Source organism: Physcomitrium patens, chromosome 17, assembly GCF_059467195.1.
Source record: "Physcomitrium patens ecotype Gransden chromosome 17, ASM5946719v1, whole genome shotgun sequence".
NCBI classification, from domain to species: domain Eukaryota; kingdom Viridiplantae; phylum Streptophyta; class Bryopsida; order Funariales; family Funariaceae; genus Physcomitrium; species Physcomitrium patens.
This window is the reverse complement of record NC_143426.1, coordinates 72,614-144,702: the sequence shown is the minus strand read 5'-3', so window position 1 is coordinate 144,702 and position 72,089 is coordinate 72,614. Positions and strand designations below refer to the sequence as shown.

General features: G+C 32.8%; 1 protein-coding gene and 1 long non-coding RNA gene across 13 annotated transcripts; both read right to left on the bottom strand.

Moving 5' to 3' along the window:
- Nucleotides 1-38,469: 38,469 nt before the first annotated feature.
- On the bottom strand, nucleotides 38,470-44,069 carry LOC112294351 (uncharacterized). Of its 12 annotated transcripts, XM_090243951.1 has the most exons (8): nucleotides 43,362-44,069; nucleotides 43,057-43,094; nucleotides 42,410-42,747; nucleotides 41,015-42,173; nucleotides 40,608-40,809; nucleotides 40,274-40,380; nucleotides 39,184-39,855; nucleotides 38,515-38,816 (listed from the first exon to the last, which is right to left on the bottom strand). In XM_090243951.1, exons 4-6 carry the CDS (start codon nucleotides 41,068-41,070, stop codon nucleotides 40,279-40,281), a joined length of 360 nt encoding a protein of 119 aa, XP_090100077.1. In that variant the 5' UTR covers nucleotides 41,071-42,173; nucleotides 42,410-42,747; nucleotides 43,057-43,094; nucleotides 43,362-44,069; the 3' UTR covers nucleotides 38,515-38,816; nucleotides 39,184-39,855; nucleotides 40,274-40,278. The 12 variants fall into 12 exon arrangements, with proteins under 12 accessions (XP_090100078.1, XP_090100077.1, XP_090100076.1 ...); XM_090243952.1 differs by having other exon boundaries at nucleotides 38,470-38,816; nucleotides 39,184-39,364; nucleotides 39,679-39,855; ... (1 more) ...; nucleotides 42,410-43,248; nucleotides 43,419-44,069; XM_090243950.1 differs by having other exon boundaries at nucleotides 42,410-43,259; nucleotides 43,419-44,069.
- A 44-nt stretch (nucleotides 44,070-44,113) lies between these two features.
- Nucleotides 44,114-45,286, bottom strand: LOC149987499 (uncharacterized). Its single transcript, XR_016498063.1, has 2 exons — nucleotides 44,986-45,286; nucleotides 44,114-44,624 (listed from the first exon to the last, which is right to left on the bottom strand). It is a non-coding gene; the product is annotated as an uncharacterized LOC149987499 (long non-coding RNA).
- Nucleotides 45,287-72,089: the final 26,803 nt, after the last annotated feature.

The following is a 72,089-nucleotide window of genomic DNA, read 5'->3' as shown; positions in this document are numbered from 1 at the left end:
TTTTTTATATCTTTGAAATAGAAATAGCATAAAGAAATGATTTTATTCTATTAGAATCAAAATCCTTGATAATGGGAGGATAAGTCACTTCTAAATTTCAAAACTCCAAAAACATAAGAATTTACTAATTCTTAAATTCACTTTTAAAACCTCTATATCATCCAAATTATATATTTTTTAGAAAAACTAAATATACCTCTAGATTCATAGCATTCTAAAGTATGGGAATATATCTCCTCAAAATGTTGAAATTCTTCATTAAAGAAAAACCAACTCTATATCTAAATGTCAAAGAATGTATATGTATTAAATGAAAGAAGCATAAGTAAAATTAATTGCACCATTGGAACCACAACCTTTGAAAATGGAAGGATAAGTTAACTCAAAGTTCCAAAATAAGTATGTGAATTTTTTAAGGAACACACATATAACTCTAAATCTTAAATCTTAAATCATTTTTTTAAAAAAAAATACTAAATCCTAAATCTCAAATCCTAATTCCTAAACCTAATTCCTAAATTCTAAATTCCTATGCTCTAAAATCATGAATCTTAAATTTGGTCACTTCATTCGACAATATAGTCCAAATTGGCATATCCATGTATAATACATTGCATAGGCTTTGCGATTACAATTGTTAGTGTAAGATGTAAACTCATGTGTGTTTGATATACTTTATTTTTGAACCTTAAGTCCTTCAACTCTGTTTACACTTGCAATTGTAGATCTTAAATCCTAAACCCTTAGTCACACTTGTAATTTCTTAACCTTGATCGTATACTTTGGATCCTAAGCTTGATTCACATTCGTATTTGTACATCCAAAAATTCTTTAAATCCATTTATACTTGCATTTGTAGACCTTAAACCTCTTTAAATTCCGTTTACACTTATGCCAATAGACCCTCAATCCTAAACTCTATTTACATTTCCACTGGTAGATACTAAAGTCCTTACACCCGCATTGGTAGATCTTCAACTCTAAACCTTGTTCACACTCATATTGATAGACTCTCAACCTTGAACCTTGTTTGGACTTTTACTAGTAGGCCTTGAATTCTTAAAACCCCATTTACACTTGTACTAGTAGGCCTTGAATTCCTTTAACCCTATTCATATTCATATTGATAGACCCTCAACTCATTAAATCATATTCACCTTCGCATTTGTAGATCTTGAACTGCACCACATTTACACATGCACTAATAGAACCTCAACCTTAATTGCATTCCATTCACACTTGTATTAGTAGATCTTCAATCCTATACTGCACCTTGTTCACTCTTGCATTCATAGACCCTCAATTCCTTAAACCCTTTTCGCACTCACATTGATAGATCCTCAATCCCTTAAATCCCATTCACACATGTATTAGTAGACCCTAGACCTCTAAAATCCCATTTACACTTGGACTTATAGATCTTGAATTATCTTAAATTCCATTTATACTCAAATTTGTAGACCTTAAATTTCTTTAGATTCCATTCACACTTATAGGTGTGGACCTTAAATTTTCTTAAATTTTATTTATACTTGCTCTTGTAGACCTTAAACTCCCTTAAATCTTATTTATATTTGTACTTGTAGACTTTCAACCCTAAACCTTGTTTATACTTGTGCTTATCTATCTTGAATCCCTTAAATCGTGTTTCACACTTATACTTTTTGTAACCCCGTATCTCTTCAATCATAGATCTAATAAAGGTTTCAAACATGTCATTGGAATGAAAAGCATGAAAAACACATGAACACATCCATTTAAAATTTCCAAAATAGAAAACAAACAAAAAGTCAATATTCAAATCCATATTAAATCCAAGGCCTTATATCTTAATATTGAAAAACTTATAGAATAAGTTATTCACACCACATCATAGGTAGATCCTACAAATAAAGAAGCAGGTCAAATAAAAACCCCAAATATTCTTCTTCAATTGCATACATCAATTCATATACCTTGAATACTAAATATCCAATATTATCCTATTTATACACATCCATAATAATTTATTCACATGTTTATAATTTTTAGCCTCTAAATTGTCCCAATGCCTTTTTCAAAGTACACTCTTATAATCTTTAATCCTAAACCTTATAAACGGGCATACATTTTTAATCCTAAATCCTAAATCCTAAAAATCCTAAATTCCTAAACCTTGGCTCTATTGTAATTAATTTTTCAAAGAAATTGTAATGGTATATTTCAAGTATATGTTAAATTATAATTTCATTATTATAAATCCTAAATCCTAAATTTTAAGATTCCATAGTCAATCCTAAATCCTCAAAAGCCAAACTCTTCATATCTTTTACATGGAAATAGCATGAGTAAATATTTTTACACCATTGAAATCATGACTATTAAAAATGAGAGAATAGGTCACCTTTAAGTTTCAAAATACTAAAAATATAAGAAAGTATCAATTCTAAAGTTTATTTTTAAAACTTCGATATCATCCAAATCATATAATTTTTGAAAATACTAAATATACTACTAGATTCACTATATTCAAAAATAGGGGGGTAGATAACTTCAAAATGTTGAAATTCATCACCATTATAAAAGTCAAATCTATCTTGAAAAATCACTTCTATCTTCAAAGGTCTAAGAATCTTTATCTACCAAATAATAGAAGCATAAGTAAAGTTAATTGCACCATTAGAACTACAACCCTTGAAAATAAGAAGGTAGATCAATTCAAAGTCTCTAAAAAATATATATATATATATATATATATATATATATTTTTAAAAAATATTCATTTAATCTTAAATCTTAAATCTTAAAATCCATAAATCCTAAACTTTAAATTCTTAAAGCATAGATAATATAATTTTGTGACATATATGTATTATATATTTAAAAAATAATATAAATATGATACCTTAAAATAAAATAAAGACATGTATTTATATATTTTTTTCAATATATTATTTTAGTATCCAAAAGCTTCTATATATTTATTATATATTTTTAATTTTTTTTCATATATTAATTAAAGGTAAATATTGTTATTTTAAAAATATCATATTTCTTAAATTACAAACTTGCTAAAGATATTAAACATATCATTAGAATCAAAAGCATAATAAATAGAGAGGTAGGTCAAATCAAAACTTTTAAAAGAAAAAGTATAAAAAAAATTAACAAAAAATTATATCAAGTTAAATACCTTATATTTCAAAATTTAAAATTTTGTATAGGATTTCAAGTCCATCATTAGATTTTTAGACCCTTATAATAAGAAAGTACATCAAATCAAAATTTAAAAATATTTATTCATATGTAAAATCAACTCAATAGTCAAAATGGTCAAACACTTGATATCTATAAATATATATACTTTTAAAAAACTTTAAGTACATATTTAGAATGGATGACCTTCAATTGACTCCAATGGACTTTTTAAAAATTTCAAAAATCCTGGTATGACAGAAATCAAAATCTTAAAGTTCAAATCAAAGTAGATATATTTTCCAAACTATAAACATGTATAGGAAAGTAATTGTCAAGGATATGAATCTTAAAGTAAGAAATCCTCAATATACTCTTATGTCACTAAGAAGAATTAGAAAGTCACTCAAAAATGATATAATATTCAATTAGAATGGCTATTGCCAAAAACAAAAAGACGAAAGTCTTGAAAGAAGACTAAAGACTCGAAAGGCATTGATAAGAATGAAGAAGGCTTTATTCTTACCTCTATATATATTCTTAACTAGAAACTATGTGGCAATGTTCTATAAAACCTCTAAAATATGTTGACTTTACAAGACATACATCTTAACTTGCATAGCTTGTTTTTTTATATGTATGTCATATACTTAGCTTCTTTTGCAAGCTATCAATATGCGGTTAATTTGTTGTTCAAGTTTCTAACCTATCAATCACCTATAAATACATATAAAGTCAAAGCAATGTCTATGAAGCTTTTAGGAAGCTTTCCTAGAAGGTATTATGAAATTAATTTATTTTTATCTACTTTTATTTATTTCTATCTTATCATATAGGTATTTAATAGACACATTTTTTGCATTTCTTTCTACATCTTCTTCTTTATGTTTCTTATTTAAATATTGAGGTAAGAATTTTCCAAATTTTTGTATTTGAAATCGGCCATCTCTTCTTTTAAAAGCCTTTACTCTCTTTCATGCTATTGGAATTCTAATGATAGTTCCATCTTACTTACAAAATATATATGTTTTATTTTATTGCATTATTGCAACTATATGAGACTCAAACTATCTTTAAGAAAATTTCTTCTATATATTATATTGGTGGTCTAAAGTACCATTAGAAACCTCTATTGACATATCTTTCATATTATTTAAAACTTTCAATATCTATTTTTGGCTGATATCAATGGTCCATTTTTCTCTATCAAAAAGTCTCATAGATATAATTTTTATCTCAGTCATAAATAATCAAAGCTAAAATCATATCTTCAAGCTTTCCAAGCTTCACCTTTGTCCAAAATAAATGATAATAATCCACCTTTCCTTCTTTAACACACTCAAAGTTGTAGTTATTAACATAAATAAATACCTTTGTATCCTTGTGAACCATCTTTTCATTTGATATTTCTTCAACTATGCATTCTTGAGTTTGGTTGGTCTGGGCTTTTTTTTATTAAGCCTTGAGCTCCTCCATACTCAAATTCACCTTGATTTTGGATATATGTTGTATTTATAACAATCCTCTTATTATTCATATTTATTTCAGCAAATATTTGTAAAACTTCATCTTCCGTTTCTTCATTCAAAAAATCTTATATTTCTTTAATCTCTTCTTCTTGAACCTCATTAGAGCCAGTTTCTTGTTCTTTTTTATAATCATCATCAGTCATAGAGTCATATTTGAGAGCAAATACCTATCCAATCTATTTTTTTTAATTTATAGTTATCTAAATATCCAATACTTCTACCATAATAGCTTTTGCTTTGACTTTGCTGACATCATTCTTTTCCTTCACTTTATCTTTCTCCCACCATTCCTTTGTTATTGATATATCTTCAAGATCAGTAAAAAAAGATACTAATTCTAGCTTTTGTCCTACATAAGCTTCTTTGTTACTTCGAGATGTCTTCTTGCTTCTAAGTTTAATAGCACCTTCTTCACAAATAGCTCTACATTTTTTTTCTTCAACTATAGCATCATGCAAACCATCATGTTTGTCTTCATGTAAAAATACTTTAATGCTAATGATATCAACTGGATCATTCCATCCAATCATTTTCTTGATAACTTTAGCTTCTCTGATCATCGCTTCTGTAGTTGATAAAGAATTAGTCTTAACTACTTTTTGCTCAATTGTAATAGAATAAGACTCAATTTTTTTTCCTTGTATGGCATTATTCTTTGATATTTGCTCCTCTACTAATTTTTTTATGCCACCTTTTTTAAAATTAGTCTTTAAAGGCTCATTTGACCTTATGAGTCTTATCTTGTCTTCTTTGAAATATACAATACCATCCTTGATTGTAGACTTATAACAATCACACTTACCACACTTGTGATTTGGATTATCATACCACGTACATCTCTCTACAAATTCTTTTGAGTCTTCAATTATCTTTGGTGAACTTGCTATCTAGGATTTTTTCAACTTAGTGTCACGGACATATTCATGTAATCTAGTAATTATATATATAAATAAGTAGAAGTAAGTAAAAATAGATAAAAGTAAGTTAATTCTATAATATTTGGTATAAAAGCTTCTTAGAAGCTTCATAGACACTGCTTTGACTTCATAGGTGTCTTTAATTGACTTTTTGGATTAGAAAAGTAGTCAACAAGTTGGCCATGTGCCATACATATTATTAGCTTGAAGACCAGGCTAACTATGTGGCCCACATGTAGAAAAACTTGCCTTGTAAGTCAAGGAAAGTGTCCTACAAAGTCAACACATATTGGAGGTCTTATAGAATGTCACCACGTAGCCCCTAGTTAGATAGTATATATAGAGATAAGAGTGAAGCGTTCTTCACTCTTGTCAATTTTTTTTTTTTTTTTTTTTTTTTTTTTTTAATTTCTAGTCTAGTTTCAAGAGTGATCATGTTTTTTAGTCTTTGGCAATAGCCATTCTAGTTCAATATATTATCACCTTTGAATGATTTCTAAGTATTTTCAAGTGACACAAGAGTATATTGAGATTATCTTTCTTTGGAGTTCATGTCCTTGATAGTTTGATAAGAGTGCTAACATATTATTTCTATTTTGTTCTAGAAGTGAGTGGATAATCCCACTTCTATTATTGTATTTTGAAGGTTGCGGACTATCCACCTTTAAATAAAAATTTTATTTTCTAACATTGATCTTTTTCTTAAAGAGAGTGGATTATCCCTCTTTGTGGAATTTATTTTTAGAGGTTACAAATTACCCTCCTCTTATTTAACTTTTGAATTTGTTTGAATTGTCTATAAAAGGAAAAATCATGGATGCTACACTTGGTGGAAGTGAAAATAGATTTGCAACTATTGCAGATCTTCATGAGCTTGTCAATACTCTTAAGACCAAAATTTCACACATCACCAATACCAATCATGGAAGCACTATTCCTACTACTATAGAAGAAGTTCAGAGTCTACACCAAGAAGTTGTGCAATTGAAGGAAATAAGTTGATTAGCCTCGTAACCAAATTCCAAGAGTTTTGCTTCTACAAACTCGAGGGAGGCAAGGATTAGTATGCTTGAAAAGTTTGACGGAACAAGATTAAGATTTCAAGGGTTTTTGCAACAAGTTCAACTCTACTTAAGATTGCATCCTTTCCAATACCCTGATGGATTTACTCAAGTTGGATTCATAGGCGCACTTCTATCTAGAAGTACTCTCTCTTTGTTCACACCTTTGATGAAAAAAGATTCACAACTACTCTATGATTTGAACTCATTCTTGGAAGTATTTATGGCTACATTTGGAGAAAATGATCGAGAAAGGGTAGTAGAGATGAAGCTTGTATCACTACGATAAGGATCACATTCAACCACCACGTATGCTGCTGAATTTCAAAAACTTACTTGTGATGTGGACTGGAATGATAAAGCCTTTATCAATCAATTTTGCTATGGATTAAAGGATAATGTCAAAGATTTATTATTGAAAATATCAAAAATAGATTTTTTAGAATAATTCATTGCTCAAGTTATTGCATATCATAATCGTTTATTTGAAAGACATCAAGAACAAAGATATGGCTAGAGAGGAACAAGTCAAGTCATGGCAACACCTTCTAATTTTTTGGAAACCTTTCCATCAAGGCCAGAGCCAATGCAAATTGATACAATACGTTTTAAATCCCTCACGGAGCAAGAAAAGACTCGACGACGTCAAGAGGGCTTATGTCTATATTATGGAGAAACTAAATATACTGCTCAATATTGTCCAAGGGAGCAATGCAATCACAAAATGAGGAGTATAATTGCAAAAGAAGACAATGTGTCAGAAAACAAGTTCCTCCAGCTACTATAGGGACCGTGCGGCTGGAATCATGTGCAATATCTAGTCAAGGTCTTATTCTCTCCTCAGATCCCTCATCTTGTTTTACAATAGATGTGTGTTTAGTATACAAAAATCATAAAGTTTTTGTATTATTAGATTCAAGAGCCTCAGCTTGTTTCATAGAAGAAGACTTTGTCAAAAAACAAGAAATATTATTAGACAAAAAAATCAAACCCGTACATGTAGAAGTCATAGATGGTCGTTCGTTGTCTTCTAGTGATGTTATCCATGAGACTGTTCCTTTAGATGTAGTAATTAAAGATCATAATAGTATAGTAATATTTAATGTGATACGATCTCCTTTGAATTTAGTCATTTTAGGACTATCCTGGTTAGAAAAGTACAACTCTCAAATAAATTGGAATTTCTATTGTCGTGTTGTAACACGACAATATGGTGAAAATATAAATAAAAAAGATATTATTAATATTTAGTCATCTTGGATGTTAGAAAAAATGGCCAATTCTATTGCCAATATTTAGGGTCAGTTAATGTCACTCCATCGGTGTCATCGAACCAAGTACCCTTTATATCAACGGGACAATCAGAATCATTTTCCAACCCTACATGGAACAAGCCTAGTAGGTATATACTGGTAGAGACACCCAATATGCATAATAGGGGTACAAAAAGACCACTTCATCATTTCCGTTGCAGATAGGTTGGTCATTATGTCAGTGAATGTTCCAATCCTAAAGCCAATTATGATTACGCATGAGTGTGAAGGAATTGCAAGCAATCAAGGCATACTTATCAGTAATATAATGCTCTGTCCAATTTCAATAAACGGAGTCAGCATATTCAAAGCGAAGAAAAAATTGAGGAGATAAATCAAGGTCCTCAAGATTTTCCAATAAATCGGGTGGAATGAGTCCGAGCCGTTCTTACCAAGATTTGGCAAAAGAGAAAAGGATCAATTCAATATATGAGTGAGTCTGATGTGAAGGGCCAATTTGATCCAATTACGGGGACATCCAATCCAAGTCCTAGTATGGACCTCTTACCCAGTATGAGACCTGACTTGGTTGGGCAACCCAATGAGGTCCCGAATACGGAGGCTTTGGTTCCATTTCAAGCTGTTCTGTTCTCTATGCTGTTTCGGGGAAAACGTTATTTCTGGAGAAAGATCCTTTTAGAGACAGGAATTCCGGGGAAGCATCGTTGGCTGTTCCAATTCTAAGTCCAGGGCGGGAGAAAAAGAGACCACATGGAATTAAAAGGGAGGATATGATAAAGAAAGGAGAATTTGCAAGATCAGGATTTTTGGAGTTGAATAGCTAGCTTCAAGCTCCTTCGAAAGGTATAGAATTGGGTTCATAGGATTTGGGAGGACTTTAACAATCATTGCTGAAAGTCAATATTTGTATTGGTGATTTGGGTTTTTTTTTGCAATAAAGTTAAGGCTGATACTCTTGACTGTTTTGTAAAATTAAAAAAACTTCTACAGTTGAAATTTAGAGGTGTCTAAAGAGTTGAGTATGCCGAGTGCATGCAAAAGTTTATGTTAATCCGACAGAACAGATAGAGGATATTTGACCATTAGTGTAAAGAGTTATCAAAAATTAGCAGATTGGGGTTGTTTAGGATTTCTGTAATATCTGGAGATCTACTGACTAGAATGAGGTGACTTTTGGCATGGTAAGTCGAGGACTTCTAGGCGGCGGTCAAGATACATCAATGTGGATTAACGACATTTTCTTGCAACCTATAAGTTAGATTGGATTGCAACTTCTTGAGCATTTAGAAGGCTTGCAAAGACACTAGTGGTAGAAATTTACAACAATCAGATGGTCAGATTGAGAATTACAGCTTGCTGAAGCTCGCTGTCTAGAGTTAGGATTAAAAATAAAATAAAATAAATTAAAATAAAATAATAAAACAAAGTAAAATAAAAAAATAAAAAAATAAAAACTAACAAATAACAAAAGACTTTGTGCTTATAATATCTTGAAGTTATTAAAAATAGTGTTTGTAAGCACTTTGTATTGGGATTAAGCTTTTACATTGAAATCTGAAATAGTTTATAATTAGATGATTAAAACCCATTAGCCTACCTGAATACTTACAAAATATTGTTTTATCTTTCACAGCCAGATGTCCAATGCGTTTTCAAGCAAGATAGCACGTAATACGACATCATAACCTTAACTTTCTTAGTAGTAAATTTTAAAATTCTATTAATCAAGAAAAAATACATAAGTCTAGTGCATCTAAGCACTTATTAGTAGGGGCAAGAGCTTTCATGCATGCAGCCAAAGAGGGGTCATCTTTTGCTATATATGCCATGCCCATTTCAGATAGTAAAAAGACGTCAAGTGGTATTCTTAGTCAATATCAAGAATTCTAAGATGTTTTTGAGAGAAAGAATGCAGATATTCTTCCAAAACATCAACCTTAGGATTGTTCAATTGATCTTCAAGAAGGAGCTCAACTGCTATTTGGACCAATCTATAGCTTATCACAAAACGAGTTAGCTGCACTAAAAGAGTATATTGACGAGAATTTGGCTAAAAACTTCATACGCCATTCAAAATCTCCAATAGGAGCGTCGATCTTATTTGTGAAGAAAAAAGATGGATCTCTACGGATGTACGTATACTATCAGGGCCTTAACAAGATCACCATAATAAACAAGTATCTTTTACTTTTGATTTCAGGACTTCTTGATCAACTCAATCAAGCAAAGATCTATACAAAAATAGATCTATGAGGAGCATACAACTTGATCTACATCAAAGATGGAGATGAATGGATGACTGCTTTTCGAACTAGGTATGGAAATTTTGAATATAATATCATGTCTTTTGGACTCACAAATGTACCAGTTACTTTTCAACATCTTATGAATGATATTTTTTATGAGTTTTTAGATGATTTTATCATTTTTTTATTTAGATGACATTCTAATCTATTCTAAGAATACAGAAGAACATGAATTCTATGTTTGTCGCGTGTTAAAAAAACTAAGAGATGTAGGATTATATGCCAAGTTGAAAAAGTGTATATTCCACATTATTCAAGTTGACTTTTTAGGATGCATCATTTTCAACGAAGGCCTGATGATGGATCCTAAGAAGGTCCAGACTATCATAGATTGAAAGATTCTGAAAATAGTATAAGATGTGCAATGCTTTTTGGGCTTTGCAAATTACTATTGAATCTTCATTAATAACTTTTTTCAAGTTACAGCTCCACTTACGCATTTGAATTGTAAAGACAAATTTGAGTGGAGTAAAAAAGCTTAAGTAGTATTTGATGCTTTAAAGAAGGAATTTACTTCTGCACCAATCTTATATTACGTCGACTTCTCCAAGGCATTTTTTATAGAAATAGATGTTTCAAAATTTTCCTTGGATGCCGTTTTGTCACAAATGGGAGCAGATGACAAGCTCCATTCAGTAGCTTTCCATTCCAGGAAATTTTTAGCAGCTGAGATTAATTATGAAATGAATGATAAAAAGCTTCTTACAATTATGGATTCATTTCAAGAATAGTGTCATTATCTAGAAGGCACCTCAAGTCTAATCAACGTATACAAGGATCATAAGAACCTCAAGTATTTCATGTCAGCACTTATTAAATCATCATCAAGCTCATTGGAGCATGTCTTTATGAAGATTTGAGTTCATGATCATTTATTGATCAGAAAAATAACAAGGTTTATCCGATGCCTTGTCTAGACATTCTTCTTTTGTACCAAAAGAAGGAGATGTAGCTTTTGAGCAACAAAAAATAGTTCTCTTGAAGTTGGAGCAATTTCATCTTCGAGCAATAAAATCAACATTGACTGTTGATTTAATTTTTCTCAAGTAAGTCCAGTTAAGTATGTCTTCAGACCCTCTTGTTCATGATATCAAGAATAATTCATCTAAATCTCATAATCCCTCTAAATTCGAATTTAAGAACAACCTACTCTATTTTGAAGGACGCCTATATGTTCCAAAAGGAGAAGCACATTTACATATTCTTTAAGCTTGTCACGACTTTTCAACAGCAAGACATTTTGGATACAATAAGACTTTGGAGCTGATATCTAGGGATTTTTGGTGGCCTCAAATGTGGAAGGCAGTCAAAGATTTTGTACAATCATGTAATGTTTGCTCAAGATCAAAAATTCCTCGTCATCGATCTTTTTGACTTCCTCATCCATTACACATTCTAAAACAACCATGGTCTTCTATTTCTATGGACTTCATCACTAATCTTCCGAGCTCAGGTTCTTATGACTCTATATTTGTGATAGTAGATTGCTTCACCAAGATGGCACATTTTGTGCCATGTACAAAATCCATCATGGATGAAGAAATAGCTAAGCTTTTTATTGACAATATCTATCGCTATCATGGATTACCAAAGGATATTATATCAGATAGAAGAACTCAATTTGTATGAAGATTTTGGAGAATCTTTTTTAAGATTTTACAAGTGGATATAAAACTATCTTCGACTTTTCATCCTCAAACTGACAAACAGACAAAGTGCATAAACCAAGTCTTGGAGCAATATTTAAGATGTACCATCAACTATCAACAAGTTGATTGGAAAACTCTTTTGTCATTTGCAAAGTTTACTTATAATAATACGATGCATTCTTCTATGTAACAAATACCTTTCTTTGCCAATTATGGTTATTATCCACAACTTCATATGTTTGATTTCTCAAAAGTTGATAATCCTACGACAGAAGATATGGCAAATTAATTGTCAAAGTTACATGCAATAATGAAGGCACAATTAAAAGAAGCTCAAGAACGACAAAAGATAAATACAGATGTCTATCGAAAGGAACAACCACCATTTCATATGGGCAATAAGATATGGTTACTTTGTCATAATATCAAGACCACTTATCTTTTTGACAAGTAGGACTATCGAAGGCTTGGACCATTTTTTATTTTTACACAAATCAATCCAGTTGCATATCATTTACATCTACTGAAGTCAATGAAAATCCATCCAATATTCCACGTGTCTCTTCTTGAACCATACAAGATAGTAGACATACTAAGAAGAAGACAAGCTCCACCTCCTCCTATAGAAGTAGACAATAATGAAGAGTTTAAAGTGGAAGAAGTCTTAGATCAAGGCAGCGCCGAAATAACTTGAAATATCTTATCCATTGGCGTGGATATGATATTAGTGAACGCACATGGGAGCCAATAAAGAATCTTGTAAATGCAGCAAAGGCAGTGGAGGCTTTTCATCGATGACATCCATCAAAATCAAGATAAAAATCTTCTTTATAAAAGAAATAAGATCTAGGTAAGATAACATTCTACTTTCAATCTTTGTTTGTAGCTTCTTTGTAGTTGTGACACTAAGGAGATGGAGAACCAAAAACTAGTAGATTCGACTCAAGAGCCTTCATTTGCTGACTTGTCAGATGAGACATTACAATTGTCACAACCTTCAAGATGACGTAATTGAGATGAAGATCTTCAAGAACGACATATTCTTTCTCGAATAGATGGCGAGATACAACACGTTTGGTACCACAACCTTGGAAGGAACTTCCAATATTTGGTGATTTTATTAGAGGTAGGAATAATTCCTCATGGTATTCCAAATATTTTATTCGAAGGAAGTTATGAAGGCCTCAACAACAACCAAATAACTAGGTGGTCTTCTCGCCCTAATATGAGACACTATTGATGGTTGAGAGGCCCTATTAATCATCTTCAAAGAAAACAAAGATCAAAATATGTGGCGAATATATTTCGTCGCATCATAGATTTTCTCAACATATGATGATCGCTCCTCGTGGAACTCTTTCCTAGAAGGGGGGATAATGTCACGGGCATACTCATGTAAGCTAGTAATTATATATATAAATAAATAGAAATAAGTAAAAGTAGTTAAAAATAAATTAATTCTATAGTATTTGATATGGAAGCTTTCTAGAAGCTTCATAGACACTGCTTTGACTTCATAGGTATCTTTAATTGACTTTTTGGATTAAAAACGTAGTCAACAAGTTGGCCATGTACCACACATGTTGTTAGCTTAAAGACCAAGTTAACTATGTGGTTCAGACGTAGAAAAACTTGCCTTGTAAGTCAAGGGAAGTGTCCTACAAAGCCAACATATATTGGAGGTCCTGTAGAATGTCGCCACGTAGCCCTTAATTAGATAGTATATATAGAGACAAAAATGAAGCCTTCTTCACTCTTGTCAACTCCTTTCTTATTTTCAGTCTAGTTTCAAGAGTCGTCATGTTTTCTAGTCTTTGGCAATAGCCATTCTAGTTCAATATATTATCACCTTTGAGTGATTTCTAAGTATTTTCAAGTGACTTAAGAATGTATTGAGATTATCTTTTTTTGGAGTTCATGTCCTTGATACTCAGTCATTTCTACCTTCAAATCTTTTATGTCTTTGATCAGCTCTTTAAGAGTATCATCTTTGATAGTCTTGATCATTTTTTGAAGTGGTACTTGATAATGACATGTAGCCACTGGTTCGAATCTTCATATTAAACCATGAGTCTTAATCTTCTGTTGTTTAGCCAAAAGCTGTAATGTCTCTTTTACTAGCTTCCAATTATTTATAAAACCACTCTCAAATATCTTATCTATTACATGAAAGAGCAACTTGTCCTCCAAGTATTCATCAACTGCTTATAAGAATAATCTAATTTTTATTATTTCTACGAGTTGCCTCTCTTGCCTTGATAATTGCCAAAACTTAGTCTCAAATTTCATAATTAATTCATTTGGAGCCATTTGATTCTTTGGCCATTTCTCAATCTATTCCAAAAAAATCTATTTTGTTATTTTTTCTGGGTCTTCTTCAAAAAATTCATCTTTTAAGTGTTCTTCAAATTTCTTCTATGATATAGTCTCAGTATGCAACTCTTATATCCTCTCTCTGATTTTTGGTACCACTGCCAAATCAAAGGTGGTAATCATTTTTATTTCTAAAACCTAATCCACCTTCATTTTACATGTATAAATCTTGAGAAACTAATTGATGTTCCTCCCATCAAACCTTCTAATTTTATCCACTACTACTTGTAAAGCTTTGGTGGTATTCCTATTCTCCTCATGCACTTGTTGTCTTTCTTCCATTAATTAGATAAATACCTTGAATAAATCATGGGCATCCACCTCACCTAGTAATGCAAATCCAAGGATTTGATCTCCCATCTTAACTTCTTGAGATAATTGGTGCCTTAAGGCTCTCTCAATGGAAGCATCAATATGTCACGATAGAGAGAATTTGCCTCAAGAAAGCACAAGGCTCCTAGTTGCCATTAATTACTCAATCAAGTCTTGAGATAAGAAAGACCAAGTTTTTTTATATATATAATACTTTTAGGAGCAATTACACCAAATATATAAGTCTTAAGTTCCCAAAACATCCAAAATATGATAAAAAAAAAACTCTAAATCCTTGTATATCCTTATAATGTATTATTCCCAAACTTTAAAAACTCATATCTTCTAATTCGATTGTTCAAACATACTCAAATTTAACATGAAGTACTTATGTATTTTTAAAAACTACCACAACAAATTTCAACTACAAATTCATTGCGGATCTTATGATATCATCAAATCCCTAACAGTAGCTTCAAATCCTAATTTTATACACCTGCATGTAATTTTCTTCATATCTCACAAATTAAGCACTCAAATGCCACAAAATTTATATGTATAGCTTCTTCACACAATAATCTACCTTTTTCAATAGATTTGAGTCCAAAATTCATCCAAAAACTTAAGATATGGCTCCAACTATTAATATGAATAAAATCACTTACTGCCTTTGTTTTGCATGCATTGACTTCAAGCCTCTGTAACTTTTTCATCCAAACTCCAAATTCATCAAAAAATATATGAAAGGTATAATCAAAAAAGTGTTACCTTCATCCTTAGTCATTGATCTTTTTTTTTCTCTGTAAATGTATGTTATGTCCCAAAGTGTGGCAGTAGGTATAAAATTGACATCTTAACTTTGAGTGCCAATAACTCTTTCATAAAAACTACAAATCATACAAAATTTGTACCCAATTTGTACTCAAAATCCTAAACTTGCTGATCCTATCCTCCAAAGTTTGAATGACTTCAAAAGAGAAATCCTAATCTCTAATAAGGCCTCAAGCAACCTCCTTGAAGTCCATTGGGTATGGCCTTCAATCAATAGGAATGAAGATCCTAATTCCTTGTGTTCATCCAACCATGCCTTGCTTTAATCCCTTCCAATAAGCCTCCTACTAGTTAAAGATTTCTTCTTTAGGCTCTAATCTCCTCTCAAGGCTTCATAATTAATATTTAGGTCTTATATTTTTTTTTTTTGAAATGCTATAATTTAAAAAGATAGAACTCAAAATAAATTTTTTTAAATCCATTCTCTTTAAATTAATCTATTAATCATTCTAACATACACCAAGACTTATGAACATATTATATGTTCTAACTAATTTTTACATATTATAAGCAATTATAGTACAACAACGTATGTATATGTGTGACAATAATTATACCATTAAAATCTTAGATATTATAAATGGAGAGGCACGTCAAATAAAAATCTAAAAATATTGATGCCCAAGAACAAAGACCAGGTTTATATACGTTCTATTCAAATTTCATACTTGGTAGCAAAGGTAGCCCAAATTCTTCTATGCCCTGCCTATAAACTATCATGAAACTCCTTTATCAATTTTAGTTTTTTTTCCTCATTTCCTATTATCCATTGTGGCATCCCAATTCCTTTCTTTCGTCTCTTCCATAAGAACCCTTCCTGAAGCAAAAATCCTTATGAATTTTTCCTTACTTGTTTGTATTCTTTCGTAGATCAATTTTCTTTCTTAGTCAAGGTACTCAAGTAATGACTGATATCCAGTAATTTTCCGTCATAAGATTCTTCGAGAAATAGTTTGTCCTCCCTGTTAAGATTTGATACTGAATAGAATTTCAATCCGACATCATCAATGTCTTCAACCATTTTTTCTTCATTACCATACCTTGCTCGAGGTAGCATGTCCGCTACTAAATTATCCTTCCTAAAAACATGCTTAAATTCTGGATTTAGTGATTTAATATAAGCAATCTACTTCAACATTGTAATATTTGGAGTCGAACAGTTAGTAATCATCCCAAGTAATGGCAAGTAATTTGTTTCAATTACTACTACTGCCTCAATCAAATAATCTCTTTCAGCTTTTATAGCCAAAACGACTCCCCAAAGTTCTCTTTTGATTTGCAAATATGCACGCTGACGACTACTTAAAACTTTAGCTCAAAATTGAACTGCAAATCTATTCCTATTTGAATCGTCTTGACCCACAGCCCACCCAATAGCAATTGGACTAGTGTTTATAGTAAGAATCACTGGTCTATTGGACTTATAATCAACCTTTCTCAACACTAGACGTGATACCAATAATTTCTTCAATGCTCGCATTGCTTGAATATGCTTTTCTTCCCATTTAAATCGGCAATCTTTACGTAGCAGTCCATACAATGGATTTGTTATATGAGCGTAATGAAGAATCCAAATACGATAAAATACACAAGCCCCTAAGAACCTGTGTACCTCTATCAAAGAGTTACAATCTTCTTTCAACCTCCCAATTGCTTCAACTTTAGTCGGATCTGGTTTTCTTCCATAAGATCCACATAAATGCTCAATAATTACAATCTCTTGCACTCCGAATATAGATTTCATATCCAATAATGTAAGATGAACTTCTCCAAGCCAAGTTAAAATCTTTTCATAATCTTGTATATGATCAATAATATATTTGCGACACCTCCTCTTATCTAAAGTTTCATCCTTGTCTTCTTCTTTACATCCCTTTATGGAAACATCATTGAAAAATGGCATAGTCTTCTCTAGAATAAAATCTCTCAATACCTTATTTATCCCATTCATCATATGCGCAACTAAATTGGTCGCACCTTGAGGAAGAGTACACATTCTGACCAGCCTAAGTGGTGTCCTCATTGTTGTCATATCCCTACTTCCTTTTGCAAGTTGAAATTGATCATAGCCCAAATACAAATCACCCATTGAATAGATTGTCCTTCCTGCAAATGCCTCAGCAAATTCATCCACTATAGGCTCAATTCTCGCATTTCTGATAGTTACAGCATTCACCGGCTGCATATCTTGAATAAATCGTAGTGATCCATTTTTCTTAGATATTCTAAACTATCAACTAGAATACGGGGCAAAAGAGGGCTCTAATATTCTCATCCTCATCTTTTCTTTCAATAATTCCACCAATTTAGGTAAATGTACCCTCGATACTAGAATTGGCCTTAAATTCTAAAGTACATGTGGTACAGTGAAGATAACCATAGATGTTATAATATTTGGATCTATACATCCAATTTCATGAAATTCGAAGGCAAACAATTTACCTTGTTTTGCCAACATCTCTTTGAAATAAGCAATTTCTTTTGGCAATAAGGAACCATCAGAACCAATCTTCAATTCTTTGAGAGTCTCTTCAGTAAACCGATGTCTAATACTCATTGGATCTCTTATGTTCACTTCTTTTGATGCTTCTTCCATTTGTTCCTTAGAATCTTCTAGTAAAGGTCCGGCAACAGGCTTCACCTTTTTATCCACTGTTTTATATTTTGTTTCTATAGTGACTTCTGGGGCTTGAAAAGATTCAAGTATGGTATAAACCTCTCTTGAATGAATTTCAACACCTTATCATCATCTCCTAATCCAATAGATGTAATTAATTCCAACAAATCTTCTAATCCATTTTCTTCATAAACATCCAAAAGCCTCTTATCATCTTGTATTGCTCCAGTCTTGCATAGTTCTTTTTCAATATTATATAATTTTTTTCTTTCTTTTCTTTTAAAATCCTCAATTTTTTTATACATAATACTTCCATTTTTAAAAATACTGACAAAACCCGCATCAAAGGTACTTACATCCCGCAAGAGTACCTCCTCTTTTATACCTCTATAATCCCGCTTTATAATGGTACTTCTCTAAAATCCTTAAATTCTTCAACAATCCTTGGCAACGGTTTTTTCCTCAACTTGTATCGATTTTGTTCATGATTAGGAGGCACTGTTAGAAATTATATAGTTTTTATTCCATCTTCACTACGTACCCTTGCATAAGTAGAACCATCATCAAGTATTTTTGTTTCCATCTATGTTGCTGTAATATAAGGTTGTCCTAAAATCAACGGATAAGACGTATCTTGAACAAAGAAATCTTCTGTTGAAATATCTCTAATTCAAACCTTGACATCTGGATAAGCTCCATATAATTCGCCTTATTTATTATTAGCTGTCTGTATTGCCCATCTGTATTCCATATCGATTGGCCATTTTTGCTTCTTATAAAGATCCTTAGACATAAGATTTATTTCAGAACGATGATCCACTAAGATAATAATTGGTTCCTCTATATCTTCTACTTTCACCAACACTTTAGTAGTTATTCTTGCCCAATGCTTTCAAGTATAATGGCTAGGAGCTTCTATCTCCTTGTCACTACAATCATCAAAGCGTACTTGTTGAGTATACCCATTTCTTTTACTTATTGATTTCTTGTAATTCTTGCAACCCTCTTCTTCCTCTTTATATACTCTTGCATCAATAGTCTGATTCATTCTAGTCTCGCCTATCAATTGCTTCTTTCGTTTAATGTTGTCAATGATAACATCGTGAAATTCTTTTTTTTGCAATTCCCAGAATTTTCTTCAATGTGAATTCTACCTTAGCATTCAATATACGTTCTTCTAGCACCCCCTTTAAATCTGTTGCAGCTTTAATATCAGAGAGTAGTTTATATGCAATTGATCGATCCTTATCGTTTGTTTCCTTTGTTCTTTCTTTCAATGATGCTGAAATATCTTTTATAGGCAATTTTTGTGAGGTCGCTTCACGAGCCTTTTTTCCTCGGGTTTGCTTTTTTGAAGAATTTCCCTCTCTTGTGTCATCAAAATTTCCTCGTCTTTTTTCTTCCATCAAAGCTTCATGTTGGTTCTTAGCAATATATGCATGAACCGAAAGAGATTTGACAAGATCTCCCCAACCTATCGCACCTCGTATTGTAGCTGCTGTCCTTAATAATGCCTCTTGAGGCATTTTTCTTTCTTGCATTGTAGAAATGGCAGAAGCCCAGAATCCACTTGTTTCTATACTTCTACCAATTTTATCATCTACTCTGGCACCATAGCTTACACTTTCATGTGCAGTTGTTCTATATTCTTTTAAGTAATCTTGAATCAATGCTCTCATACCTACTTTACCAAAATTAGTTTGAAGGAGATCCTCCGTATCCTTTAATGCTATCTTCCCATCTTTCCAACAAATGATCTCTTATTGTATCATGCTATTAAATTCGTCGCAATCTTTCCTAGTATGTGAAAAGTCATCACACCAAATACATATCCTTGTTTCAAAACAGTCTTCAAATTATTTGTGGAAGCTTTCTCTTCTAGTTTTGCCAATTTGATTTAAAGATCTCGCATTCCACGTATGATTTCTTCCATTCCCATATCTGCCTTCTTTGATAAGGATGCCGAAGATTGAACAATAGGCATCGTCGATGGCATTGTATGTATCGGAATTTTTGGTGCTTGTACTATTATAAGAATATTATTCCTATCCTTTCTTCTTTCCCTTTTTGCAAGTAAGCCCACCGCATTTTCAATATTTTTCCACTTTGTTGTCAATCCTTCATCTTCTTCTCTGTTTTCAAGAAGCAATTCCAATTTCTCTTATAATTCTCCATCAGCAGCCTGAAGAAATAATTCAACCTTGTTTGGCTCCAATGTCAGTTTTTCTACCTTTGATAATTGAGAGTACTGCCTCTCAAATTCTCTTAGTAGCTCCATTGCTTGCAAATTCTTATTAGGCCGTTGAATCCATTCCAGAAATAATTTCTTAGTAACATGATCAGTGTCCTCTAAGAAATACTCATCTTTCAATGCACGTGAGAAAGTCTCCCACGAATTTCCATAACTATCCATAATTGATGTGATATGTCCTCTTATCTCCGGTATCGTGGCAAGACCAAATAATTCAACCATTTTCTTCTTAGAAACTTGATTTAATTCCATTTCTCGAACATAACACTTCAAATATGTTGAAATATCCCTTCCATCAAATTGATCTATTTTATTGACCACAACTTGTAATGCTTTAGTTACTAAAGCTTTTCTTCGGTGTCGTGTTGTAACACGAGTATACAGTGAAAATAAAAAAAAAAGAGAATTTTATTAATATTCAGTTACCTCGAATATTGGGAGCATCAACCAACTCCAGTACAAATACTGAGTGGTCAGGTTCAGTCACTCTGTTACAGTCAGCCGGGGCATACTGAAATGCTCCGTTCGATTCCAATAACGGGAGTCAGTAGGAAGAGAAGGATCAATTCACACGACGGGTTCGAGGAGCCAATTGGATCCAATTTCGATAATCCAATCCGGGTCCTCTTATCCAATATGAGACCTGAATTGGCCGGTCAACCCAATGCAGTCTAATTACGGGAAATCCAGGTCTTACTACGGGTCTTAGCCAATCTGACGCGAGGACCAATTTGACCCAATTACGGGAACATCCAGGTTACTACGGGCATCTTTCCCAATATAGGACCTGAATTGGTCGGGCGACTCAATTTGGTCCCGATTACGGGGTTCAATTCTGTTTCGGGCTGTCCTGTTCTTTGTGCCGTTTCAGGGAACGTTGTTTTCGGTAAATGGATTTTTTAAAGGTAAAAACGGAGGAGAAAGCTTGACGGCGAGAGCCAATTTCGGATCCAAGCTTGAGGTGGGAGCCAATTCCGGATCTAAGATGGAAGATTGAAGAAATTCAGAGGATAAGGTTAGGGGGGGATATAGTTTTGAGGGGGGAGGTTTTTTTTTCGGGGGGAATCGGGGGGAGCGAGTTTTCAAGCTTTTGCAAGGTTACTAGTTCGGTTTTCATTGGAGGTTTTTGGAAGCTCAAGGAAATTAGAGAGAGGAGCTTCATGCTTCGGGTCGGCACGAGTGAAGACATTTGGATTTTTCTTCTTCGTAGAGTTTTGGGACGACTGAGGCAATCGCTGCTGAAGTCAGTGTTGTAATGGTGAATCGGGATTTTTAAATGAAGTGGGTTTGAATACTCTTGACTGTTTTGTAAAATCGAGTTACGTCTGTGATTGAAGGATTAAAGGGGTGTCTATAGGATTGAGTATGCGGAGTGAATGAAATTTATTGGGTTAATCTAACAGGACAGTCAGTGGATACAAGATCGTAAGTACAAAGGGGTATTGAAGATTAACAGTTTGGGTTGTTCGGGGTTCTCTGTAACGTCTAGAGACCTACCGGCTGGGGCAAAAAAAGGACTTCGACAAGCAGTCGAAGGGCATCAGTGAAGATTTACGGTATATTCTTGCAGTCGTTTATATTCTAGCAATAAAAACTGATAAACTGCTTGACTATCGGCGGATCTCCATACTACCTTCTACAGCCAGACGCCCGGCGCGTTCTCGAGCAAGAAAGCACGTAATACGACAGCGGTCATTGCTTTGTTGTTGTTGCATAGACAATGTTAAAGCTTGAAACATACTGGTAATGGATGGATCTATGTACAAACCTTGTCCTTTAGAAGAAAATCCACTCGAAGCTCCTTTAAGGTTCTTAATTTCACTCTCCATGAAAGTAAAAGAATTCCAATACCTCCCACCTCAAGCTTACACATCGGGTTCACCACTTATGTCGTATTACATGCTTTCCTGCTCAAGAACGCATTGGGCGTCTGGCTGTAGGAGGTAGTATGGCGATTCGTCAATATTCCAACAACCTATTAGTTCTCGACTATTTAAATATAGTAGATTGCAAGATTATACTGTAACCCAATTTGATGTCCTTTGACCGCTAGCCAAAACCCTTCTCGTCTTAGTTGATAGGTCTTCAGATGCTACTGAAGCTCTCAACAATCTGATCTGTAAAATCCCGTAACTGATTTGAACTTGTATTCTCTTACTGTCCTCTTAGATCAACACGAGCTTTTGCATTCACTTTACATACATAGTTGTCTAGTCGCCATTTTAAGATTTCATCTACAAAATCTTTCAATTCCAAAACAGTCGTGAGTAATCTTTTGCTTTATTTCAAAAATCCAATTTATAAATACAACACAGACTTTTGGCGTTGATCACCGGCAGTCTTCTCAACTCTACCCAAAATCCAATGTCTTAATAATCCTTCTTCTCTCTCTCTGTTTGTAACCTTGTTTATAACCCTCCCAAACCTTCAATTTCTGAAAATCCAAAAAAAACCTCCCTGAATTTTTAAAACCTCCAAAATCCTCAATTTCCCAAATACTTGTAATCCTCGTTTGTCACCCCAAAAACTTCTAAGAAATCTCGCTTTACAAACCTCCTTTTTTTCCTTCGAATAATCTCCTCTTTTTTAGTCTTAGATCCAAAATTGGCTCCATTGTTGGAGCTTTTTCTTCATTTCTGCCTTCGAGAAACGACGTCCTTGAAAATGGCACATAGAACGGAACAGTCAAACAGAATCAAAACCCCGTAATCGGGACTGCATTGGATTTTCCATCCAAATCAGGTCTCATATTAGATGAGAGCCAATAATAGGACCTGAATTGGATGGCTTCCGCAATTGGGTCTTCAATTTTGGTTCATTCAATGTCAATTGGTCTTTTCTATCCTGTTGACTCTTGTTGCCAAAATCGAACAGAGCATTCTGTTACTGGCAAGTACGCTCTGACTGACTACGATAAAAAGTCTGGAACTGGCCCTTGAATATTGGCATTGAAATTGGTCGATGCTCCTAATACTTAAGATCACTGAATATTGATAAAAATCCTTTTTATCAATATTTTCACCATGTACTCATGTTACAATACGACAATGTTATAACTGAAAGACGATATAGTCAATTTCATATATAAGACTGGCAATCATAGTTTGAATACTCCATAAGATATCCATTGGTTTAATCCGGCTATGATCTGCTATCCGTAACACCAATGTCGTGGGTACTAAGTATTCCAAATCTAAAGTATCCATTGAATCAGCGTTCATTAAATTGATGCTGGAACCACCATCTATGTCAACACCCAAGATCATAACACCGTCGATCGAAACATCGATGGTTAATGCACCTAGGTCAAGGTTCAAAGTGACTTCACAAACTTCTTTATTACATTACTTATGCTGTGTTAACGATGAATTCAATGTAGAACAACACTTTGGTGCAACTGCTAGAAGTTGCTTCATAGAAATAGAAGACCGAATAGCATCCAGATCCTTCAAAATATTATAGGATTCCATATTTAGGATAATTTCTAATGCCCTCTTTCTTTTAATTGGTTTGATTTTAACTCCGTGAGGTAAGATATTCTTCCGCCTTGGACTCTGAATTGAAACGACAGCCGGAGCTTCCTTGGAATTCCCGCCCTCGAGAGGATCTTTTAATGGAATGGACGTTTTTCAAAACTACATAGATATTGGAACTACTTGGAACGGAACCAAAGCCTCCGTAATTGGGACCTCATTAGGTTGTACCTCTGAGTCAGGTCTCATACTGGGTATGAAGCCCGTAACTGGACTTGGATTCAATGGTCTCCTAATTATATCAAATTGGTTTTTTGCATCGGAATTACTCAAATGTTTAATTGATCTTTTGCTGGCTCCGGATAAGAATGGCTTGGACACATTCCACCCAATTTACCAAAGAATCTTAAGGACCTCGATTTATTTCTTTAGTTTTTTCTTGGCTTTGAATCTGTTAATCCCAATTATTGAAATTGAACGGAGCATTACATTGCTGATACATATGCCCTGACTACTTGTAATTTCCACAAACTGACGCATAATTGTCACTGGCTTTGGAATCGAGACATGCATTGGCATAATGATCAATTTGTCTGCAACGAAAACAACCAAGTGGCCTTCTTACACCCCCATCATGCATATTGGATGTCTCCACTCGTATATACCTACTTGGCTTGTTCCATGTAGGATTAAAAAATGATCTTAGTTGTCCCATTGGTATTGGAGAAACTTGGTTTGATGACATTGTTGGAGTATATTACTGATACCAGTGCTGCTCCTTATCGTAGTTCTAGAGGTATGATGTAGACCCCTGATTAAAATTGAAACTTTGAAAGTTATTGAATGCTCGATTTTGTCGATTAAATTGATTTCCATTCCATCCAAACGTATTTCCCATTTGTACTTGATTGACGTCCCACTGGATTGGTGGAATCATGGTCTGATTATTAAATTGTTGTTGTTGTCTTTGTCAATTCCAACAATTTGTAGTTAGATGCTTTCCTCCGCAAAATGTACATTGACCTATTATTTGTGAGGGTGATGGGCATTCTGTTATATAATGACTGTGGCTCTTACAATTACTGCACCATACATTGGTTCTAGTATCAGTAGGCTTTTGCCTCTTCTCCTTATCTTTGGCTATATTGATGGCCATTTCTTCCATTTTCTTTATCAAATTCAATAACAAGGTTTCATTGGAATCTTTTAGGGCTAGCATTATTGGTATCTCTGCCATAGTTAATGCTTGTTGTGGATACGGAAAATATGGAGTATATGCTATTGTTACGTTCGGTGGTATAGCTTGCAATGAGGTGACATTAATTGGCCTCTGAATATTGGTATTGGAATTGGTCTTTGCTTCTAACATCCGTAGATAACTATCCATTAATTCGTTCCAATTCGGATTTTGATATCTACCTTGAACTTGAATCATCGCGGCTCCCGCAGTTAAAAATTGATCATAATGGCATTCCTCCCAAACCTTGGCTCTATTAAGGGATGCAGCCACTGCAATGGGTTGAGCTTTCTTTACAAACATTTTCAGCTTTGGTGGGTGAAAACCATTGATTAATATGGATAAGATAAATACTTTCGATATTTGGTGATTTGACTACTTACTAAGTATATTAGCTACTCAGCCATAGTACAATTCCACCACCTCCCTTAGGATTATTTTCCTGTTTATTAACTTCTCTCGAAGGTGGTCCTCAAAACAAATTAGTCAAAAATGACATAAAAATGCATTCTTCAATGCTTCCCAATTCGGAAATTGACCCACTGGTTGGCAGTTGTACCATTCGAATACCGTATCTTTTAAAGTCGCTGGCAACTATCGTAACCAAATATCTTTGGTACGGCCATTATTAACTATGCATGCTGTAAGAAACTGAGACAAATGTTGATCGGAGTCCGCACCCGAAAATCCCCAAAAAGTAGGTAGTGCTACGACACTAGTCGTACGATCGCCTACTGCACCCATTTGTACTGCAATCGAAATGATTGGTCCTCCTGATGCCATTGAATTTCTTGTTCTGCTAAACTCCATTTTAAAATAATCTCTACTTTCTCTTACTCTAATTTTCGAGCTCTCATTGCTCCTTGATTTACTGTTATTTTCTGCAAATAGTTTTATTGCTTAACTTGTAGGTGAAAACATTGGATTTTGAAATACAATATAGTTGCCTTTATTGGCGACCAATTCATGCCAATCTGAAGAGTCCCTATTACTCATTTCACCGGTACATTCTATTGAAAAATTACCCAATGGAGTACCAAATACTTCTATGCCTCCTTCTTTGTTAGTTAACAGCCTCAAGATTTCCATTGGAATGTTAACAAAATTTCCGAGGAGTATTCTTGGCAGTTTTTCTAACGGTACATACGACTGCAGAATTAACGGTTTGTTCGGTTCTTGATATGTTTGGATGCACCGACAAGCTTGCAACCATGGTTTAATCCAATTCTGTTGATGCTTCTTTTTAAGATTATGTTCTTGCTCCTCTCTATGCAAGTTCCTTCCTTGCGCTCTTCCTTATCTTTCTCTCAACGGTTTTATTTCCCTCGATGCAATGCTCTTATTCTTATTAACCATAATGTTGCTTCAAAAATTACTGAAATTATCTTCCATTGCCAATTTTATAACACGTTTGATAATTAATTCTTAACACTCAAAGCTATTATCACTCCCTAACAACGGCGCCAAAATGTGATTACTCATTTTACTTATTCCGAAAGAAACCTCCCAAAATAAACCTGTATAGGGGAATTCAAACACGGGGAGTGACTAGTTGCTTAAGTGTTCATGTTAGGATCATACAATTAATTACCTCCATTGTATTATCTCTATTTCCAATATCTGAGTACACAAGGAAACTATAATCTCTCCTTTCACCTTATTGTTCTCTTCCTTACAACAATTCAGTCATACCAATAACTGTTATTTCTATCAATATATCTTCACTCTTACAATCTCCAACTGTAATACCACAACATCATAGCTTCAGCATACAATTACCCTCATTCCAATCACTGGAATTCTTCACACAGAACTATCATTCGCATTACAATGTTTCACACAAACAAAGATTCATTCTTTCTACTGAACTACAATCAGATTTCAGCATTCAATCTCTCTTCTTCCCATTCAATAACATATAATTCAAATCACACTTTCATTCCATGATTTACTTTACAATATTCAAAAAATTTCAATTCTCTTATTCAAAGAAAAGTAACAAACAAAAGAATAGATGTAGCACCAAGCTTATACTGGCTCACACTATCATAATAATGGCCCTTACTTCTTCTTTCTACTCCTTCTTATGTTACCCCCAAGATACCAACTCTTAACCTACTAATAATAACTATTTTTTCTGACTACTCATCCATTCTACTTATTGAACTACCTTTTCAATAGTAATCTATCCTTGTTTATAGTATAAACTAAGTATCTACAATTTTACAAATAACTACTTATTCTACAATTATAAATAATCTTGGAGTATTTTTTTTTATCTTATGATTTACTGAGAATTTAGTGTCAGCCAAAAGTCCATCACTTTTTCAAGGCAAGTTCTCTTTTCTCTAACAATGACTCTACCTTCAATTCTATCTTATAATTAACAATATCATTTTTTAATCTAATCTACTTCATTTTTACTAATATATGGACTTTATAAGACAATAGAAGTATTTTTATTGCCTAAAAAATAAAAAAATTTAACCAATTTTATCTATTAACTATTAAGACAAGGAATATAGATCAAGAAGCTTTTATAAAAAGCTTTTGTAATTGTCTTGACTTATTATTGAACTAAGATGATAGAATATTTAATCTAAAATCATTTTTATTCATATTTTTACCATATAATTGTATTACAATACTAGAATACAATACATTCATGAATTACATATAAGTTGATAAACCATTTGTATGTAATTTTGAAATAACCTAAGATTATAGGATGTTAGGGACATAGTTCTTAAAACCTTCTAAATAGAAGTTTCTAGAACCTTCTAAAAAATAAGCCTCTAGAATCTTCTAGAAGCTTTCTAGTTAATAGAAGTTGCTTGAGAAGCTTCCTAAGTAGGAGTATATATTAGGATCAAGGCTGAAGAGTTCTTCAGTTTCAACAACACATTTCTTGGAGTTTTAATTTACATCTCTAGTGTTGTTCTTATACTCATCTATTTGATCTAGTTCTTGCTCATTCTTCTTGAACTTCTTGTTAGATTTTGAAATTATATTTTGTGTCCATGATAGTTTGTCGAGACTACACTTACCTGAGATATCAGAGTTAGTTTCTTTCTTATTAAAGCATGGATTACTCCTCTGCTTGAAGGTGTATTAATATTTTAGAGGTTGCGGATTATCTTCCTCTAAACTGATACTTCTTCTGTTACAATATTGGAGTCTTATTCTTCTTGGAGAAAGTGGATTACTCCTCTTCTAGAAGCTCTTAAGGTGTTTTAAAGGTTGCAGAGTGCCTTCCTCTTAACCAATATTGTCTTCTTGTAGAGTCATTCATCTCTTCTTTTGAAGACGTGTTTCAAAAGAAGAATGCTCATATGCTACCGGAACACCGGCCATATGATTGCGCCATAGACTTACAAGAAGAAGCACAACTGCCTTTTGGTCCAATCTACAATCTATCGCAAATAGAGTTGGTACAGCTACAAAAGTATATCGATGAGAATCTAGCCAAGAACTTCATCCGTCATTCAAAATCGTTAGTTGGAACACCCATCTTATTTGTGAAGAAGAAAGATGGCTTGTTGTGGATATGCATGGACTATCGAGGCCTCAATAAGGTAACAAAGAAGAATCATTATCCATTATCCTTGATTTGTAGTCTCTTAGAATAATTTGAAGTACAAAGATCTTTATAAAAATTGATCTAAGGGGAGCTTACAATCTCGTACAAATCAAAGAAGGAGATGAGTAGAAGATAACGTTGTCGTGTTGTAACACGAGTATACAGTGAAAATAAAAAAAAAAAAAGAGAATTTTATTAATATTCAGTTACCTCGAATATTGGGAGCATCGACCAACTCCAGCACAAATACTGAGTGGTCAGGTTCAGTCACCCCGTTACAATCAGCCGGGGCATACTGAAATGCTCCATTCGATTCTAATAACGGGAGTTAGCAGGATGAGAAGGACCAATTCACACGATGGGTTTGAAGAGCCAATTGGATCCAATTTCGAGAATCCAATCAGGGTCCTCTTACCCAATATGAGACCTGTATTGGTGGGGCAACCCAATGCAGTCTAGTTACGGGAAAATCCGGGTCTTACTACGGGCCTCAGCCAGTTTGACGCGAAGACCAATTTGACCCAATTACGCGAGCATCCAGGTTACTATGGGCATCTTATCCAATATGGGACCTGAATTGGTCGGGCGACTCAATGTGGTCCCGATTACGGGGTTTCGATTCTGTTTTGGGCTGTCCTGTTCTCTGTGTCGTTTCAGGGAACGTTGTTTACGGTAAATGGATCTCTTAAAGGTAAAAACGGAGGAGAAGGCCTTGATGACGTGAGCCAATTTCGGATCTAAGCTCTGACGGCGGGAGCCAATTCCGGATCTAAGATGGAAGATTGAAGAAATTCAGAGGATAAGGTTAGGAGAGAATATAGTTTTAGGGAGGGAGGTTTTTTTCGGGGGAATCGGGGGGGAGCTAGTTTTCAAGCTTTTGCAAGGTTACTAGTTTGGTTTTTCATTGGAGGTTTTTGAAGATCAAGGGAATTAGAGAGAGGAGCTTCATGCTTCGGGTCGGGGAAGGAAAGACATAGAATTTGGATTTTTCTTCTTTGTAGAGTTTTGGGAAGACTGAGGCAATCGCTGCTGAAGTCAGTGTTGTAATGGTGAATCGGGATTTTTAATGAAGTGGGTTTGAATACTCTTGACTGTTTTGTAAAATCGAGTTACGTCTCTGATTGAAGGATTAAAAAGGTGTCTATAGGATTGAGTATGTGGAGTGAATGAAATTTATTGGGTTAATCTAACATGACAGTCAGTGGATACAAGATCGTAAGTACAAAGGGGTATTGAAGATTAACAGTTTGGGTTGTTCAGGGTTTTCTGTAACGTCTACAGACCTACCGGCTGGGACAAAAGAAAAAGACTTCGACAAGCAGTCGAAGAACATCCGTATAGATTTACGGTACATTGTTGCAGTCGTTTATATTCTAGGAGTCAAAAATTGATAGACTACTTGACTATCGGCGAATCTCCATACTACCTTCTACAGCCAAACGCCCGGCGCATTCTCGAGCAGGAAAGCACGTAAGACGACATAAGTGGTGAACCCGACGTGAAAGCTTGAGGTGGGAGGTATTGGATTTCGGTTGATTTTATCTTTATTTTTATGGAAAACGAAAATAAAAATTTTGAAGGATTTTTGGGAGAAGTTTCTGGTGGGGAGCCTTCTAAAGGACAAAGTATGCACATGGATCCGTCTATTGCTAGTTTGTTTCAAGCCTTCTCATTGTCAATGCAGCAACAGCAAAGCAATGATCGAAAGGAAACTTTGGCAACCAAAGCATTGCAAGCAGTGGTCAATAAAATTGATCAATTTGATGGGAAGAATATTTTAAGGTATTTAAGATGTTATGTTCGTGAAATGGAATTAAATCGAGTTTCTGAGAAGAAAATGGTTGCACTATTTGGACTTGCCACGATACTGGAGATAAGGGACCACATTACATCGATTACGGATCGTTGTGGGAATTCATGGGAGGATTTTTTACATGCATTGAAAGACGAATATTTCTTAGAAGATGCTGATCGCGTTACTAAGAAGCTGTTTCTGGGATGGATTGAACGGCCCAATAAGAATTTGCAAGCAACAGAGCTACTAAGGGAATTTGAGAGGCAGTACTCTCAATTATCGAAGGTAGAAAAATTGACATTGGAGCCGAATAAAGTTGATCTATTTCTTCAAGCTGCTAATGGAGAATTGCAAGAGAAATTAGAACCCCTTCTTGAAGACAAAGAAGAAGATGAAGGATTGACAACAAAGTGGAAGAACGTTGAAGATGCGGTGGGGTTGCTTACAAAAAAAGAAAGGAGGAAGGATAGGAGCAATATTCCGAAAACAGTACAAGCACCCAAAGCTCCAGTACGTACAACACCACCGACAATGCCTACAGTTCAACCTTCGACATCCTTGTCAAAGAAAGCAGATATGGGTATGGAAGAAATTATACGAGGAATGCGAGATCTTCAAATCAAATTGACAAGACTTGAAGAGAATACTTCTATAAACAATTCGAAGAATGTTTCAAAACAAGGATATGTACAAAGATGCATTTGGTGTGATGATGCTTCATACACTAGAAAAGATTGCAATGAATTTAATAATATGATACGGTAGGGAATTATTTACTGAAAAGATGGGAAGATAGCATTGAAAGATAGGGAGGATCTTCTTCAAACCAATTTTGGCAAGGGAGGAATGAGAGCATTGGTTCAAGATTACTTAAAAGAGCATGAAACAGTAGTACGAGAAAGTGCAAGTTATGGTGTTAGAGTAGATGATGAAATTGGTGGAAGTACGGAAACTAGTGAGTTTTGGGCTTCTGCCGTTTCTACAATGCAAGAAGGGAAATTACCTCGAGAAGCGTTATTGAGAACTGCAACTACAATACGAGGAAGAACAGGTTGGGAGGATCCTGTTGAGTCTCTTTCAGTTCATGCATATATTGCTAAGAGCCAACATGAAGCTTTGATGGAAGAAAAAAGATGAGGAAATTTTGATGATATTAGAGAAGGAAATTCTTTTAAGAGGCAAACTCGAGGAGACAAGGCTCAGGAGGCAGCTTCACAAGAATTGCCTGTAAAGGATACCTCAGCATCATTGGGAGAAAAAACAACGGAGACAAAAGATAAGGGCAAATCAATTGCTTATAAGCTACTTTCTGACATTGAAGCGGCAACAAATTTGAAAGGGGTGTTGGAAGAACGTATATTAAACGCTAAGGTGGAATTCACATTAAAAGAAGTCTTGGGAATTGCAAAGAAGGAGTTTCATGATGTTATCATTGACAGCATTAAGCGAAAGAGGCAATTAATGAGCGAAACTGGAATGAGACATGCTATTGATGCAAGATTATGTAGAGATGAAGAAGAGGTTGATATTGGTTACAAGCAACCAACAAATGAAAAGAATGGGTATAATCAACGAGTATGTTTCGAAGATTTTAGTGATAAGGAAATGGAAACTTTGAGCCATTATACTCGAAAGCATTGGGCAAGGACAACTACTGAGGTATTGGTGAAGGTAGGAGATATAGAAGAACCAATAGTTGCTTTGGTGGACCATGGTTCTGAAATAAATCTCATGTCTAAAGATTTTTATAAGAAGCAAAAATGGCCAATTGATATGGAACATGGATGGGCAATACGAGCAGCTTATAACACACGAGGCAAATTATATGGAGCTTGTCCAGATGTCAAAATTCGGATTGGGGATGTTGCGACGGAGCAACATTTCTTCGTTCAAGATACAACGTCTTATCCGTTGATTTTAGGACAACCTTATATCATGGCAACACGGATGGAAACAAAGGTACTTGACGATGGTTCTGCTTATGCAAGGGTACGGAGCGAAGATGAGAGGAAAGTTGTACAATTTCTAACAGTACCTCCTAACCATGAACGGAATCGAGATAGGTTGAGGGAGAAACCATTGCCAAAGATTGTTGAAGGATTTAAGGATTTTGGGGAGGTACCACTATAAAGCGAGATTATGGAGGTACAAAAGAGGAGGTACTCTCGCGAGATGAAGGTGCCTTTGATGCGAGTTTTATTGGTATATTGGAGAATGGAAATATTATGTATAAGAAAGTTGATGATTTTAAAAGAAAAGAAAGAAAAAGATTATATGATATTGAAGGACAATTACGCAAGATAGGTACATTGCAAGATGATGAGAGGATTTTGGGTGTTTATGAAGAAAATGGGTTGGAAGATTCATTGGAATTGATTACATGTATTGGGTTAGGGGATAATGATAAGATTGTTGAGATTCATTCGAGAGAGGTTTATACCATGCTTGAATCTTTTCAAGCACCAGAAGTCACAGTAGAGACGAGATATAAAACGGCAGATAAGAAGGTAAAGCCTGTTGCCGGACCATTACCAGAGGATTCTAAAGAACAAATGGGAGAAGCATCAAAAGAAGCAAGTTTAAGAGATCCAATGAGTATTGGACATCAGTTTACTGAAGAGACTTTTGAAGAATTGAAGATTGGTTCTGATGGTTCTTTATTACCGGAGGAAATTACTTGCTTCAAAAAGATGTTGGCTAAATAAGGTAGATCGTTTGCCTTTGAATCTCATGAAATTGGGTGTGTGGATCCAAATATTATAACACCTATAGTTATCTTCACTGTACCGCATGTACCTTGGAATCTAAGACCGATTCCAGTACCGAGGGCACATTTACCTAAATTGGTTGAACAATTAAAAGAAAAGATAAAGATGAAAATATTAGAACCTTCATTTGTGCTGTATTCTAGTCGATGGTTTACGGTACCTAAGAAGAATGGATCACTACAGTTTATTCAAGATATGCAGCCGGTGAATGCTGTAACTGTCAGGAATGCAGGAATTGGACCTATTGTGGATGAATTTGCTGAGGCGTTTGCTGGAAGGGCGATCTATTCAATGGGTGATTTGTATTCAGGTTATGATCAATTTCAACTTGTCGAAGGAAGTAGAGATATGACAATGATGAGGACACCGCTTGGATTGGTTAGAATGTGCACTCTTCCTCAATGCGTGACCAACTCAGTTGCGCATATGATGAATGGGATGAATAAGGTATTGAGAGATTTTATTCCGGAAAAGACTATGCCTTTTCTAGATGATGTTCCTATAAAAGGGTGCAGAGAAGGAGACAAGGATGAAACTTTAGATACGAGGGGGTGTCGCAGATATGTTGTTGATCATATACAAGATTGTGAAAAGATTTTAACTCGGCTTGGAGAAGTTCATCTTACATTATCGGGTATGAAGTCCGTATTTGGAGTACGAGAGGTTGTAATTGTTGGACATTTATGCGGATCTTACGGAAGAAAACAAGATCCGACTAAAGTTGATGCAATTGGAAGGATGAAAGAGGATTGTGGTTCTTTAACAGAGGTTCGCAGGTTTTTGGGTGCATGTGTATTTTATCGAATCTGGATCCCTCATTTTGCTCACATAGCAGATCCATTATATGAACTGTTATGCAAGGGTTACCGATTTGAATGGGAAGAAAGGCATATTCAGGCAATGCAAAGATTGAAGAAATTATTGATGTCACCTCCAATATTGAGGAAGGTTGATTATAAGTGCAATAGACTAGTGATTCTTACTGTAGACGCTAGTCCAATTGCCGTTGGATGGGCTGTGGATCAAGATGATTCGAATGGGAGTAGATTTGCAGTTCGATTTGGGGCTAAAGTTTTAAGTATTCGTCAGCGTGCATATTCGCAAGTCAAAAGAGAACTTTGGGGAGTCGTTTCGGCTATGAAAGCTGAAAAGGACTATTTGATTGGGGCAGTAGTAGTAATTGAAACAGATTGCTTGCCATTGCTTGGAATGATTATTAACTGTTCAACGCCAGATATTGCAATGTTGAGATGGATTGCTTATATTAAGTCACTAAATCCAGAATTTAAGCATATCACTGGAAAGGACAATTTAGTAGCAGACATGCTATCTCGAGCAAGATACGAGAGGGATGACGAAATGGTTGAAGACATTGATGATGTCGGATTGAAATTCTATTCAATATCAAATCTCAACAGAGAAGACAAGCTATTTCTTGAAGAATCTTATGAAGGAGAATTATTGGATATTGGTCATTATTTGAATACCTTGTCTAAGCAGGGAAATTGGTCTACAGAAAAATTCAAACAAATAAGAAAAAAAGCATATGGATTTTTACTTCGAGATGGATTCTTATGGAAGAGACCGAAGAAAGGAATTGGGATGCCACAACGAGTGATAGGCAAAAGGGAAGAAAAACTAAAATTATTAAAGGAGTTTCATGATAGTTTATGGGCAGGGCATAGAGGAATCTGGGCTACTTTTGCTAAACTCAAGGAACGATATTGGTGGAAAAATATGTATCAAGATGTGCTCTCATTTGTAGAGTCATGTGAAATCTGTCAATCGTATTTTAATATCCGACATCGAGATGGTCTTCATCCTACGTATCCTTTGGCTATTCATTTTAAATGGGTTGTTGATTTGGTTATTATGCCGGTTGGGTTATGGCAGATGAGATATTTGGTTTTAGCTCGTGAAGATTTATCAAATCAAGTAGAAGGAAGAGCATTGAGAACAAAATCTACAGAGGGGATTTGTAGGTTTTTGCTTGAAGATGTCATTTGCCATTACGGGTGCGTAGGAAAAATCACTGCAGATCGTGGAGAATTAAATGCACAAGAAGCTTGTAAGTTCTTTGAAAAATGTGGAGTTAAACTATCACTGACTACTGCTTATAATCCGGAAGGGAATGCAAAAAGCGAACGCGGTCACCCACCGATTGTGAAAGCATTGATTAAAGCTTGTAATGGGAAAGTTAAAGAGTGGCCACGGCTTTTGTCATTTGCATTATGGGCTGATCGAACAACACATAGTTCGGTGACAGGATATATGCCAGTAGAACTTATGACAGGTCAAAAACTAATTATGCCGATTGAAGAAAAGGTACTTACTTGGAGTATGCTACCATGGGAAGATGGATTGTCAAGAGAAGAACTTCTGGCTATTAGGATTCGACAATTGGAGCAAAGAACGGAAGATGTCCAGATAGCATTGGAAAGGTTAAAAAGAGCAAGGTTACAAAACAAGGCACGATTCGATAAGCTACATCGATTGAGACCAAAAGCAATCGAGGAAGGTGACTGGGTACTTGTTTATGACAATAGTCTGGATAATCAACATAGTACTTTGCAGAAATTTTCAAAACGTTGGTTTGGACCATATGTTGTAACAACTGTTCATAATAATGCGACTTACTCATTACGGGAGTTAGATGGTACAAAATTGAAAATACCAATTGCAAGGAAGCAAGTAAAAATATTTAAACGAAGACACGCAGAGATGAATATGGAAGACCTTAATGAAGGTACAGAGATTCCGCAGCAAGACGATGAAAGTGATTTGGATAATGAAGGTGACGAAGACGAACTGGACAAAGACATAGGGGATATATTCTGAATCAAACAGCAATTGGGTAAATTGGTGCATACCGGAGGATGCACAGGTTCAGAGGGGGTGGATGTCATGTTGTAACACGAGTATACAGTGAAAATAAAAAAAAAAAAAAAAAAAAAGGAATTTTATTAATATTCAGTTACCTCGAATATTGGGAGCATCGACCAATTCCAGCGCAAATACTGAGTGGTCAGGTTCAGTCACCCCGTTACAATCAGCCGGGGCATACTGAAATGTTCCATTCGATTCTAATAACGGGAGTTAGCAGGATGAGAAGGACCAATTCACACGATGGGTTTGAAGAGCCAATTGGATCCAATTTCGAGAATCCAATCAGGGTCCTCTTACCCAATATGAGACCTGTATTGGTGGGGCAACCCAATGCAGTCTAGTTACGGGAAAATCCGGGTCTTACTACGGGCCTCAGCCAGTTTGACGCGAAGACCAATTTGACCCAATTACGCGAGCATCCAGGTTACTACGGGCATCTTACCCAATACGGGACCTGAATTGGTCGGGCGACTCAATGTGGTCCCGATTACGGGGTTTCGATTCTGTTTTGGGCTGTCCTGTTCTCTGTGTCGTTTCAGGGAACGTTGTTTACGGTAAATGGATCTCTTAAAGGTAAAAACGGAGGAGAAGGCCTTGATGACGTGAGCCAATTTCGGATCTAAGCTCTGACGGCGGGAGCCAATTCCGGATCTAAGATGGAAGATTGAAGAAATTCAGAGGATAAGGTTAGGAGAGAATATAGTTTTAGGGAGGGAGGTTTTTTTCGGGGGAATCGGGAGGGAGCTAGTTTTCAAGCTTTTGCAAGGTTACTAGTTTGGTTTTTCATTGGAGGTTTTTGAAGATCAAGGGAATTAGAGAGAGGAGCTTCATGCTTCGGGTCGGGGAAGGAAAGACATAGAATTTGGATTTTTCTTCTTTGTAGAGTTTTGGGAAGACTGAGGCAATCGCTGCTGAAGTCAGTGTTGTAATGGTGAATCGGGATTTTTAATGAAGTGGGTTTGAATACTCTTGACTATTTTGTAAAATCGAGTTACATCTGTGATTGAAGGATTAAAAGGGTGTCTATAGGATTGAGTATGCGGAGTGAATGAAATTTATTGGGTTAATCTAACATGACAGTCAGTGGATACAAGATCGTAAGTACAAAGGGGTATTGAAGATTAACAGTTTGGGTTGTTCGGGGTTCTCTGTAACGTCTAGAGACCTACCGGCTGGGGCAAAAAAAAAAAGACTTCGACAAGCAGTCGAAGAGCATCCGTATAGATTTACGGTACATTGTTGCAGTCGTTTATATTCCAGCAGTCAAAAACTGATAGACTGCTTGACTATCGGCGAATCTCCATACTACCTTCTACAGCCAGACGCCCGGCGCGTTCTCGAGCAGGAAAGCACGTAATATGACAACGTTCCATATAAGGTATGGTCATTTTGAGTATAATGTCATGCCTTTTGGTCTTACCAATGCTCTAGCGGTCTTCCAACATATGATGAATGTCATCTTTCGGGAGTACCTTGACGACTTTGTTGTCATCTACTTAGATGATATTCTAATATTCTCTAAAAACGAGGAAGAGTATGAGAAGCATGTTTGTTTGGTCTTGGAGAAGCTACGCATGCAAGGACTATACGCCAAGTTAGAAAAGTGTTTATTTCACCAAACAAAGATGGAGTTTTTGGGATTTATTGCGACTACAGAAGGCTTGAAGATGGACTCCAAGAAGGTGGAAGCAATCGTGTCATGGGAAGTTCCAAAGACGGTTCGAGATGTATAATGCTTTCTTAGTTTTGCTAACTTCTATCGGATCTTCATCAAGAATTATTCTCAAGTTGCTGCTCCTCTCACTTGATTGATATGCAAGGATAAGTTGGAATAGGGACCTCTAACAGAGAAGGCATTTTAAGACCTAAAGACGGCAATTATTACAGCACCAATTTTGGTACATCTAGACTTTATAAAGGCCTTCTATTTAGAAACTGATGCTTCGGATTTTGCTTTAAGAGTTGTACTTTCACAAATGGGTGAAGACAAGAAGCTCCATCTAGTTGCATTCTATTCTCAAAAGTTCTTTGCTGTTGAAATCAATTATGAAATCCACGATAAGAAACTTTTTGCTATAGTGGATTCTTTCCAAGAATGGCATCACTTTCTTAAAAGAGCTACACATGCAGTGACTGTATATATGAATGACAAGAATTTGGAGTATTTCATGTCAGCTCAAGTCTTGAATTGGCGTCAAGCTTGGTGGAATATTTTGCTATCTAAGTTTGATTTTATTATCACATATCAACCTGGAAAGCAGCAAGGACTATCTAATGCCTTATCAAGGAGATCATATCTTGCACCAAAGGCTGAGGAAGCAGCATTTGATCAACAATATACAACATTGTTGAAGCCAAAGAAATTTCGACTTTGTGCTACTATTATACCATTTGTAGATTTGGATCATGAATTCAAATTATAATTTACATCCGTCAGTAACCTAACGGATCATGAATTCAAATATAATTTATAAATTATGTGTAGATTTAGATCATGAATTCACAATACTTCTACTTTCATGCCTTTTTTTAATATTGTAATCATAATGAACTAAAAGAAGTACTCAAATTTATTCATCTATTTAAACTTTAATGCCTTGATATTGGCAAAAAGTTCATGTAACATCTCATTGTAAATATCCTACCTTGTGGCCTATATTTCTATGCTCATATTTTCAATTATTACTAGCATCTAATATTCACCAACAATAATTGCAAGAATTTGTATTATATCATATCCTTCTCATGTGCAGCTCCAAATATTATGTAGCTTTTCCAAGCACCTATTGATGCATTATAAACATCGTAATCATGCATTAATTGCCAATCTTTACATCCTCCACATAAAACTTTACATGGCAAACATAGAATACTTGCAATTGTTGCACATCACCATACACACACCATCTAATGAAAACTCTCTACAACGATTGCCCAAGCCCTCTAACCACACAAGATTTAGACAAATCTTGAACCATGCTATCTTGCCCATATTCCTGAAGATGCTCTTGGATCCGTCCCATCACCTTCCACATATGACACGTCTGCAATCCTTCATCCTAGACTGCTGCGCATGCGCAACATTCAGAGCAATCTCGATCTACACGTTGAGCAAGACAGCGTTAACAACAAGGGTGATTGCGAACTAACCCAGCTTCAGAAGGGCGTCCTTCGAGCTACAGCAACCGGCCATCGGAATCAATGGTAGACCCTTCCAAGAGCTTCGATGACCCTGACACAAATTCTGCTGTCAACGGAGACTTCCGAGCTCCGTATGGACTCTCACATTTCGTTTGCTCCACGTCTGCAGTAGCAGAAGAACCCGCGGATTCTGCAATCCACAATTTCATGTGCACAAAATAAAATGCCTGATCTTGCCAACGCACGTTACACAACCCGTTCATAACCTCATGCAAGCACATTGCGCATTCTGCAGTACAATCTCTCCAGAAAGAAGAGCATTGGCGGCAATGCTTTCAATTTAATCATCCATTTGCCAATTGCGCACACAACACACTCACAACTGCGAAATGAACTGCACTACTAGGCGATCAATTGGGCGATCGATTGGGTGAAATTGCCATATTTTAATAAGAAATCTCACAGATTTTCGCTGGTAAAGAAAAATCACTGCTTAGGAAGGACCTGCCAATTGTAGATAGGGTGTCCTGGTAGGCAGCATCATGATCTACTCCCAGATCAACAATATTTCCCCACCTCTCCCACTCCTGAGATATTTCTCCTTTCTCAGAACAGGAAGCAGACACAACAATGGTGCGCCTTCCTCGTGGATGACTAAGTTGGCTGAAAAGCGTGAAAAGCCTGCGCCCAAGAAACATAGGTACAAAGGCGGCAGACAGTGACGACTGTGAGGAGTGCTGTAGGCAATGGATGTATTCATTTCGCAGAGCACGCTAATGGAAGAAACCTGAATTTTCAACCGGATTTTAATTCATCTGGTCAAACTTGCGGCAGATACATTATGATAAGGGCTGTGTTCAAGGATTTGGAAATGAACTTGAACGGAACATGATGCTTTATGATCGAATGTTCGCCTGCATATATCTAAATTCACTTTATAAACCTCTAGCGTGACGGTCGACTGTCAGCTTGAAGCTGGAGCTCATGGAAATTCGAATCTCATAAACTCGAAGCTCAAATTTGAAAACAATGTACTCAGATTATCGACAGGGTTCTTAGAAGTGTTCATGTTCATTCAAGGGTTACTGCTTTTGCTCACCGCAACTATAGAAGATGTGGACTTTGAAGTGCTCCTATAGTCGTAACTGTCAGGCGTAGTATTTTGTGGCTAATTTTCAAGTCCAATGCAGGGTTTGCAGAAGCCCTCTGCTCAAGCTTTGAGAATTATTATGCAAGTATTTTTCTACTCAATTTGAAACGTTAGTATCACAAGCACAATCAAGCAGCGGAATAGACCTAGAGACATTCTAACAATGATGCATTCTTGGTTGGCTGTACACCTCTTTTCTAACTATGCATCAGGAAATTCTTATGTATTAAAAGATCTGTTGAAGGATCATTTAATTCTAAGAACTATTCGATAACCTTATTACATTGTTTTCAAGTTTGAGCTGGGTCACATTAATAGCTCTCAATGATTTTCGCATAAACGGCGTCACAGATGGTGCATCCTCCATCCTTTTTAAAGTCTTGAGTAGCGAGTTCGTTATGTTGGAAATTATTCTGGGTTTGTTGTTCCTGTGAAGGCTCGATGACCATCGTCTGCCTCCATGTATATTCACATCCGTCAGTAACCTGCGCAAGATATTGAGGTACTTCAATGTATCTGTGTCATTGCAGCAGGTTTCAATAAACATTTTGGATAAAACTGAACAGGATACTCGAAGCTCTTCAATTTGGTACTTATGAGTTAGATAACAACCAAGCAGAAATCTATCAACATGAGAAGCAACTCGTTGCCAGTCCCTTGCCACATTCAACACTGAACAATTCTGCCCACCTGATTCCACATTCAGCAATGAGTTTGGTCAATCCTAAGTTGATCTTCTGCTTCATATCACTTGTCTGATTGATATCCTTTTCCGGACGTCAAGTCTCTTCTGGATCTTGCTGACCAAGTCCATAGTGGGAGAGTTCTGTTGGTCTTTGAAATTTAATGAGAACAGAATCGATACTCTTAATGCCATGGTCTGGAACCTTATTCTGCTTTGAGCCGCAAGAATAGTCAGGCCTTTGAAGTTCAAAAGGAACAGATTGGACTATATCGTAGCTGAAATGCTGGTGACCACTCTTCCTGACTGGAGAGCAAAGCTCGGCAATCAGAATCATATGCATCCTCAGGCTTCAGTTTCTTCCGTAGTATACCTCCCCCTTATGCTCATATCATTGATATCCTCCTGAGGTAGTGCTTTAAAAGGGGCACAGACTTTCAGCGAGTCTTCCTCAACATTGTGCATCCCTTCATTCAGTACAGCATGGTCGTACAAAACGTTTGAAGGGAAGCAGTGGTCTGCTTTTTCATTGTAGGTATAATACTCCGTCTCATCTTCGGCTTTCTCCCTTTCTGTCGGCAACAAATTTGACGATGATCTCCTGGTCTCTGGGGCCTGCTGCAGTTCAGAATATGCTTCTCGCTAATGCTCTAATTTAACTTGTCACGACAGAATTTCAGTATCCTTTCCAAGGCTGCTAAGCGAAGTGGGAGAGCATAATCCTCTGGGTATTGGTCACTAATTTTGTCAGAAACATATCACAAGATGAGTTTTCCCCTCTAAGAATAACTTTGTGGTCAACGCTGCCTTAGCTGCACATCGTACATTACTGCACTATAATGAAATAGAACTCTTCAATATGTACACTCTCATATGGTTGATTACAAAACCAGCCTGAAAAGTATGGCATCTCCTTGACTTGATAAAAGCGGATTACGTATAACGCATGCTAGGGAATCTGGTTCATAGAGTGGAGTACCTGCTGTAATATCTTTCCTAGATACAAGGGAATCATAGACTTCTGGACATATCCTGCAGGGTAAACATGGTTTCATGCTTTTGGAAGCATGTACATTCATATTCACTTGGTAGTGTTTTTGCACTGCTAATCCAGACGCTCTCTAATCTCTTCAGGGCTTATCAAGAACTGCTTAATAACTGCGTGATCTGCGCATTACGTGGTCAATATTAAGATAAAGTTGCGTGGAGGGACACAATTACTGCGGACGCTATAAAAACAAATAAATTTGTTTTTTGTTCACACAATCCATGATGGCTTTCCCTTTCGATTTTTTTTCAGAGAGAGCCTTCTTTTGTACTCTAAGCTCAAATTTTCTACTGCATAATTTTCATCATTGTTTTTCTAGTCAGAACAGACGACTGGAATATAGCAGAATTAGTACCTGTTCGCTGGAGCTTCAAATGGAAAGACATTGATGTATTGTTCCATTGCTGAAGTTGGTTCTACAGTGCCAAACACTTGGAGAGGAATATTAATCGACTGGGTCGGATGAGGGATAGTATTTGCATCCACAGTAGCGCGATCCTCGCTGGCTGGAAAACAGACAAAATTGGAGTCCTCGTTCCCATTGTTAGTCGGCTAAGAAGATTGCCTTTTGATCCTGGAGAATTTTCGGTGCAATGACACCCTGCATCTCGCTTGAGAAATCTTTCCCCCGTAGTCAGGACAGCGATTGTTATTGCAGTATTTTATGCAGCACATAACAATATGTGGGTCGTTCTATTCATGCCAGATGGGAATCACTGTGAGTTGACAAATAGTAAGTGCTTCTCAACGAGAAAATTTTCGACCATAAACCTTCCACTTCAATTCTCTGCTGATGTGTGGTTTGTGTGCATCATGTGACGGAGAAGTTACAGGTATAAATACGCTATAAAGCTGTTGGGTATTGAAATCAAGGAATGACGATAACATAAGTGATTGTTCCTTGACGTCATTTGATGGGGTTCTTCTCTTACAGCGATTCATACAATCTGTGAGGAGAATATGATGGGCTTAAAGTATCTTGTCGTCAGGGGAAAAAGGTACCTTTTGTGACATTTACTTCACCGGTTAGACAGTCCAACCTGCGGTTACAATACCATGTGTCAAAAGAGTCATTGCAGATGCACGACAAAGTCTTTATTTAGACCAACTCGAGGTACTCTAAGTTTGGTGATCATCATTAAGGTTATGCATTGGGCTCGAATTTCCCCCAGAATTAGCAGAACTAAGGTTTTCCTGCACAGCAACTGCTCTCAGTTAATGGGTCTGTTTTCCTTCCCATTTATTATTAACAATACTTCCCAAATGCATTTACCTGCTAAGCCTACATAATGTGCACGGAGACTGACCTATGCGATTGAATTTGCAGGGACAGTAACACGTCATTTGAGCGTGATCCAACTTACTCAAAATATGCATGATTTGTTTCATCATCATCACGTGGAACATCCCATGACACAGAATACTCGCAATTCCACTGTGCAGGAAAAGTGCATTTTTTGCCAACCAACTCGCCATTCCAATCAGGGGATTCATTCCCAAAATCACTGCGATAGACCTTCATTTGCAATGGAGAATAATCGTTAAGAGAAGAGAAAGCTGAATTAATATGCTCTCTCACAACCTCAAAGCCGTCCAATGGCAACTGTAGGTTGTCGAATTTCATAGTTGCAATTTCTCTACTTTCGAGATGAGGGGAAAATCTCAATCGCATCCACAATTTTATCCTTGTATACGTCGATAGTGCCCAAGTTTGTAAGCATTTTCCGATGTTTCAGATCTGCTGGAGAGAACGTACAACTTCTGGATTGACTTGAACCTTTATTTCGCGATCTATCACAGCTGGGGATCTGAATCGATCCAACGTGGTCAAGAGTTGGAAACTCTTCCTTGAAATTGTGAGCTGTTAGAGAATGGTTCGACAGAGCGTTGGAATACCAAGTGGCTGGATTATTTTCGGGACTCTCCAAACCTTTCTTTTGGTCGAATAACTTGCTATCGATTTTGCAAGCGGGCCGATCGTAACTTAGGTCAGGCAAGTAAGGATACTTTGGGGTTTTTTGGTGGTCACTGCTATTGAAACGGGGTTGAAATATTCATATTCTTGACATTCTTCCCGCACTTGACGATCCATGATGTTGAGGAAAGAATCACAAAAATCTAATTTCTGAGGCTTTTGCTTTACATCAAATCGCTAAATGTCGAACTTTGCATTGTGATTCAAGGATTGTGCATGAGTATAATTGAGTTCTCAGTTAATGAAAAGCATGGATTCAATTAAAAAATATTAAAAAAAATTAAAAAAATAGCATTGATTTGTAGATAGCAATTATCATGATTTTCTAACTCTAAAGCCAACAACATACAATTATCTGGCCATGAATAATCCTGCAAGCAAATTCCTTTCATTCATATCCCAATTAGTAGGGCCAACCAAGATCTTGTGCATTCAACTCATGCAGGTTTCACTTGGCATTTGATTGTTGACTGCACTACGATTGCTATTGCCATTGCTTTTACTTGGCTTTTTTGGTCATTCAATTGTAGTCAAGATCAAAGTCTACTACAACATTTGCCATTGATCATTGCCCTGCAGCTCATCATTGCTTCTGCTGCAAAATTATCTAGAAACACTGAGAATAGCACAATCACAGTGACTCATTCACAAAACAATGGATTTCAACATTGCTTCCAATGTTTAGAGTAGAAAGAAGTTATTTAGAAACAAGTTGTAGTGATTACTATAGGTACTGTGAATGAATCATTTCATTCAATAATGGTTTCTCAAACCTAGATTATTTTTTCTTACATTTTTTAGGGAAAGAATAAAGAGGGTTGTGATTGGTGGAACAAATAATTTGTATTATCTTTGCTAACATGTCATTCTTGTAAATAAAAACAATGTTGTTTAATCCAATAATAAAATGTGCAACAATTCTTTAAGGCTTGGGAGTGGAAAATATTAGAATGTACTTTTTGGAACTAGCTTGGACATGGTGAATTCCCATTGCTTTGCCATTGCCCCCCTCACTTTGCCCCACCCCAAGCTGAAGGTGGAGTCCTTCCCGATTGTCTGCCTTCTGGCTCCAGTTGCAGGTCGCCCACTCCAATTCACCACCCACACCCTCCTCGGCTTCTGCCCAAGGGTCTCTTCTAAGCATCTGAAAAGTATAAGAAGAGGAAAAATAGCTATTCATGAGTAACCCCTGGAAGTTATATTCACATCTGATTGGCCAGATTTTGAGTGAGGTCCTGTTTCTCTCGTTTTACCTCCAGCTAATTTTATTGTGTGATGATTTGTCTGACAGAATATCATTAAAATTTTCTAGGTTAGAGACTAGCAAGGCTATTTAATTGGCCCAAGCTTTCACAAATAAAATTTCCTGATCTAATGTATTTTATTGCCACATTGACTGAATAAATAAATAAGAAAAGAAAGATTTCAACTTAAAAAAAAAAATGAAAAATAAAATCTTTGATTTCTGAAAGAATTGCCCCTGGTATGGTTTTTTGAATTTTTTAGGTTTGAATGTTGATCCCTTCTTTTTTCGAGTAATACATTTGAAATTTAAGGAAATTAAATAAATATATAAGAATCTTGTAGTTCACCTTAGGCACCTTTTAGATTCATATTTAGAGATAATATATAACATCATAGAATTTGAAATTTTGATGTAATGTAGGGCTTTTCAACAAACCCTGTGCAGTGGGAGTTGAAAATTCCATTTGTATGGTTAATTCTAGTTTTATTTTTTAAAATTCTACAAATACAATTTAAAACATGAAATTTCAACACCGTTTTAAACTTAGATATACATAACTTATTTGCAATTGTGAGCTACAATTTGTTTTGATGGGTTTTCAAATGCCAAAATTTCAATGAAAAAAATTATTTTATTATTTTTGTATCATTTGATTTATTAGAGTGAATATTTCTAAGTCATTCATTTATAGAATATAGCTTTGAGATGAACCATTTGAAAATCAAAGAGTCATACATCTCACTCGCACTCACCATAAAACTATCATTTATACAACACTATACTACAGACTCCATGTACTAAGGACTGTATAGTAGTATGCACTAGATGCCACACCAAATATTCATTTTTCCTATTTATTGTTGCATTTTGTTTTACTTTAAAAGTATGTGAGGTAGCTTATAATGACTATTGTAAAAAATATTGTAATCCAAATAATCTTTTTACCTACATCACTCATCCACCATAGCATTAGAGACTCAAGTGTAAGATTTTTTGAAAATGAATGTAACATTTGAAATATATATCAAATATATCTTTAGAAATTCCTTATTGAAAGATTAATATTTATTTTTAAAAATAAAAAATGATAACATTGTTATATTTTGCTTTCTTTCTCCATCTTTCTTTTTGATTATTATTTTTTGGGTTATCCAATATGCCCTAAAACACATCTTCTCAAGCACAATGCAACACATATGCAATAACACTACTACTGTTATGTATTTGTCTTTGGTGGTATTATACATTTATTGAGTAATAATATTTTGCATGGTTATTCAAATTGCACACACAGTGAATGAAACATGAAAGTAATGTGAGAATGGAAATAAGAGTATTGGTGATGGAAGTGCCAAGTTGGGTGGCCCAGCTGCCCATTCATGGAACATGCAGCTCCCCTGTTGGTGTTCATTATATTTACATAGGATGCTGATGTTCAAATCCAGTGGAATGGACTGAAGATTGGAATGATTGGAATTATATATAAAATGTACTTATGATGATATTGAAATTTTACATAAAGCATTGCCAAAACTGTGGGTTAAAGATGGACTTCGAATAGCATATTTTTCCATTTAAAACCATGGCATAAAGTTCAAATTGAAACAAACTAGCTAAATCTTTTGAATAATTTAGTAAAAAGCAGCAGGAATATTTATAAAAATGTCAAAACAAAATAGGTTTAGAATAGATATTTATATTCTAGATTTCATTGTACTTGGAATATTTTTATAGGGGTTAAGTCAAAGAGATTTGACAAGACACACACAAACATTCAACTTCTATTATATAATTCACTTGTGTCTTAACCTGCAACATTTCTATGGTAGATTAAGCCTAAAAAATTTGATAAAGCAAATTCAAACTATCAATTTAAACATTTTAGTGCACTTGTGTCTTAATCCACAATAATTTTATGGTGGATTAAACTCAAAATATATCAAAGAATAATGCATTCTCTGAATATTTATATTATTGATCTCAATGCACTTGAATCCTAATGAGATAATCCTCACTCTTGCTAGATTACTCTAAGTTGACTTCATTTGGAAGTAACTCAAGACTTCTAATGTTGGGTATTTCAAAACTATTTTCTTATTTCATTTTCTATTTCTAAACTTTTTCAAAAATTAAATTAAATTTTGATTTGAGGCCCCAAGGTAATGAATTTTCTTATTTTCAGAAATGATGTATTTTTTTTAATGAATTTGGGATTTAATCCAAATACTTTTATAGAAAATTAAATCCAAGAATTTTGTCAAGACACATTCAAACATTCAAATTCTACATTTCAATGTGCTTGAGTTAATCAATAACAATTGTTGGCAAGTTAAGTTCAAGATATTTTAAAAGATGTATTGAAATATCCATTTTATAAATCTCAGTGCACTTGGAACATAACCTACAACTTTTTTATGGCAAGTTTAAGCTAAATATATTTGGGAAGATATTTGGTAAGACATATTCAAACATTCAACTTCTACATTCCAATGCACTTGGGCCTTAACCTGCCATATTTTCATGGCAAATTAAGCCTTGAAGATTTATAAAGTCCCATTCAAACATTCAACTTTTATATTTCAATGCACTTAGACATCAATTTGTAACAATTTTATGACAGGTTGAGCAAATGAGATTTGACAAGATGCATTTGGGATTTTTATATCTTAGATTTAAATGCACTTGACACTTAATCTGCAATAGTTTTAAGGCAGACTAAGTTCAAGATATTTGATAAGATTCATTGGAATATTTATATTTTAGATTTCAAATTACTCAGGTTTTAATTGACAACATTTTTAAAGCGAATTAAGTTCAGGCTGTCATTCAAAATGCATACAAACACTCAACTTTTATAATTAAGTGTACTTAGATCTTAACTTGCTATAATTTTATGGAAGGTTATAATCATGATGTTTGACAAGGTGTACTTAAATAATCAATTGTATATTTTAAAGCACTTGAGTTTTAACCTAAATCCTACCATCAATTTTGGTAAAAGAGACAAGTTCATCATCTCTAGAAATTTATAACATTTGTGATGTAGACAAGCCTAAGTCCAGTCTTCATTCTAAACACAATCAAGTAATTTTATAATGTAGAAACTAAAAAAAGATTTTATAACATGTTTGATTTTTAAATTATTAAATTATTTTTAATGTATAAAATTTTAATCGTTAATATTACATAATTTCAATTATGTAATTTAAAAACTTACATTTAAAATTTTACATGTCACCTTTAATTGATGTTTCATACATTGTAGATTTAATGTTTTAAATTTTAATTTTTACTAAAAATATACCTAAGTATAAATGAAAATTAAATAATTAATATTAGGTGATTTTTTTATAGAAAATTATATAATTTTTTAAAATATCTTTAAATGCACTGATGTAATCATAATCAAATGTTATTTCAATACAATGAGATAGTCAAATTTAAAATTACAAGATAACTTATGTGTTTATTTTTGTAAAATAATATTATTTAATATTACTGAATAGATGTCAAATATTTCAAAGTTTTAATTTTAAAATAAATTAAATTGAATATAAATGAAAATATGAGCAATTTCCACTTTTCATGTACTTTGTGTGAAAATAAAAAAATAGAATCAAAACATACCTATATTGTAATCTTTGTGGATGCACACATTATTCCATTTCTAATTTAAATATGGCATTTATCCATCAATCTACATTTGCAACAATATCTTGTTCATCTTCAAAGAGTATCACAATACCTGTGTTGAGAGACAACAAACCTAACATAATAACAAATCAATTGAATTGATTTGTATGTCCATTACACAAAAAAATTTACAAAGATGACTTTGAAATTGGAAAGAGCTTGATGTAATTATGTTTATTTTATAGCTATATTTTATAATTTTTATAATTTATTTATAATGAATTTTAATTTTCAAAACAAAAACTTGCAATCAAAAATAAAATAATTTATTTTATTCACATATTACAATATATGAAAGTCATTCATAGATAAAAAAAAATAATAATTTTATATAGTAACATGCAAGTAATTTCAAATAACATTATTATTATGATACATCAAATTTTAGCATTGAAACTTATTATAATAACAAATAGAGCTACCTAGAGGATATATATATATATATATATATATATATACATTAAAATTCATGTTGCATTTATAAATTTGAATTATTTTGTATTAAAACCATAACTTTTTTTTACTACTAAGTTATTTATTTCATATAGTGTTCATCTCCACCTTGGGACATTTTGTCCTATGAGGCTTTTACTAGTCAAGGGCAAAACTTGTGATCAACAGGAATCTCAAAGGATAGAATGGTCCTAGGTATGGATAAAACACTACAAACTCATTTCTATCCAACTGTCAGGTATCTATAATTCCCTCATTAAAGGTCAATATACTTATAACTCTCTAAGCCAAGGTATTCTATTCAATAATTCTCTAGACATTATGAGTTATGTATTGCATATTCATCTTATCCGATAATATATTAGCTCAATTTAACCAAAAAATTCAAATTTGATTTTTTTCAATAAAAACTTGGTAGTAGAATCAATGGACAGAATGTAAGCTTAACTAATATAAGACAAGTTCATATTATTATTCCTTATTAGAATAAGTCAACAATAGTGCATGCAATTGGAAGAGCAGTAAGAAGCCAATTACGTGATCTTTTGAAGGTTGAAGAAAGGTCAATACATGTTTACAGACATGTAGCTCTTGCAGATAAGAGCAATAAGTGTGTACCATCTGTAAGCATAGATATGTAAAAATATCTAATCTCAGAAGAAAAATCAAAGTGTATTGAAGATGTAGAGATCGTTATAAGAAGTTCTTATATTGATTATTATTTAAACATTAAAACTACTGCAATAAGAAATGGATTTGGTGGTGATATATCAATGCATCTCTTATGGTATTATAAGGATTTGAAAGATTTTATATAAAAGATTATTATTGAATCAACAAAAATTCTTTCAATAGGTGGTATAAGCACATTATTAAGCACTAAAAAAAATGTAATAAAAGCTTTAATTGGAAAAGGTATTACTATTGATAATGGAACAAAGATCAAAAAAATAAGAGATATGATACACCTAGATTCTACTATTACTTCTAATAGAAATATACACTTATCAATTTTCAAACAACGCATTAATATAAATGTTAATTATTTCACAAAGGTAGTATATAAAGACAAGAGAGATCTTATATATATTATATCATCAATAACAATATTGTAGAAGGTGCACCTGTTTGAGTTAGCAATACTAAGTGGTAACAAGAATATTAGTTTGTTCTTTGAAAATTCCTTTGATTGTATCAATGACAAGTATTATCATATACTGTCATACAGAACTGCAAAAGATAATTATTCATATTCTTTATCTTCAGAATCATTCAAAGCATTTATGAAAATAAGAGTATTAGATAGTACTTGGAAGACAGTAGATACAGATGATGAGCTTGACATAATACAGAAGATAATATCAAAGTCAAAGCATTCTAGAGAGATAATGGAAACAAAGCATAAGATATATGCTCTATTCTCTAATGGAGATAATAAGTTTAGAATATGTAACTCTTTATCTGAAAACAAAGAAAGGTCACTTAAGGATCTGAGAAGCATCAATAGAGGCAGATGCATAGATTCACATAGCAAATATATGATTATGGATATATTCTTGTATTTACTTACATATGAAACTAATCAAGAAAATATTATAGATATTATATGATTTAGGATTTAGATTTAGGATTTTCAATGAAAATCTTATTTGCAAAGGAGATGTACTTTTTTATTTCATAATATTTTACTTCTCTACCTAGCCACTTATGAATCTGGTCCTTAAAGTTATCAGTAGATGTTCTACCTCTCACAAGAATAAGTGCTCTTCCTTTGCAAAACTTATGAGATTCAACAATTGTTATAGATGTAAATGTCTTTCCTGATTCAACATTATGAAATAGCAATAGGTTATTATATGGCATTTGAGGCAACATAAATCTCCTTACAATTTCCTGATGAGGATATAGACTTGATTTGTTTAATTTTTTTGTTTTATAAAACTTCTTTTCCTTCCATAAGTTATCAACAAAATTATTATCTAACATACTAGGATATGATGGAATGAACTCCTCCATAGTGTTGTTATAAATGAATTAGCTAACATGGGTGCTTGTTGGAACGTTCAATTGCACTCTGTAAGAACGAATATCATGGATTTTTTAATAGAATTTACAAAGTCTGAGAAAGACTTAAGTCCTAAGTCTCCTTTAAAACTTCATTTTTAAAGATACATAGAATTTGTTGGTTATATCTTGTTAATAAGCATTTGGATGTTTTAGTGGTTTCTTTCAATCCCATTACACTCCTGCATTGACCAACATCTAAAAGCAAATCAATAAAAAATAATTAATCATCTTATAATTGTAATTGTTTTAATAGTTGAAAAATTGTACTTAAATAAATTCATCTTTATATATGTCTATTGTATTTCAACTTGTATTTTGGAGTTTTCAATTGGACTCAAGAAAATATGTTTTAATTTCAACTTATATTTTGAAGTTTTCAATTGGACTCAAGAAAATATGTTTTAATTTCAACTTATATTTTAGAGTTTTCAATTGGACTCAAGAAAATATTTTTTAATTTTATGACATGAAGAAAAATTTAAATTTTCTCCATCACTAAGATCTTTATAATGGTGATGGAAATATTAGAAACCTCAAAAACTTCTAATTCAAATGATTTCTAGGAGATAACTTTCAAAGTTATTTCACAGAAAATACACCAAAGGGTTGTATATTGAAACCAATTTAATGATGTGGTTTTCTTCAAAATAAAATTATTTAGTTATTTATTTACTTATCATTTCTCTGCTGATCAATTATGCAAATCATTGTAAATGATGCGCATAAAGAAGCCAAAAAGAAAAATAAAGAAAAAAAATGTTATAAAAAATTAATTTAACAAAAATAAATAAATCAATCAATCAATCAAGGAATGAGAGAAAAAGAAGCTTGTTGAAATGTTTATTTCAGTGATAGCTTATTATTTTATTAGAGATTGGTTTGGAAGTGGAGAACTTATTCAGTAATAATTTGGTTTTGCTTCAATGCAAATAAATTCTCAATGTAACACTTAGACATTATATCATGTGCTACACACATGAATATCTATTACAAAAATATAACTATAAGTAGGGCTTTGGCAGTGGCCATGGAAGTAGCAAAATCTCATTGTGGTTTGGGCTGATCTATTTTGTGGAGGCTCATTGGTCTCTACTTATGGCCAGGGTTGAGATTTGTGATGAAGTACTTGTAGAAGGTACCATTATAGGGTCTACTGGAACCAGTGTCATATAAAAATCAGTTGTATAATGTAAAGATTAAATAATAAAAGATTAGGGACAAAATGTAGAATTTAAAATAAATAGTGATAACCACTTAGTTGGATTAATGATTAAAATCATTGATTTTTGCATCTTGTTCTTAGCTCAAGGTTTAAGGGCAGTAGCTTACTTGTAAATTTTCCTACAGATGAATCTTTATCAACCCCTAAGCCCCATGGAGAAAACATTGCTCATATGGGCCAAACAATTTTAAATCTGGACCAATACAATGCAATTCAAAACTCTTACCAAATAGATAAGCTGCAACTTGGTGCCCAAATTCTTACAAAGGAGGCATGTAATTAATGATCACTTGTTCTTTTTTATTATTTTAAATTTTAATTTTTTTTTAAAAAATCTTTGTTAATTTTTCTTCCATGTTTTTCTTTAGATTTAAGAGGAGATGGGCAAAAAGATAAAGAGGGCCGTTAGTTGGAAAAAATTAAATTAGAAAAGGATTATAGTGTGAATAGAGATTTACATACAATTAATACAATTTGACTAAAATGGGATTTTTATTTTTACTAATGCATTAGTTTAAGGTTGTAGATAGAGAATGAACCAAAAGGAGAAAAAAATCAATATATAGCACTATACCTTGTTAATGAAATTAATGCTAGTGCCAATTAAGTCAAGTTGTATAATGGAGCCAATGAAAGGAGAGAGACATGCATAAGTGACATGGGGGGCCTTTGACTTTGTGTCACAAGAGAAATGAATAAAAGAGTGATGTTCTAGTGTATTTGGGAGCTTTTTTATAACAGTTCTGTTTTGAAGTCCAATAGTGCTGTTTTTGAGATTTTAGTACTGTTTTAGTACTATTTTGTGTTTTTAGTACTGTTTTGAGTTTTAGATCCTATTTTTGGATTTTTAGTGCATTTTAAAAAATTTAGTATTCTTCTTGAGAATATTAATAATGTCATCTTCAAACCCTTGATATATCTTACAAAGTCATAATAACTTCAAATTGCCCAAAACCAATGCTTATAGAAACCTTATTTTGTCTGCTATCAAGTTCTTTTCTCCAATCTACCAAAGAGTCCCGAAATCGTCATCAAGACTCGATTTTGTGCCTCAAGGTCTGATTTTGATCCTAGTTCATAACTAGCCTTCTTTGGATGCCAATATTTAATTTTTCTAAATAAATTTTGCTAGAATTTACTCTTAACTTCCTTCTAAAGATACCTATATTATTTATTTTTTCAACCTACTTTGTTTTGCCTTATTTATGGTCCTACAAAGTAGAAGTCACCTTTCTAAAAGGCAGCATTGATACCTTTTAATTTTACTACTCTTTTCACCACTAATTATATTTTAAAGATAATTTTTTCTAATACTTTGAACTAAGATTTCCTATATTACAATAATTTCCACACTCTTTCACCTATTGGTTGTGTTGCATCATGATACCGTTTTGCCATAAACTTCATTATGATAATTTGCCTTCTTCAAATACACAATGTATTATAAAGAATAATCATTGATGATGAAAGTTCCACATTTATGAGTGAATTAAAAAAGAGATATTTTATAACATATATGAAGAACTCTGCTCTATAGTAGTCAATATGCTTAGATGGATTAAAAAACACATGTAAAAAATTCTTATACATAGTGATACCAATTATAAAGGTTCTTCACATGTTTGATGGAAAAGAACCTATTATAGACAAGGTATAGAGGATTATGTCTGATTTGAAGACTCACATTCAAGGATTTACAAAACAATTTTTTTACATGGATTTAGAACTTGCTCAAAGAATCCTTTAGTCATTTGAGAATAGCGGATCTTGATGTTGATTGATCTTCAGTAAGCTGATAGAATATTAAATCTATTCTTATGTGGTTAAGCCCCCTTCTATAAACATGAGCAATCAAAGAGAATTTTGAATAGAATTTTTAAAAAATTGACCCATGATGATCAAACATATGTGCATGTTCTTAACTAATTTGAAGATTTTCTTGAAAAAAAAAATGAATTTTTTGTTGAGGCAATATATTTCAATATATATGATGCTCTTTTCTATGAGTGGTGAGATGCTATAGGTGGTGGGACTAAAGCTTGTCAAATTATTATAAAAAGAATTCTTGCACAAGTATATTTTGAATCATTGTACTAGCATAATTAGAACATATATTCATTTGTACACAATAAGGTCCACAATTGTCTTCAATCTAGTCAAGTAAAAGACTTGGTCTATATTTATACCAATAATAGGCTCTTAAAGTATTGAAGAAGGCCTAAACATGTCCAATGGTTTGAACTGAATCAAATTCACTTTAATAATGAATCCAATGAAGAAGACGTGGATGATGATGAATAAAATAATGGTCCTAATTTTGATCATATTTTAAATCTTTGTAGAGTTTTTAAGATTTAGAATAGGATTTTTGTTATCCTACACTAAATCTTATTTTTTTGATAATCTTCTTTTAATCTTTGTGGATTCTAAGATTTATGATAGGATCTTCATCATCCTATCATAAATCTTAATTTTTTATTATCTTTCTAGAAAATGGCTCTTGCTTTGTCTACTATCGATGATTTTTTAGATGTCAATGTTCATAGTATTGGATCAATGTGCATCCAATGTTCCAAATTTTTGGCATTTTGTTTTAAAAAAGAAAAAAATACCATTTGTTGTTACAGTGGCAAAATTGCTAATGAACATGTTAATCACTCCATTGTCCATCCATTGCTCAATGAGCTTTATATGGGCACAACACCTAAATCTCGAGAGTTTCTTAAATCCATTCGAAAATATAATCAAGCTTTTGCATTTACAAGTATGCGTAGTAAGTTTCAGTCTAGCCAAGTTGAAGGTAGAGGGGTATATACTTTTCGTGTAAACTGAGAGTTATGCCATCACATTGGAAATTTACAACCCGATATAGACCAAGGTGCTAGATTTACACAAATTTATTTCTTGGATGATGATTTACAAACAAATCGTCGTATGGAGATTTTTGATGATCTTCATCGTGATACTGTTAATAACATTCAAGAAGTTTTAGAATCCATAAATGCATTGGTTCGTGGTTTCAAGTCTTCACATGATGTTCTTCAGAGGGGACAAAACATGGGACTTTGTATCTCAGGTGAGATTCCTTCTGGTGAACATCCCCATCGATATAATCGCCAAGTAGTTTCAGAAGTTGCTGCAGTTGTTCTTGATGAACAATACATGAATTTTGGTAGAGATATTATTCTTCACCAACATGGTGGAGATTTATTACGAATAAAAGAAATTCATCCAACATATGATGCTTTATCTTATCCTTTGTTGTTTCCTGATGGGCGATGTGGATGGTCACCGGCTTTTAAAATAGATACTGGAGTGACTTTATGGTTTTAGTTAGAGTTTTTGGAAAACCTGATTTGTTTGTAACAATGACATGTAATCCGACCTGGCTTGAGATTCTTGATGAACTTGAGCCAGGTCAAAGTCCTCCAGATCGTCTAGATGTTGTCGTGCATGTTTTTGAGCTCGAGTTAAGAGCCTTGATGGATGAGATTACCGAAAAGAATGTCATGGGAGAGACTATTGCTTTTTGTTATACTATTGAATTTCAAAAATGTGGTCTTTGACATGCACAAATTCTTCTTTGGTTAAAAGACAAGGTTAATGATTGTGACCTTATAGATAAAATAGTATGTGCAGAAATTCCAGATTTAGAGAGACAGCCGCAATTATATGCTGCAGTTGCTAAGCACATGATGCATGGACCATGTGGTTTGGACAATTTCAATTGTTCATGCATAGAAGACAATAGATGTACAAAGAATTATCCGATGCAAGCTCAAGATACCACCATGGTGGATGGTGACGATCATGTTTTGTACCGTCATCGAAACCAAGGTCGATATGTTGAGAAACGCATACGTGGACAAATTATCCGTTTAGATAATCGATGGGTTGTGCAAAGATAAACCCTTGACTCAGGGGGGCAAGGCAAAAGAGGAGGGAATGATCCAGCAGAGGTGGAAGGATCGAAGGAAAAGAGAGGATCAAAGAAAAAGAAGGCAAGGGGAGCAATCCCAAATAGAAGATAATTTTGATACCAACAACTTTGATAATGAAGATATTTTTTATAATAATTATGATTTTGATTTAGATGGTTGTGAATTTGATGATTATCAATTTGATATGAAAAGAGATGAAAGAAGTGAATACTTTGAAGATAGATATGAATCTAATAGTGCTAGTGGTAGTAGTCAACAAGACTTTGGAATTTTTGAATTTTGCAAGATAGAAGATTTTGACCAACATGCCATGATTGGACTACCTCATGACAAGCTAATTAGAACTCTATCATTAATAGTATTTTGTTTTAGACAATAATTATAGTACAAACCACATGAAGGTGTAATGGCCATGGTAACTCCTATTAATGAGGTTGAATCTTTTTAACCTCAAAATAATTCATTAAATTTTAAAAATAGAAGAAAATATAATATTATATAGAAAATGTGTAATTCAAGCAATGGTCAATTTTATATTGCATCTATTCAAACAAACATTGCATCTATTCAAACAAACATTGCATCTACAATCAATTCTTATAATATCAATATAGACATTATAATATACATATCAATTATTAATATAGTGCTTGTTGTTCCATCTCAATTGCCAATATGTATCAAACTTAAACTTCAAAACTATCCATTGACATAAAGTATAGCAAATAGGAGAGGGATAGATGCCATATTAATTTTTCTATATGATGTTATTAGTAATGCTAATCAAATACAATCATATCATTAATTAAGATACTATATTACTTTGAATAATTTGGACAATAGAAATCAAATTTTTCTTTGTATTTTTATTACAGATAACTCTATTATAAAATCTAATATTAAAATTACAACAAAAAAAAAGGTTGCAAGTAGAATTAGAAATAATATAACATCTACATATTATATATTAGAATAATTATAATATTTGAATTGGAATAAGAATTGAAGTAGATTAAGAAAACATCCCATTAAACCAATCCATTTTAAATTTGAATTCAAACAATCAACATAAAATGGAATGTGAAAACACTATATTGAAGTTAAGTCGAGATGGAAGTATCAAGAAAGAGCTATGCCATCTTTGAGAGAGGATTTTAATATCAGTGATGATAGTCTACGTTTGGATGAATATAGAATATGTTATATTAAGGACTCTCACTGCATATAGAAACTTGTCACAAGAGGAGAAACATTGTGCTTCAAAAGTGATAGTCTTCATATAAACAATGATATCAATATTGATGAATTTAACAAGGACCTACATTGTATGGAAGAAAATGATCTAACAATATATATTTGTGCTTAATTTCTATCTTTATCTATCTTTGTTTTTCTATCCATCTCTAGTTTTTTTCCATAACATCTCTAATCTATCCTATGAGGCCTCTAGTTTGCCCTAGTTTACCTAAATTGTCTAGTCTACTCTTGGTTTGAATATCTTCTAATGTCCATTATGACTTTCCATCTTATATATTAAAAATATTATTTCTTTTGCATCCAATGTTCAGTTTAGGCTAATACTCCTATGCTATATATACATTATACATTGTTGGAGTAGAAAGAATTTGTTTCAAGAAAGCACTAGGCTTCTAGCTATTATTAATTTCTCAATGAAGTCTCAAGTTAAAGAAAGTACAAATTTTATATAAAAAATTGTCTTTATGAAAGCAATTACACCAAATATATAAGCACTAAATATCCAAGAATATCCAAAATAGAATAAAATACTATAAAATCTTAAATAATCTTATAGAATTTATTTTCCAAACTTCAATGAGTAATATTTTTTAATCAGACCATCCAAATGGACTCAAGTTTTGAATAAAGTATTGATGTACTTTTAACAACTATTACAACAAATTTCAACTACAAATATACTACAAATCTTTAGATATTGACAAAATCCTAACAGTAGCTTCAAATATTTTATTTATTTATTTTTGAAGGCCCTCTCCAAAATTGCGTGGAGTCCTTCCCCATTGTCTGCCTTCTGGCTCCAGTTGCAGGTCGCCCACTCCAATTCACCACCCACACCCTCCTCGGCTTCTGCCCAAGGGTCTCTTCTAAGCATCTGAAAAGTATAAGAAGAGGAAAAATAGCTATTCATGAGTAACCCCTGGAAGTTATATTCACATCTGATTGGCCAGATTTTGAGTGAGGTCCTGTTTCTCTCGTTTTACCTCCAGCTAATTTTATTGTGTGATGATTTGTCTGACAGAATATCATTAAAATTTTCTAGGTTAGAGACTAGCAAGGCTATTTAATTGGCCCAAGCTTTCACAAATAAAATTTCCTGATCTAATGTATTTTATTGCCACATTGACTGAATAAATAAATAAGAAAAGAAAGATTTCAACTTAAAAAAAAAAATGAAAAATAAAATCTTTGATTTCTGAAAGAATTGCCCCTGGTATGGTTTTTTGAATTTTTTAGGTTTGAATGTTGATCCCTTCTTTTTTCGAGTAATACATTTGAAATTTAAGGAAATTAAATAAATATATAAGAATCTTGTAGTTCACCTTAGGCACCTTTTAGATTCATATTTAGAGATAATATATAACATCATAGAATTTGAAATTTTGATGTAATGTAGGGCTTTTCAACAAACCCTGTGCAGTGGGAGTTGAAAATTCCATTTGTATGGTTAATTCTAGTTTTATTTTTTAAAATTCTACAAATACAATTTAAAACATGAAATTTCAACACCGTTTTAAACTTAGATATACATAACTTATTTGCAATTGTGAGCTACAATTTGTTTTGATGGGTTTTCAAATGCCAAAATTTCAATGAAAAAAATTATTTTATTATTTTTGTATCATTTGATTTATTAGAGTGAATATTTCTAAGTCATTCATTTATAGAATATAGCTTTGAGATGAACCATTTGAAAATCAAAGAGTCATACATCTCACTCGCACTCACCATAAAACTATCATTTATACAACACTATACTACAGACTCCATGTACTAAGGACTGTATAGTAGTATGCACTAGATGCCACACCAAATATTCATTTTTCCTATTTATTGTTGCATTTTGTTTTACTTTAAAAGTATGTGAGGTAGCTTATAATGACTATTGTAAAAAATATTGTAATCCAAATAATCTTTTTACCTACATCACTCATCCACCATAGCATTAGAGACTCAAGTGTAAGATTTTTTGAAAATGAATGTAACATTTGAAATATATATCAAATATATCTTTAGAAATTCCTTATTGAAAGATTAATATTTATTTTTAAAAATAAAAAATGATAACATTGTTATATTTTGCTTTCTTTCTCCATCTTTCTTTTTGATTATTATTTTTTGGGTTATCCAATATGCCCTAAAACACATCTTCTCAAGCACAATGCAACACATATGCAATAACACTACTACTGTTATGTATTTGTCTTTGGTGGTATTATACATTTATTGAGTAATAATATTTTGCATGGTTATTCAAATTGCACACACAGTGAATGAAACATGAAAGTAATGTGAGAATGGAAATAAGAGTATTGGTGATGGAAGTGCCAAGTTGGGTGGCCCAGCTGCCCATTCATGGAACATGCAGCTCCCCTGTTGGTGTTCATTATATTTACATAGGATGCTGATGTTCAAATCCAGTGGAATGGACTGAAGATTGGAATGATTGGAATTATATATAAAATGTACTTATGATGATATTGAAATTTTACATAAAGCATTGCCAAAACTGTGGGTTAAAGATGGACTTCGAATAGCATATTTTTCCATTTTAAAACCATGGCATAAAGTTCAAATTGAAACAAACTAGCTAAATCTTTTGAATAATTTAGTAAAAAGCAGCAGGAATATTTATAAAAATGTCAAAACAAAATAGGTTTAGAATAGATATTTATATTCTAGATTTCATTGTACTTGGAATATTTTTATAGGGGTTAAGTCAAAGAGATTTGACAAGACACACACAAACATTCAACTTCTATTATATAATTCACTTGTGTCTTAACCTGCAACATTTCTATGGTAGATTAAGCCTAAAAAATTTGATAAAGCAAATTCAAACTATCAATTTAAACATTTTAGTGCACTTGTGTCTTAATCCACAATAATTTTATGGTGGATTAAACTCAAAATATATCAAAGAATAATGCATTCTCTGAATATTTATATTATTGATCTCAATGCACTTGAATCCTAATGAGATAATCCTCACTCTTGCTAGATTACTCTAAGTTGACTTCATTTGGAAGTAACTCAAGACTTCTAATGTTGGGTATTTCAAAACTATTTTCTTATTTCATTTTCTATTTCTAAACTTTTTCAAAAATTAAATTAAATTTTGATTTGAGGCCCCAAGGTAATGAATTTTCTTATTTTCAGAAATGATGTATTTTTTTTAATGAATTTGGGATTTAATCCAAATACTTTTATAGAAAATTAAATCCAAGAATTTTGTCAAGACACATTCAAACATTCAAATTCTACATTTCAATGTGCTTGAGTTAATCAATAACAATTGTTGGCAAGTTAAGTTCAAGATATTTTAAAAGATGTATTGAAATATCCATTTTATAAATCTCAGTGCACTTGGAACATAACCTACAACTTTTTTATGGCAAGTTTAAGCTAAATATATTTGGGAAGATATTTGGTAAGACATATTCAAACATTCAACTTCTACATTCCAATGCACTTGGGCCTTAACCTGCCATATTTTCATGGCAAATTAAGCCTTGAAGATTTATAAAGTCCCATTCAAACATTCAACTTTTATATTTCAATGCACTTAGACATCAATTTGTAACAATTTTATGACAGGTTGAGCAAATGAGATTTGACAAGATGCATTTGGGATTTTTATATCTTAGATTTAAATGCACTTGACACTTAATCTGCAATAGTTTTAAGGCAGACTAAGTTCAAGATATTTGATAAGATTCATTGGAATATTTATATTTTAGATTTCAAATTACTCAGGTTTTAATTGACAACATTTTTAAAGCGAATTAAGTTCAGGCTGTCATTCAAAATGCATACAAACACTCAACTTTTATAATTAAGTGTACTTAGATCTTAACTTGCTATAATTTTATGGAAGGTTATAATCATGATGTTTGACAAGGTGTACTTAAATAATCAATTGTATATTTTAAAGCACTTGAGTTTTAACCTAAATCCTACCATCAATTTTGGTAAAAGAGACAAGTTCATCATCTCTAGAAATTTATAACATTTGTGATGTAGACAAGCCTAAGTCCAGTCTTCATTCTAAACACAATCAAGTAATTTTATAATGTAGAAACTAAAAAGATTTTATAACATGTTTGATTTTTAAATTATTAAATTATTTTTAATGTATAAAATTTTAATCGTTAATATTACATAATTTCAATTATGTAATTTAAAAACTTACATTTAAAATTTTACATGTCACCTTTAATTGATGTTTCATACATTGTAGATTTAATGTTTTAAATTTTAATTTTTACTAAAAATATACCTAAGTATAAATGAAAATTAAATAATTAATATTAGGTGATTTTTTTATAGAAAATTATATAATTTTTTAAAATATCTTTAAATGCACTGATGTAATCATAATCAAATGTTATTTCAATACAATGAGATAGTCAAATTTAAAATTACAAGATAACTTATGTGTTTATTTTTGTAAAATAATATTATTTAATATTACTGAATAGATGTCAAATATTTCAAAGTTTTAATTTTAAAATAAATTAAATTGAATATAAATGAAAATATGAGCAATTTCCACTTTTCATGTACTTTGTGTGAAAATAAAAAAATAGAATCAAAACATACCTATATTGTAATCTTTGTGGATGCACACATTATTCCATTTCTAATTTAAATATGGCATTTATCCATCAATCTACATTTGCAACAATATCTTGTTCATCTTCAAAGAGTATCACAATACCTGTGTTGAGAGACAACAAACCTAACATAATAACAAATCAATTGAATTGATTTGTATGTCCATTACACAAAAAAATTTACAAAGATGACTTTGAAATTGGAAAGAGCTTGATGTAATTATGTTTATTTTATAGCTATATTTTATAATTTTTATAATTTATTTATAATGAATTTTAATTTTCAAAACAAAACTTGCAATCAAAAATAAAATAATTTATTTTATTCACATATTACAATATATGAAAGTCATTCATAGATAAAAAAATAATAATTTTATATAGTAACATGCAAGTAATTTCAAATAACATTATTATTATGATACATCAAATTTTAGCATTGAAACTTATTATAATAACAAATAGAGCTACCTAGAGGATATATATATATATATATATATATATATATACATTAAAATTCATGTTGCATTTATAAATTTGAATTATTTTGTATTAAAACCATAACTTTTTTTTACTACTAAGTTATTTATTTCATATAGTGTTCATCTCCACCTTGGGACATTTTGTCCTATGAGGCTTTTACTAGTCAAGGGCAAAACTTGTGATCAACAGGAATCTCAAAGGATAGAATGGTCCTAGGTATGGATAAAACACTACAAACTCATTTCTATCCAACTGTCAGGTATCTATAATTCCCTCATTAAAGGTCAATATACTTATAACTCTCTAAGCCAAGGTATTCTATTCAATAATTCTCTAGACATTATGAGTTATGTATTGCATATTCATCTTATCCGATAATATATTAGCTCAATTTAACCAAAAATTCAAATTTGATTTTTTTCAATAAAAACTTGGTAGTAGAATCAATGGACAGAATGTAAGCTTAACTAATATAAGACAAGTTCATATTATTATTCCTTATTAGAATAAGTCAACAATAGTGCATGCAATTGGAAGAGCAGTAAGAAGCCAATTACGTGATCTTTTGAAGGTTGAAGAAAGGTCAATACATGTTTACAGACATGTAGCTCTTGCAGATAAGAGCAATAAGTGTGTACCATCTGTAAGCATAGATATGTAAAAATATCTAATCTCAGAAGAAAAATCAAAGTGTATTGAAGATGTAGAGATCGTTATAAGAAGTTCTTATATTGATTATTATTTAAACATTAAAACTACTGCAATAAGAAATGGATTTGGTGGTGATATATCAATGTATCTCTTATGGTATTATAAGGATTTGAAAGATTTTATATAAAAGATTATTATTGAATCAACAAAAATTCTTTCAATAGGTGGTATAAGCACATTATTAAGCACTAAAAAAAATGTAATAAAAGCTTTAATTGGAAAAGGTATTACTATTGATAATGGAACAAAGATTAAAAAAATAAGAGATATGATACACCTAGATTCTACTATTACTTCTAATAGAAATATACACTTATCAATTTTCAAACAACGCATTAATATAAATGTTAATTATTTCACAAAGGTAGTATATAAAGACAAGAGAGATCTTATATATATTATATCATCAATGACAATATTGTAGAAGGTGCACCTGTTTGAGTTAGCAATACTAAGTGGTAACAAGAATATTAGTTTGTTCTTTGAAAATTCCTTTGATTGTATCAATGACAAGTATTATCATATACTGTCATACAGAACTGCAAAAGATAATTATTCATATTCTTTATCTTCAGAATCATTCAAAGCATTTATGAAAATAAGAGTATTAGATAGTACTTGGAAGACAAGAGATACAGATGATGAGCTTGACATAATACAGAAGATAATATCAAAGTCAAAGCATTCTAGAGAGATAATGGAAACAAAGCATAAGATATATGCTCTATTCTCTAATGGAGATAATAAGTTTAGAATATGTAACTCTTTATCTGAAAACAAAGAAAGGTCACTTAAGGATCTGAGAAGCATCAATAGAGGCAGATGCATAGATTCACATAGCAAATATATGATTATGGATATATTCTTGTATTTACTTACATATGAAACTAATCAAGAAAATATTATAGATATTATATGATTTAGGATTTAGATTTAGGATTTTCAATGAAAATCTTATTTGCAAAGGAGATGTACTTTTTTATTTCATAATATTTTACTTCTCTACCTAGCCACTTATGAATCTGGTCCTTAAAGTTATCAGTAGATGTTCTACCTCTCACAAGAATAAGTGCTCTTCCTTTGCAAAACTTATGAGATTCAACAATTGTTATAGATGTAAATGTCTTTCCTGATTCAACATTATGAAATAGCAATAGGTTATTATATGGCATTTGAGGCAACATAAATCTCCTTACAATTTCCTGATGAGGATATAGACTTGATTTGTTTAATTTTTTTGTTTTATAAAACTTCTTTTCCTTCCATAAGTTATCAACAAAATTATTATCTAACATACTAGGATATGATGGAATGAACTCCTCCATAGTGTTGTTATAAATGAATTAGCTAACATGGGTGCTTGTTGGAACGTTCAATTGCACTCTGTAAGAACGAATATCATGGATTTTTTAATAGAATTTACAAAGTCTGAGAAAGACTTAAGTCCTAAGTCTCCTTTAAAACTTCATTTTTAAAGATACATAGAATTTGTTGGTTATATCTTGTTAATAAGCATTTGGATGTTTTAGTGGTTTCTTTCAATCCCATTACACTCCTGCATTGACCAACATCTAAAAGCAAATCAATAAAAAATAATTAATCATCTTATAATTGTAATTGTTTTAATAGTTGAAAAATTGTACTTAAATAAATTCATCTTTATATATGTCTATTGTATTTCAACTTGTATTTTGGAGTTTTCAATTGGACTCAAGAAAATATGTTTTAATTTCAACTTATATTTTGAAGTTTTCAATTGGACTCAAGAAAATATGTTTTAATTTCAACTTATATTTTAGAGTTTTCAATTGGACTCAAGAAAATATTTTTTAATTTTATGACATGAAGAAAAATTTAAATTTTCTCCATCACTAAGATCTTTATAATGGTGATGGAAATATTAGAAACCTCAAAAACTTCTAATTCAAATGATTTCTAGGAGATAACTTTCAAAGTTATTTCACAGAAAATACACCAAAGGGTTGTATATTGAAACCAATTTAATGATGTGGTTTTCTTCAAAATAAAATTATTTAGTTATTTATTTACTTATCATTTCTCTGCTGATCAATTATGCAAATCATTGTAAATGATGCGCATAAAGAAGCCAAAAAGAAAAATAAAGAAAAAAAATGTTATAAAAAATTAATTTAACAAAAATAAATAAATCAATCAATCAATCAAGGAATGAGAGAAAAAGAAGCTTGTTGAAATGTTTATTTCAGTGATAGCTTATTATTTTATTAGAGATTGGTTTGGAAGTGGAGAACTTATTCAGTAATAATTTGGTTTTGCTTCAATGCAAATAAATTCTCAATGTAACACTTAGACATTATATCATGTGCTACACACATGAATATCTATTACAAAAATATAACTATAAGTAGGGCTTTGGCAGTGGCCATGGAAGTAGCAAAATCTCATTGTGGTTTGGGCTGATCTATTTTGTGGAGGCTCATTGGTCTCTACTTATGGCCAGGGTTGAGATTTGTGATGAAGTACTTGTAGAAGGTACCATTATAGGGTCTCTTTGGAACCAGTGTCATATAAAAATCAGTTGTATAATGTAAAGATTAAATAATAAAAGATTAGGGACAAAATGTAGAATTTAAAATAAATAGTGATAACCACTTAGTTGGATTAATGATTAAAATCATTGATTTTTGCATCTTGTTCTTAGCTCAAGGTTTAAGGGCGTAGCTTACTTGTAAATTTTCCTACAGATGAATCTTTATCAACCCCTAAGCCCCATGGAGAAAACATTGCTCATATGGGCCAAACAATTTTAAATCTGGACCAATACAATGCAATTCAAAACTCTTACCAAATAGATAAGCTGCAACTTGGTGCCCAAATTCTTACAAAGGAGGCATGTAATTAATGATCACTTGTTCTTTTTTATTATTTTAAATTTTAATTTTTTTAAAAATCTTTGTTAATTTTTCTTCCATGTTTTTCTTTAGATTTAAGAGGAGATGGGCAAAAAGATAAAGAGGGCCGTTAGTTGGAAAAAATTAAATTAGAAAAGGATTATAGTGTGAATAGAGATTTACATACAATTAATACAATTTGACTAAAATGGGATTTTTATTTTTACTAATGCATTAGTTTAAGGTTGTAGATAGAGAATGAACCAAAAGGAGAAAAAAATCAATATATAGCACTATACCTTGTTAATGAAATTAATGCTAGTGCCAATTAAGTCAAGTTGTATAATGGAGCCAATGAAAGGAGAGAGACATGCATAAGTGACATGGGGGGCCTTTGACTTTGTGTCACAAGAGAAATGAATAAAAGAGTGATGTTCTAGTGTATTTGGGAGCTTTTTTATAACAGTTCTGTTTTGAAGTCCAATAGTGCTGTTTTTGAGATTTTAGTACTGTTTTAGTACTATTTTGTGTTTTTAGTACTGTTTTGAGTTTTAGATCCTATTTTTGGATTTTTAGTGCATTTTAAAAATTTAGTATTCTTCTTGAGAATATTAATAATGTCATCTTCAAACCCTTGATATATCTTACAAAGTCATAATAACTTCAAATTGCCCAAAACCAATGCTTATAGAAACCTTATTTTGTCTGCTATCAAGTTCTTTTCTCCAATCTACCAAAGAGTCCCGAAATCGTCATCAAGACTCGATTTTGTGCCTCAAGGTCTGATTTTGATCCTAGTTCATAACTAGCCTTCTTTGGATGCCAATATTTAATTTTTCTAAATAAATTTTGCTAGAATTTACTCTTAACTTCCTTCTAAAGATACCTATATTATTTATTTTTTCAACCTACTTTGTTTTGCCTTATTTATGGTCCTACAAAGTAGAAGTCACCTTTCTAAAAGGCAGCATTGATACCTTTTAATTTTACTACTCTTTTCACCACTAATTATATTTTAAAGATAATTTTTCTAATACTTTGAACTAAGATTTCCTATATTACAATAATTTCCACACTCTTTCACCTATTGGTTGTGTTGCATCATGATACCGTTTTGCCATAAACTTCATTATGATAATTTGCCTTCTTCAAATACACAATGTATTATAAAGAATAATCATTGATGATGAAAGTTCCACATTTATGAGTGAATTAAAAAGAGATATTTTATAACATATATGAAGAACTCTGCTCTATAGTAGTCAATATGCTTAGATGGATTAAAAACACATGTAAAAATTCTTATACATAGTGATACCAATTATAAAGGTTCTTCACATGTTTGATGGAAAAGAACCTATTATAGACAAGGTATAGAGGATTATGTCTGATTTGAAGACTCACATTCAAGGATTTACAAAACAATTTTTTTACATGGATTTAGAACTTGCTCAAAGAATCCTTTAGTCATTTGAGAATAGCGGATCTTGATGTTGATTGATCTTGATGGGCGATAGAATATTAAATCTATTCTTATGTGGTTAAGCCCCTTCTATAAACATGAGCAATCAAAGAGAATTTTGAATAGAATTTTTAAAAAATTGACCCATGATGATCAAACATATGTGCATGTTCTTAACTAATTTGAAGATTTTCTTGAAAAAAAAAAATGAATTTTTTGTTGAGGCAATATATTTCAATATATATGATGCTCTTTTCTATGAGTGGTGAGATGCTATAGGTGGTGGGACTAAAGCTTGTCAAATTATTATAAAAGAATTCTTGCACAAGTATATTTTGAATCATTGTACTAGCATAATTAGAACATATATTCATTTGTACACAATAAGGTCCACAATTGTCTTCAATCTAGTCAAGTAAAAGACTTGGTCTATATTTATACCAATAATAGGCTCTTAAAGTATTGAAGAAGGCCTAAACATGTCCAATGGTTTGAACCGAATCAAATTCACTTTAATAATGAATCCAATGAAGAAGACGTGGATGATGATGAATAAAATAATGGTCCTAATTTTGATCATATTTTAAATCTTTGTAGAGTTTTTAAGATTTAGAATAGGATTTTTGTTATCCTACACTAAATCTTATTTTTTGATAATCTTCTTTTAATCTTTGTGGATTCTAAGATTTATGATAGGATCTTCATCATCCTATCATAAATCTTAATTTTTATTATCTTTCTAGAAAATGGCTCTTGCTTTGTCTACTATCGATGATTTTTAGATGTCAATGTTCATAGTATTGGATCAATGTGCATCCAATGTTCCAAATTTTGGCATTTTGTTTTAAAAAGAAAAAAATACCATTTGTTGTTACAAAGATGGCAAAATTGCTAATGAACATGTTAATCACTCCATTGTCCATCCATTGCTCAATGAGCTTTATATGGGCACAACACCTAAATCTCGAGAGTTTCTTAAATCCATTCGAAAATATAATCAAGCTTTTGCATTTACAAGTATGCGTAGTAAGTTTCAGTCTAGCCAAGTTGAAGGTAGAGGGGTATATACTTTTCGTGTAAGGCGAGAGTTATGCCATCACATTGGAAATTTACAACCCGATATAGACCAAGGTGCTAGATTTACACAAATTTATTTCTTGGATGATGATTTACAAACAAATCGTCGTATGGAGATTTTTGATGATCTTCATCGTGATCTTTGTTAATAACATTCAAGAAGTTTTAGAATCCATAAATGCATTGGTTCGTGGTTTCAAGTCTTCACATGATGTTCTTCGGAGGGGACAAAACATGGGACTTTGTATCTCGGGTGAGATTCCTTCGGTGAACATCCCCATCGATATAATCGCCAAGTAGTTTCGAAGTTCTTTGCGGTTGTTCTTGATGAACAATACATGAATTTTGGTAGAGATATTATTCTTCACCAACATGGTGGAGATTTATTACGAATAAAAGAAATTCATCCAACATATGATGCTTTATCTTATCCTTTGTTGTTTCCTCGATGGGCGATGTGGATGGTCACCGGCTTTTAAAATAGATCTTGGAGTGACTTTATGGTTTTAGTTAGAGTTTTGGAAAACCTGATTTGTTTGTAACAATGACATGTAATCCGACCTGGCTTGAGATTCTTGATGAACTTGAGCCAGGTCAAAGTCCTCGGATCGTCTAGATGTTGTCGTGCATGTTTTTGAGCTCGAGTTAAGAGCCTTGATGGATGAGATTACCGAAAAGAATGTCATGGGAGAGACTATTGCTTTTTGTTATACTATTGAATTTCAAAAATGTGGTCTTTGACATGCACAAATTCTTCTTTGGTTAAAAGACAAGGTTAATGATTGTGACCTTATAGATAAAATAGTATGTGAGAAATTCCAGATTTAGAGACGGCCGCAATTATATCTTTGCGGTTGCTAAGCGCATGATGCATGGACCATGTGGTTTGGACAATTTCAATTGTTCATGCATAGAAGACAATAGATGTACAAAGAATTATCCGATGCAAGCTCAAGATACCACCATGGTGGATGGTGACGATCATGTTTTGTACCGTCATCGAAACCAAGGTCGATATGTTGAGAAACGCATACGTGGACAAATTATCCGTTTAGATAATCGATGGGTTGTGCAAAGATAAACCCTTGACTCGGGGCAAGGCAAAGAGGAGGAATGATCCAAAGGCGAGAGGTGGAAGGATCGAAGGAAAAGAGAGGATCAAAGAAAAAGAAGGCAAGGGAGCAATCCCAAATAGAAGATAATTTTGATACCAACAACTTTGATAATGAAGATATTTTTATAATAATTATGATTTTGATTTAGATGGTTGTGAATTTGATGATTATCAATTTGATATGAAAAGAGATGAAAGAAGTGAATACTTTGAAGATAGATATGAATCTAATAGTGCTAGTGGTAGTAGTCAACAAGACTTTGGAATTTTTGAATTTTGCAAGATAGAAGATTTTGACCAACATGCCATGATTGGACTACCTCATGACAAGCTAATTAGAACTCTATCATTAATAGTATTTTGTTTTAGACAATAATTATAGTACAAACCACATGAAGGTGTAATGGCCATGGTAACTCCTATTAATGAGGTTGAATCTTTTTAACCTCAAAATAATTCATTAAATTTTAAAAATAGAAGAAAATATAATATTATATAGAAAATGTGTAATTCAAGCAATGGTCAATTTTATATTGCATCTATTCAAACAAACATTGCATCTATTCAAACAAACATTGCATCTACAATCAATTCTTATAATATCAATATAGACATTATAATATACATATCAATTATTAATATAGTGCTTGTTGTTCCATCTCAATTGCCAATATGTATCAAACTTAAACTTCAAAACTATCCATTGACATAAAGTATAGCAAATAGGAGAGGGATAGATGCCATATTAATTTTTCTATATGATGTTATTAGTAATGCTAATCAAATACAATCATATCATTAATTAAGATACTATATTACTTTGAATAATTTGGACAATAGAAATCAAATTTTTCTTTGTATTTTTATTACAGATAACTCTATTATAAAATCTAATATTAAAATTACAACAAAAAAAAAAGGTTGCAAGTAGAATTAGAAATAATATAACATCTACATATTATATATTAGAATAATTATAATATTTGAATTGGAATAAGAATTGAAGTAGATTAAGAAAACATCCCATTAAACCAATCCATTTTAAATTTGAATTCAAACAATCAACATAAAATGGAATGTGAAAACACTATATTGAAGTTAAGTCGAGATGGAAGTATCAAGAAAGAGCTATGCCATCTTTGAGAGAGGATTTTAATATCGTGATGATAGTCTACGTTTGGATGAATATAGAATATGTTATATTAAGGACTCTCACTTTGCATATAGAAACTTGTCACAAGAGAGAAACATTGTGCTTCAAAAGTGATAGTCTTCATATAAACAATGATATCAATATTGATGAATTTAACAAGGACCTACATTGTATGGAAGAAAATGATCTAACAATATATATTTGTGCTTAATTTCTATCTTTATCTATCTTTGTTTTTCTATCCATCTCTAGTTTTTTTCCATAACATCTCTAATCTATCCTATGAGGCCTCTAGTTTGCCCTAGTTTACCTAAATTGTCTAGTCTACTCTTGGTTTGAATATCTTCTAATGTCCATTATGACTTTCCATCTTATATATTAAAAATATTATTTCTTTTGCATCCAATGTTCAGTTTAGGCTAATACTCCTATGCTATATATACATTATACATTGTTGGAGTAGAAAGAATTTGTTTCAAGAAAGCACTAGGCTTCTAGCTATTATTAATTTCTCAATGAAGTCTCAAGTTAAAGAAAGTACAAATTTTATATAAAAAATTGTCTTTATGAAAGCAATTACACCAAATATATAAGCACTAAATATCCAAGAATATCCAAAATAGAATAAAATACTATAAAATCTTAAATAATCTTATAGAATTTATTTTCCAAACTTCAATGAGTAATATTTTTTA

What these genes read in the sequence shown, in the direction of transcription:
- LOC112294351 (XM_090243947.1), bottom strand. Translation starts at nt 43,726, where the DNA reads ATGCGATTGAGATTTTCCCCTCATCTCGAAAGTAGAGAAATTGCAACT. An exon ending in ACAAATCATGCATATTTTGA is followed by an intron (nt 43,249 to 43,418) that starts GTAAGTTGGATC and finishes GTTGCTGTGCAG; the next exon opens with GAAAACCTTAGTTCTGCTAA.